General features: G+C 28.6%; 5 protein-coding genes and 1 pseudogene across 7 annotated transcripts; 2 read left to right on the forward strand and 4 right to left on the reverse strand.

The window, feature by feature from the left end:
• The first annotated feature begins 1,227 nt into the window (after positions 1–1,227).
• Positions 1,228–4,173, forward strand: LOC145180226 (protein kinase C and casein kinase substrate in neurons protein 1-like). Its single transcript, XM_090083286.1, has 6 exons — positions 1,228–1,300; positions 1,483–1,979; positions 2,114–2,380; positions 3,296–3,623; positions 3,759–3,870; positions 3,946–4,173. Exons 2-6 carry the CDS (start codon positions 1,502–1,504, stop codon positions 4,027–4,029), a joined length of 1,269 nt encoding a protein of 422 aa, XP_089939412.1. The 5' UTR covers positions 1,228–1,300; positions 1,483–1,501; the 3' UTR covers positions 4,030–4,173.
• A 294-nt stretch (positions 4,174–4,467) lies between these two features.
• Positions 4,468–11,708, reverse strand: LOC145180227 (uncharacterized). Its single transcript, XM_080055084.2, has 3 exons — positions 11,396–11,708; positions 6,395–6,553; positions 4,468–4,836 (listed from the first exon to the last, which is right to left on the reverse strand). The coding sequence occupies exons 1-3, from the start codon at positions 11,645–11,647 to the stop codon at positions 4,501–4,503; spliced, it is 747 nt and encodes a 248-aa protein (XP_079911210.2). The 5' UTR covers positions 11,648–11,708; the 3' UTR covers positions 4,468–4,500.
• A 6,787-nt stretch (positions 11,709–18,495) lies between these two features.
• Positions 18,496–24,144, reverse strand: LOC145200200 (DNA polymerase lambda-like). Of its 2 annotated transcripts, none has more exons than XM_090081627.1 (10): positions 23,713–24,144; positions 22,973–23,092; positions 22,515–22,589; positions 22,232–22,339; positions 21,958–22,131; positions 20,095–20,223; positions 19,714–19,968; positions 19,202–19,315; positions 18,987–19,043; positions 18,496–18,885 (listed from the first exon to the last, which is right to left on the reverse strand). In XM_090081627.1, the coding sequence occupies exons 1-10, from the start codon at positions 24,142–24,144 to the stop codon at positions 18,778–18,780; spliced, it is 1,572 nt and encodes a 523-aa protein (XP_089937753.1). In that variant the 3' UTR covers positions 18,496–18,777. The 2 variants fall into 2 exon arrangements, with proteins under 2 accessions (XP_089937753.1, XP_089937754.1); XM_090081628.1 differs by having other exon boundaries at positions 22,515–22,592.
• A 73-nt stretch (positions 24,145–24,217) lies between these two features.
• Positions 24,218–26,129, reverse strand: LOC145200223 (exosome complex component RRP40-like). Its single transcript, XM_080074452.2, has one exon. It carries the CDS (start codon positions 25,002–25,004, stop codon positions 24,270–24,272), a length of 735 nt encoding a protein of 244 aa, XP_079930578.2. The 5' UTR covers positions 25,005–26,129; the 3' UTR covers positions 24,218–24,269.
• Positions 26,130–26,472: 343 nt separating this feature from the next.
• Positions 26,473–43,431, reverse strand: LOC145202390 (phosphatidylinositol-binding clathrin assembly protein-like). Its single transcript, XM_090081626.1, has 14 exons — positions 43,150–43,431; positions 42,325–42,467; positions 38,897–38,969; positions 35,276–35,378; positions 34,389–34,428; positions 33,950–34,006; positions 33,433–33,492; positions 33,104–33,155; positions 32,748–32,973; positions 32,306–32,658; positions 31,781–32,005; positions 28,326–28,564; positions 27,351–27,483; positions 26,473–26,614 (listed from the first exon to the last, which is right to left on the reverse strand). Exons 1-13 carry the CDS (start codon positions 43,268–43,270, stop codon positions 27,358–27,360), a joined length of 1,818 nt encoding a protein of 605 aa, XP_089937752.1. The 5' UTR covers positions 43,271–43,431; the 3' UTR covers positions 26,473–26,614; positions 27,351–27,357.
• Positions 43,432–48,156: 4,725 nt separating this feature from the next.
• LOC145192518 (zinc finger MYM-type protein 1-like) lies at positions 48,157–50,416 on the forward strand (annotated as a pseudogene). Its single transcript, XR_016451009.1, has 3 exons — positions 48,157–48,570; positions 48,666–49,593; positions 49,684–50,416. The product of XR_016451009.1 is annotated as a zinc finger MYM-type protein 1-like (transcript).
• The last annotated feature ends 6,592 nt before the right edge of the window (positions 50,417–57,008 follow it).

Consider the following 57,008-nt stretch of genomic DNA (forward strand, 5'->3'; position numbering starts at 1 on the left):
CATGTTCGGATAATTATTTTTCATTGAAGTTTTAACACTCCTTCGGGAATCGTTAAACTTTAGCAACGCAAGTTAATTACCTTTGATTAATTTTTTGCAACATAAAATCGTAATTAAATTTGCTTTCAGAATAATTATAAAAGTATTTATCAAAAACATATGTTTTTCGAAAAAAACCTGACAAAGTTTATTTTCCATAAAAAAATCTTTTGTTCGGATACTTATTTCTCTCACTGTATCTTTGTGCAGATATCGCAAAACTCCTATGTATTTACAGATATGAACACGCATGTATCTATGCAAACACTTATATGTTATATGTTCTTGCATGTATAGATATGTACAAATACATACTTATGTTCTTCATAGAATCAGTTAAATTGTTAGGCGCACGTGCAAACAAGCTTTAAATGTTAATGGTAACGCTCTTTAAAAATTAAGCTTTTTAATTACAATCAAAAATTTAGATTTAGGCTAAGAAAAGCTCAAAAACTCTTTGCTTATGTTTCTTAAATCACACTTCGAAACTAGGTGAGGTATATAGATAGAGACACCAAGTACCTAGAGGAAATACATTAAATTCCTTTTTTTTATAATGAAAGATTATTGATAATGAAAACCTGTTCGGCGAAGCAAGAAGCAAAGACAGCTGTAAAAATGAATGCAGAGTTTTAACTTTCTTAAGATGTTAAACCACGATACTTATACAAACTGAACGTGTCCAAATCAGAATGCAAAATCGTGAATGAATTTCGAGAATGCTTCCCTGAATTTGATAACTTTTCAAAATTCTTCTTGCAATAAAAGAGAAGTTTCAGTCAGAAAATTACTTGAAGAAGGATTTTTCTTTGAAGGTGCTGTTTTCTTCAAATGCACCTCTGAATAAAGCGCAAGGTTTTTTTTACAACAATCATTAAAAGGTTACTGTCAATTAATTTTAATAGCAGTAAATCTAAGAGTATCACAAAACAAAGCCCTTGCAATTAGTGATTTACTAAAAGAATGAGTTAAATAAATAGCGTACAAAAATTACATAAAAAATAAATTAATCATATGTTAAGCATACATAAAACTGTTAATAATAATAAGATTAATAATACCTAAGATTTATAAAATTAAATATACAACATTTATTACATATAAATAAATTTATCTGAAACTCATATCGACAAAATAAAACTAATATTATTGTAAAACACCAAAAAAAATTTTTTTTTTTTTTCGTTCTAATAGCAGGTTTAGTCATGGCGAAGCCACGCTACAGTAAGGAAAATGTTTGCAGTGTCTTGACATCTTCAGGGTAAGACGTTTATTTATTTTTACGCTACATTTTTGTTTCTTTTAAATAATATTCCTAAAATTTTAAAACCCATTTCTTGAGAATATTTACATTAGCATTATGGAGTATTAGTTAATTGAGATGGAATTCAACTGCAAATAAATAAGCATCTGTAATAGTTGTAGAAAATATATATTTTGCAGAGCGTAAACTAAGACAAAGATGTCCGATATTGAGGATTCAGCTTCAGTAAATCTGGTGCCAGAAGAAGTTAATACTGCTGCTACTGAGCATGCCAACACTGAGCATGAAATAAATGTAGGTGACAAAAAATGTTCTGGCGAAGAAATTTTAATTACCGAGTTAAATAACGTCATTGACAAACATGCAGAATCTCTTCAAAGCTTAGAAACAAATAAAACTCATGGTGACAGCACTAAAGATACACTCATCGTTAAAAATGCTGACCAAGATAAACAAGTACAGCTGCTGGACAGTAACGAAACTGCAAAAAATTCAACTCAATCCTCGAATTTGAACGAGCGGAAAAGCAACGATAATTTAGAAAACTTTTGGCTAGAAAACAATTACAAAAAAGTTGTAAAAAGAATTGAGGATGGTATGCGAACGATAGACGATCTCTCAAGAATGGTGCAAGAAAGGAGCGAGATTGAAAGTTTCTATGGCAACAAGTTAAAAGGTTTCTTTTTTAAGTTTAGCTTACCTCTGTTAATGTTCTGTTTACAGCTATAAACAAAAAGTTGTATATTTTAAAAAAAAATTCTTAAGAGTTGATAGTCTTTTTTTCTTAATTTGATTTTAAACCTTCTTTAGGATGGTCTACGAAATGGTCTGAAATTTTCCAGCGATCCTATGAGTACAATTTAACTTACAAAGCCTTACTGAGAGGTCTCGACGAAGGCCACTCGCTGGCTGGTTTGCAACTATCTGTTTCATCAAAACTAGATGGTTTGTCTAAGCAATTGATTCAATGGAAAAATGATACTTACATCAAGCAGTTCACAAAGCTAAAAGAAGTTAAAAGAAGTGAAGACGCTTTTGCTAAGGCTCAAAAACCCTGGATTCAAAAGTGTAATGAAGGTATCGTTTTAACGTTTAAATAATGTAGTTTGTTTTTAAAGCATTCACAATATTTTTCTGTCAGTAAGACTTTCTAAAACAACATTATTTTAATATTATTATTATTATTTAAACAATATTATTATTATTATTTAAACAATATTATTATTATTATTAAAACAATATTATTATTATTATTAAAACAATATTATCTTAGATTTTTTGCTGAAGTGCAACAATTTTATTTTTTATTACCTTTTTGATTTTATGGAGTGGTTAACCAGATCTTCATTAATGAATAAATAACAAAGATCTGGGTCATGCCTTTGACTACTTTCTTCATTACAACTCATAGAAGTGACAGGGAGGAAAATGTTAACGATGTCATTGTTTATAATTTTTATAATTGGTGAAAAAAAAACGTAAAAACGTTTTGATATATTTATTCTTACCCAATTAGTACAGAAGAACCCTCCAAGAAGTTGATACAACTAATGTTCTCACCGTCAAATATATTTCGACTAAATTTTTAGAAAATTTTTAAATATGATCTTAAAAATAATTACGGAGAAGAATTTTGCTTTTTGACTAAATTTCCAGTGACTTGATATAACTCATACTTTAGTGGCAAATAAAAGACCATTATTAGCGAAGATACGGCCACCTTTTGTAAGAGGGTTAAGCCCTTTTATGATATCACTCTTGCCAACTCCGTTGAAAAATATTCATGATTTTCTTGGTTCGTATGTAATAATGAAAAAGGTTTACAACGAAAACGCTCCTTTTTTATTTTATTATCTTTTTAATTATTTTTGGTATGAAAAAAACTATTCAAACACTTGGTTTCATCCACTGAAATCACACTGAAATCATAATCATCAACATCATTATCATTGTCATCATCATCGAAAGTAAAAAATGAATTTTTATTAATAGTATTAAAGTGCATGAACATTTATCACAATGCCAGCGGATTATATGACGCAGCTATGAGAGCAACCTTTCAAGATGCTTCATCCGACGTCACTCAAGATCAAAAAAGACTAAAAGATAAATTGCGAAAACTCGAAGAAGAAGTTTCATTAACACGAAGCAGGTACGAAGAGGCCATAAGGGATATTAGCAACTACAATCCAAAGTATCAAGACGACATGAAATACGAGTTTAATAACTGTCAACTATTTGAAGAAAGTCGCAAAAACTTTATCAAAGAAAGTCTACTGAGGTATCATGCATGCGTGAATATAGTGAGTAATTTAGAAAGGTGAGTTTAAACTTTATATCATGATCGTTTTAACTGCTATTGATCAAAGGTTTTAACGAGCTAGTTAACCCTAGAAACGAAACTACAAACTACGTGAGCAACAACAATTTATTAAAGTACCATTTATATTTTTAGTGTCTACACTCAATTAAAGCAAGATTACGAAGCAATTGATGTTGAAAAAGACAATAGATGGTTTCAAGAATTCTATGGAGACGCACATCCTTTTGAAAGCATTAAGTTCATAGTAAGCTTTTACCGATTTTATAAAGCATATTCAATATTCTTCCTTGAAGTTTTTGCGTTTCTCGTTTTTTTGTAGGACTATTTTCATGCCACACCTCATGATCAGATCAAACAAGACATTTATCACGCTAAAAAAAGCGGCGTTTGCACGACATTGTGAAAAACGAACAAATATAAAACCAAATAAGTATATTGCGAAACGGCATTTTTGTGTAAAATTAATTTTGTTCATTTTATTGTAATTATAATCGAGAAACTTTAAAAGAAGTTGAGTTTACTAGAGAATAACGTGTTAACTTTTGTACTTTCGTTTTAAATATTCTTTTTCTGTATTTTAAAATTATTTTACAAGGTTAAATTACAACCGTAGTAACTGAGTCAAATAACTGCAAATAGAAGAAGAGTTCGAGTTTTAATTCTGAGATCGTTCTTCTGTTGCCAGCCATTAAAACAGAAAAATAAAATTTAAAGATGAGAGAAATAAATATAAGAATTTAAAAACGTATATATATATATATATATATATATATATATATATATATATATATATATATATATATATATATATATATATATATATATATATATATATATATATATCACAACAAATAAGATAAGAAAATAAATAATCTCAGTCTGCATCATGATTTCGGTTTGCGGTCGACAAATTTTCGCCTCGATTAGACGTGGGCTGGATTACCGCTGACATTACTGGCATGTTATTTTGTATTTGGATTAAGGTGTGTTGTAAAGGCATTGACTTTGACTGATTAGCGTTTAGCGATTGAAAACTCGAGGTCTGATAACCGTTAGTAGAGTGGAAACTATTTCCATTATCTATTGTTCGGGGGGAAACCATTTCATTTTCTAAATCTTTGTCGTCTGATTTTCCTTTTCCGACAAACCTGCCACCCATGCTTCTGTTTCTTCTTACAGCGTGCAGATGTCGTGATTCGTGCAGATATTTCTGTTAAGGCGAAAAGATATTATAATGCAAATTTTTTATCAAAAGAAATTAATAAAGTAACTTTATCAAGTTGAAAAATGAAAAAAAAGTTTTTGAATTGCTTTTTAATTGGGTCAATTTTTAAAAGAACGAATTACTTTGTAATATTTAAGATTGTAAGAAACTTTATGATTGTAATTTAATTTAAGAACTATAAATATACGGTTATAAATAGAGATGAATTAAAAACTAATTCTCCAAATATGTTTCTGCTAAGGAACTTTAAAGAATCAAAGAATGTGACCGACTGGGAAAAGAGGTACCATAAGTGCAGTCACTAAGTAATGCGAAAACCAGCAGAGTACAATTTGAGGTCAAATTTCAGTTATTTTCATTCTTGATCTTTTAGTTTTGTAAGAATTCTGAAGTATGCTTTGCACAATTTTTTATATTTTTTATCACTAATTATTATCTATTAACAAAAAATCGTATGGGAAGGGGACCAAAAATTGCTGGAATATTATTGTGAATTTTTTTACATTAATTCCAATGATTACAGTGAACATATTGACACTTTTAACTCCATCCGGCACCTTTGGTACCTTTTCTCCGAGCCGGTCACATAAGATGTTGATATCTCAGTCAATAAAAAACGCTGAATCTTTAACTTCTTCCTCTTAGTCTATCTTTGTCTTTTAATTCTGACTCGTTTGTCACTTGACAGAAAACTTGGATTTAAAAATAACAATATCTGAACTATATATATATATATATATATATATATATATATATATATATATATATATATATATATATATATATATATATATATATATATATATATATTGTCTATAGGAAGTGCTAAATGTAATTTTCAAATATAGTGTTGGCAGATTTTATGTTACTATGTTAAATCATATTCACAAATATTGTTTTATCCTTAAAAAAAAACAAAGAATAGTTTTCAGTAAACAAAAATCTTAGATGTATTTTTCAATACTTAGATTCAGGTTTCTCAGTTCAGTTTTCAGTAAACAAAAATCTTAGATGTATTTTTCAATACTTAGATTCAGGTTTCTCAGTTCAGATGACCTATCTATTCCTGAGCACTCAGGAATAGATAGATCATCTGAACTGAGAAACCTGAATCTAAGGATCTGACATTTATTTTTGAAACCTGAATCTAAGGATCTTACATTTACTTTGGTAACTCCCTATGTTTGGTAGAAGCTGAAGTGTACTACACTCTTTTTTGTTGGTAATTGTGTCATGCTATTGACTAAAAATTTTCCAACTACCTCTTTACTTTTTGGCAATAGTTTTATATAGATTACTGGCAGATACTTGTGTATCTATATACATATATGTATGTATGTATGTATGTATGTATGTATGTATGTATGTATGTATGTATGTATGTATGTATGTATGTATGTATGTATGTATGTATGTATGTATGTATGTATGTATGTATGTATGTATGTATGTATGTATGTATGTATGTATGTATGTATGTATGTATGTATGTATGTATGTATGTATGTATGTATGTATGTATGTATCTATAGTTTTTGCATACCCTCCTTGCTTTGGGGATTTTACCCTCAGCTTCAAGTTTTGCTCTAGCTTGTCTTCGCTTAATTATTCTATGATACTGCTTTGCATTGACATATAAAGGTTCATCAAGTGCCTCTACTGCAACAGGTACGCGTTGAGCAATAACTTGCTGTCCATTCATCTAAAAAGGAAGTTTTTTGTTATTAAGCAATCATTACTTCAAAGACTGAACTTTTATTAACTGATCACATACAACACTCTATATATTTGACTTTCTACAGTGTGTCCAGAGAACAAATTTTTATACCGGTCTAGGTTTTGGATAATAAAATTGAAAACTTTTGTGTATGTGCAACACCTCCCTCTCTTCTATTAATAATTAGCCAATTAACAATTTTTTACTTGTGAATAAAAAGCCATTAAGTTTATTTTAATTATAGAATCTATCAAACTTCCATTTTCTTTGAAAATCATAATATTTGCTTTTTATTAGCCCTTTGCACTCTGAATGTTTATTTGTTTGATTTACATGTAGCTCCGGCATATTGCAATATCAAGTAAAAATGGTAGATTTTGAATTAAATCTATTTAAAAATAATATATATCATGCAAATGGATATTCAAATAATTAGATGTATGCATGGCAACCTATAGTCACCAACGAAGTTACAAAGGAATTTGTCATGTTTACATATAGTAGCTAATTATACACTACCTTAAAATTTTCATGAAATATTAAGTAATTTTTAAAATAATGCCAAATCTGATCTGGTAAAATTTTGACCAAATAAACAAGAAAAGTATCTCTGAGAGTATTAAATGGTAAATTTTTAGTCTAAATAAACAAGAAACCAATCTAATGTTGTTATTGCAAAGTTAGTCATGTTTAAGAGGGCTACATTCAAAATGTATTTAAAAATGTTTCTGCCAAAAAGACTGTCAAAGCTTCTCCAAGGTCTGGTAGGCTAACTGAAAGAGACAAAATATCAATTTTCACATGGCCAGATTAAATCCTAGGATAAGCATTTGGAATTTAACCAGACAATTTAATAAATCCATAAAAGGTGTTACAATTGGTAAAGAAACAGTAAGAAAGGTTTTACTCAACAAAGACATAGAATCATATCACCATTTAAAAGCCAATATTAACCATAAAAGAATGCCTAAAACAATTGAAATGGTGCCAAGGAAGAATTGACTGGTCTGTCGAAGAATGGTCTTATGTAGTAGTGATGAGGCTAATTTTGAGATAAATCATAGAGAAAAGGTGTATGTTAAAAAATAAAAACAAGAAAAGTATTCACTTTTCTACGTTTACAAGATTACAAGGAGGCGGAGGATATATATATATATATATATATATATATATATATATATATATATATATATACAGTGTTGAGTATTTTAAAAAGTATTTTAAATGAAAGTATTTTAAATGAAATTTAAAATACTATTTAAAATACTTTTGTATTATTTTTATTTTTATTTGAAATGGTTTTATTCATTAGTATTTTCAATTTTATTTCAAATACTTTTCAAGGCTATTTTTTATTTTGTTTAAAACACAAAATACAAAATACTTTTCCACCAACAGCAAATTAATTAAAACTTGGTTTCCAAAAGTTCTTTGGCTGGATTGAGCTGCCTTGGACCACCCTTGGTAATGGTAATTTGTTATTTAATTACTATATTAGAGGGAACCAATCTACCAAAAATTCAAAATGGACTGAAATTGTAGAAAACGACTGAAATTGTAGAAAATGAAAATGCTGAGAGTGAACAAGCCGTCCCTGCCATACTTTGATGGAAAATTTTTCAAAATTATATCTAAAAGTAAAACTACAGGGGGTGTTAAAATTATTGCACAGTGTATGTTATGTGTTGGCAAAAAAACCTACAGTGGTTCACTGAAAGCAACTTCTAATTTTACTCAACATCTTCAGGTATGTATATAACTACAAAAACACTATATTATATTGCGCACTAAACAGTAAAAACGATAAACACATAAAGCAATGCTACAACATAACACAAATAAATGCAATAATCTCGGTTGATTGACTGTTGTTGTTGTTGTTGCAGAATGCTCATGGCAAAAAGCGAATCGAGGAATACAAGCAGCACAAGGTTTAAGTTGCAAAACAGCGTAAGCGCTCGGTAGCTGAGATGGAATCTGGAGTTGGAGGTGGACCTTCTGTCGAATCTGGTCCTGCTTCTAAGAAGTTGAAACAAATACATATTATGCCTCGAAATCAAACATCCATTTCACAGGATGAAGTTGACAAGCTTATTGCTGACTACGTTGTGAAGGAAATGCGCCCCTTGATCACAGTGGAAAAGCCGGCGTTTAAAAATTTGATCCACGGACTCAATCGCAATGTCAGTATACCTTGTCGCAAAACATTAGGCAAGCAATTAAACGACATGACTGCAGTCCTAAATTTACCAGTTAGCGAAGACACGGATGATGATACTGAAGTTGTTCTGCCTCACCATGAAGCTTGCAATAGTCACTCTCTCAGCCTCACATCAACTACTGATGCAGATAAAGCATGTGATTCTGATGCTAATTTCAAACGTCTTTATCGAGCTGCATTGGCCAAGTGTACCAGCATTTGGAATTTGCTTCATAGAAGTTCCAAGGCATTGGATGCTGTGAAAAAAATTATCGCAAGGGCAATACTGATACCAGTCCTTACACGATGGAACTCCCGGCATGATGCATTGAAATGCATTCTCCAGTTGCAAGATAAGCTTGGAGAAATATGCGACATTTTGAAGTTGCCAAAGTTCAAAAAGAAGGAGTTAGAATGTCTAGAAGAGTATGTAATGATAATGGCTCCTATTGCTGTTGCCATTGACAGGTTACAAGGTGACAATGTGTACTTTGGCGATGTATTTCCGACGCTGCACACTGTACAGCAGAAGTTGCAGGACCTGCAGCAGAAATCACTGAAGCATGCTAAGAAATTTGCAGAATCTATGCTTACAAGCTTGAAAACAAGACTTGAGGTTCATCTATCATTTTCTGAACATAATGCCAGCAGGATAGTTGCAGCAGTATCGCATCCCTACTTCAAAATGAGATGGGTTCCGGGTGATAAAAAAGATTTCTGTCGTGATCTCTTCGTTCGTGCAGCTAAGTCTCAGCAACAACAGTTGTTGGACAGAGCTAATACTATTTCTGACCCTGACCCACTTCCAGGTACTCAATCAGCTAGTGGCATTGGTATGAGTGATGATTTTTTCTCGTTTAGCGAAATTAACATTGCAGAACAAACAACAGTCAACAACAAATGTTTATCGTACTTAAGCGACTCTGGTACGGATTTTAAAATCTTGGCAAAATATGAAGTTATAAAACACGTATTTGTGAGGTACAATACGACCTTACCTTCATCCGCACCTGTTGAGCGGTTATTTAGCACCGCTGGACAAATTCAGACGCCACGAAGGAACTGTCTTAGTGATGCAACACTCGAAAAACTGTTACTTTTAAAGGCCAATAAATATTGATTTAAAGGTTAAATTATGTCAATAAAGTTGTGATGTACGATTCGAGTCGCTACAATTCCAGTATTTTGTATTTTGTATTTAAAATAGTTTTATAATGTATTTTTATTTGAAATACTTTCCTTGTATTTTATTTTTATTTTCATTTCAAATACTTTTTAGGTAGACTATTTTATTTTTATTTCAAATACTTTTAAAAAGTATTTTGCCCAGCACTGTATATATATATATGTATATATATATATATATATATATATATATATATATATATATATATATATATATATATATATATATATATATATATGTATATATATATATGTATATATATATATATATATATATATATATATATATATATATATATATATATATATATATATATATATATATATATGAATTAATATAGCTACAAAGATATTCTAGAAAAGTAAAAAACAGTCAGCTATATTCTTTAATGAAAGAAGAAAAAATTAGATATTTCAGCAGATGAGGCCACAGCTTATACTGCACATTTAATTCAAGACTGGTTCAATGAGTTAAATGAAGTTTAAAGTTATTCCTTGGCGCAATTGGTTGCCTGATTTAAACCCTATTGAGCATGTATGGAGTTGAATTGATGGAAAACTTATCAAATACAAAATAACTTCAGTTTAAAATCTTAAACAACAGTCATCAGAGATTTGAGCAGAATTGCCAAAAGATTATTGCATGAGATTGATTGAATATATGCCTTATTGCATTCAAATATGCATTAAAGCAAAAAGAGGCTTTTTAAAATATTAATTAATTTTTTTTTGTGTAAAATTTTTTTGAGTTAATTTAAGTTGTTTTTATTACCAGTTTTTTAAAAACCAAGGTTATTTAAAATTTTTACAAAATTTTTTTTGTTTTGATAACTTCATCATAAAAAAACTAGACCAATATCATAATAAAATTTAGTCTTCTATAAACTTTAATATCATAAAAAAATTTAGTCTCATATAACCATATCTTTATTATCTAAAATATTCAAATATTTTTTTATTCAAATATATTTTCTAACCACCATTTTTCAAGAATTGTTTTAATAAAAAGACATTTTACCACTAATTTTATCTACCACTACAATAACTTAATTCTAAGACATCAACAATAAACTAAATTTAATAATAAATAAAGCTAATAATAAACTAAGTATTAGAAAATCAGCAATGATTTTAGGAGTTACAATCAACTTTTACTCATTGAGGTACTATTTCTATTCTGCAATAAGGAAATCTAATAAGTCATTCTTTGTCCTTTTTTTTTTGTTGTTGTTGTTGTTAAAAAAGTATAATCAGAGCCTTACTTAAAATTTAGGAAACTTTTTGAAAAATTTAAAGCTAAACACAATTTTTTAAAACCTCACACCAAAAATAGTATATGTTAGTTGCCCAAATATTTATTTGTTCAGAAATTTACTAAGTACTGAAAAAAAGTGAAATTCAAGGCATGGTAACACAAAAAGTAACAAATAATCTATATGTACCATTACAGCTGTTGCAGCAGAAAGAGTTGCAGCAGGCACAGCTGATGATGGATATTCTACAAATCGTTGATCAGCATTTGATATCATTTGTAGACCACCACCAGCTTGATTTGGATCAATAATGTAAATAGCTTTTCCATGATTGCTAGGATCTTGGGCAAAGATCTGAATTTGAGCTGCATTTACAGCAGCACTTTGAATTGCAAACTGCTGAGGTTGAGTAACTTGAATAGCAGAGACAGCTGTTTCCATACTCTAATATAATTTATCACTATAACTTTAATATTCTATCCCTATAATTTAATAATATGTACATACATATATGCATCTATACATCCATCCATCCATCCATCCATCCATACATACATACATACATACATACATACATACATACATACATACATACATACATACATACATACATACATACATACATACATACATACATACATACATACATACATACATACATACATACATACATACATACATACATACATACATACATACATACATACATACATACATACATACATACATATATACATTAGTATTTATTATATAACAAAAAATTACAGCGTTACAAGGTACAGCATAATAATTTATTTAGTAAATACAAAAATAAATCGGAGCCGTTATCCGATTTGATTAAAAGAATTCCTTAAGGTTCGTATAACGCATAAATGGCATTCTTACAAACCCTATCATCAGTAAAGTAATAACCTCGTAAGGGAGAGGGGGGGGGGGATTTGTACACAGGCAAATATTTAGCCGTTTTAAATAAATTTCAACTTTTGGATGTAAATAATAAATGTTGTTTATAATCACTTCTTCGAAAGAAAATATTTTTAGTTTTTAAATATTTGTTACCTTTAAATTTACCTTTTGTTTATTTTGCTGCTAGGTTGATTTTTTTTCACGTTTAACTGTGTATGGTGAATACTTTTGAGTGTTTTATTGTTTTAATTTGTTCGAACTAAAGTTTAAACCTAAAACTCAAAAAGAAAAAAAAAAGAAAATTAAAAATATTTTAGTGCATAAAAATATTTCACTTTGAAGCACACGCTCGTACATTGAAATCGGGAAGCATTAGCACAGAATTTTCACCAAATGTTCTGTAGATTACATATATATATTCTCAAATGTTTTGCTAATGCCTCCATTCATTATGCATTATTCACCTATGCAATTTAAATGTAATTGTTTAAATAATAGTTATTTAAATAAATTATCAAATAGTTCTTGATATGTTACAAAATATTTTGTTGGTTTTAAAATCTGTTTTATTTTTCCTTCAAATTTAACTATTTTTTGATGAAATTTCTTCTGTAATAATGTAAACACGTTGTGTACCAAAAAACTATGTTTAGAAAATTCAAATTGTACTTAACCAATAATATTTCAGAACATAAGTTATATTAAAATGCTGCTAATACTTTTAAAAAATAGCGAAAGTTATTTACTTCCAATTTTTTCTGAAATTGTTTTTGTTTTTTAATTCCTTGTCGAAACGTACCAATGCTCCCCCATCTCCCCTTCGTCCACTAATTTTATAAAAATACGCTTATGGGAACATTTGAAAGAGAAACCTTATATGCACGTTTGATTTGACAGTACTATTTTATTTTGACTCAATAAAAACACTTAAGTCCATAGCAGTTCATAAGTTAAGTAAATTTCCGCCGAAATACTTGTAACTCCGGTAGAAACAGCAATGTATTTAAAAGTTTGTGAAGTGTAGTGTGCTTATGTGAACCTTTTTTTTGTTATTGTTCATTTATTTTTATTTAAACATATTTATATTGGTAAAACTTAGGTAAGTATATTTGTTAATTTTAAATGATCATTCAATTGATGCAATTATAATTTCTTCCTTGTTTTTTTTTTATTTGTCTTTTTTTTTTGTTTGTTTGTTGTTTTTTTTACTATTGACATACTTAAAGACTATTAATGATATTATTAAAAAAAAGTGTTTAGATATGTCAAGATAACCTCAAAATTATTATTGTAGTTTTTCTTACTCTTAGAAGTCGCGCTGTGAAGATTTTGAATACAAGAATTCGAGTGTATTCCTGCCAAGTACTGAACACAAAGATATGGATTTTTAAAGGTACCCACCATTACGTATTATTACTCACTGAACATTTTATTTAATTCTGTTATAAATATTATGATATAGTAGTCATTTGAGCTTGCTGGGATTGAAATACAATCAGAAAAAAAGTGAGGAAAGCATGGAACCTGGACAATGTGCTAATACTAACGTATGACGGTAATACTTTGAAAGTTTTTGAAGGAGTTAACTATTTCAGCTTAGTTAATACAAGTTTAGCACCATGCCAGTTGTTTTGAATTGGATTCCAATTTTTCTATAAAAGTCAAATCGAGAAAAAGGCATCCTCTGGTTGATAAAAATAATTAGATTGTGCCTCAAAACTAAAGACAGAAAAATGTAGACAAGGACATGTAACTGTGTAAAGAGAGGAGTTTTATTGAAGTGTTCAGATGAAAACCAGAAATAGAGAGAAAAAAAGTTTTTGAAATTTTTGGACAAAACATTTTTTGGGGAAAAAAAGATATATGTGAATGATACTATTACAACGCTACAAACAAAAAGGCTACGAAATAGCTAAGAAATTGTTTATTAAAAAAGGTTGCACTTTTTTTACTTATCATTTAAAAATAAATGACACAAATGTTAGAGTATGAAAAATATAGTATTTATATACTATTGACCTACAGCAGCGTGCAAAATTTTTATAAACTGCTAAATTTTTCAAGTTTTTTTGTTATAACTTTTTGACTTTTTACTGAAAATAAATGAAATTTTCAACAGTTGTTCCTATAATGTGATTACGTGGTATAATTTACTCAAAAAAAGATGATGACTTGTAATGGGAGGAAGAAGTTCAAATTTTATTGAAAATATAATCGTGCAAAAGTTTATGAACAAATGAAAAAATTCAAAAAAGAGATACTATTTCTAACTCAACAAATTTTCATCAAAGCACATTAGTACTTTTTTGGATAGCCTTCAGATTTTAACATTTTTTTAACAACAACAAGATATAGAGTCAACTAAGTTGATCAAAATATCTATGGGGGTATTTGCCCAACAATTCGAAAGCACCTGGAACAAATCATTTTTATTAGTCGGTTTCTTGCCTTTCAATCGACGATCGAAAATCTTCCCAAAGATGTTCTGTTGGATTTAAATCTGGGTTTTTGAGAAGGCCAATCCGAAGTAGGAATTTTTTTTAAATTTGAAAATTTTTTGATAAAATTTGGACGATGCTTCAGATTGTTGTCTTGCTGGAAAATCCAACCATAAGACATTTTTCAACTCCATGTGGCAGCATAAGATTCTTGAATATATCTAAATATACATTCTGATCCATTATGCCTTCAATGCAATGAAGTTGACCAATAGAATCATGACTGGAATATTCTCAAACTATTTTATTGTCACAACTATGTTTAACTGTTAGCATTTGATACTTACGAGCAAGTCTTTCATCTTTCGAACGTCTCATATACTATATACAAAACTTTGATTCGTCACTGAATAAGACATTTACTCATTCTTTTGAAGTCCAATGCAAATGATCTTTTGTAAATTTCATTTGGGCCGAGCTATTATCTAGTAATATTACTGATTTCTCGGCAGGACAATGACCCAATAAGTTATGCTAACGCAGGAGACGATTTGTAGCATCTACGCAACACTTAACGACGTAATTGTTGCTCAAAATGCTATTTAATTTGACAATACTTCTGCAGGGATCTTGTTTAGATTTTATTACCAAAGTTCTGTTTTAATGTTCTGTAGTTATCTTTGGCCTGCCTGAACGATGCTTGTTTTTAAGTGTCTTTTGGTCTCTGTATCTCTTAACTAGTACGCTAATTGTTGGTTTAGACACATTATAAAGCTTAGAAGTTTGCTAATAAGGAATCTTCTTCTCTACAGCACGTATTATTAAATTTTTTTTTTTCGTGACGATTACTTTGATTTTCCCATTATTTTTTAAATTCAATTTAAGTTAATTATTATATCCAGTAAATTAATTTTAATATAAATACATTTTTCTTAATGGGGCATGGAGTTGTTTATAAACTTTTGCACGGTTATGTTTTCATTAAAATTTAAATTTCTTCCTTACATTACAAGTTATCATTTTTTGAATAGATAATACTATATAATCACATTATAGAAACAATTGTTAGAAATTTCATTCATTTTCAGTCAAAAGCCAAAAAGTTATGACAAAAAAACTTGAAAATTTTAGCCGTTTATAAACTTTTGCACGCAACTGGATGTGAATTGACTGTACGCAATTGGAAAAACTCTCCACAACAAGGGAAAGTACCTAGCAACCAGAGCCAAACAAAGACAATAGTTCTTCTAAATGTTTCTGTAGTGAATAATGAAACTATAAAACAAAAATGTTTAGAAGTGGGAAGCAAATGAAAGTTGATAGCATTCATTCTACCATTGAACGTTGCATGCAGTACATTTCAATATGTAAATCTGCAACAAAAACACCAAAACAATACTACATAAGTTATTTGGGGCACACTTTTTCAAAAAATCTGTTGACATCATGACATACAAAAATATCCGCTTAGGGTATAACCAGGGAGACAGTAAAGTAATCAACATAGGGGCTCTACGGTTTGTTTGGTTAAAACTTTTTACTTACAACTACGTTTTTATTGCAATTATTATACAAATCTGTAAAAATTTATTTCCTTACTTTTTTTTGCTTTTTTTTTTTTTTTTTTTATTAAATATCAAAGTAAAAGGTGTTATAGTTTTCTTTTTCTTTTTAATCACTGACATAGTAACCTCTTAACTCCTTGGATTCAGTCAACTTCTTTGAGAAAAAAAAAGTCGTAACTCCGTAGATTCAGTCAATTTCATTTTAAAGATCATCTCGTAGCTCCATGAATTCAGTTTCTTTGTGAAGAAACACCTTGTAACTCTTTGCTTTAACTCGTAACTCGTAACTCGTAACTCTTTGGATTATGCCAATTTCTTTGTGAAGAATAACTCAACTTCAATCTTTTGACAAAAAGGTAAATTTGTATTGTAAAAAATGATAAATTGAATGCAACTTTTATATTTTATTACCAAACCAACCGTATTTCAAATATCGATCAGTTAGAAACAAAATAAATATGGAATTTCAAAACTTCATTTTTTACTTTCAAAACATGTCATATAATGTTGTAACCATTTTGATCATGGAAATCTTGATCAAGAAGAAAATTAAAAAAAAAAAAAAAAATTGAAAAATATCGTATGAGGAAAAAATAGATATCGTAGGAATCATAACATTTTGGTCATATTTGCAAATTTTATAATATAATTTCAGAATTTATTTACTTTCTAATAATACAAAATAGAATATTTGTTGAGTCAACAAATATTCTATTATTCAAATTAAAAATGGTTAAGCAATCTGATACTATAGAAAATTAGTTTGCAGAGGATCTTAAAAAATCCTCTGATTAAAGAATTGCTTGTCGACGGAAAAAATGTTTTTATTGGTTTATTAAGATATTTTTAGATAATCCAAGTTCCTTCTAAAACGTGTTGGATGATGATTTATTTCCCATGTCATCTAAGGCAGCAATAATAAATTTAGCAAAAAAAACATCTAACATGCTTTTTTGAGAGATTGATGAGAAAGTAGGTGCAGAAGTTGATAATGTTGATAATAACAAAAGAAATACTGCTACAGACATTCGAATCTATGGCTGAGAGATTAGAAAAGTATGTCAAAAATAAATTAACAATTAATTTAAGTTGATTGCGATAACTCAATCCATGCTTTATGATGCTCTTTTCATTATTTGTCCAACTAATGTTGAGACTAAGCATTTAGTTCAACTGGACTTTTTTTTTATAAAATTTAGAATTAGTTTGACAGAATATTTTTAAATGCAATAGTTTTCTTAAGAAGCTACTTTATGTCACAAAAATAACTTTAAAAGTGCAATTAAGATACGTAGAAGTGTTTTAACAAGTAAAGTATTACAAAAAATACAGAGAATACATTGAAAAATTTAAAAATCAGTTGTATTCTTTTTATAATTAATTTTCAAGAACAGTTTTTTTTCATTTTTAAGAGTCATTTTATCATTTATATGTATTTGCTTAGACATAGTGTATTTCGAATCTTTTTTAAATTAGTGAACCACCCTAAATCCTGAGTAGCACCCGGTCTTCAATCTGAGCTTGTAGCAATCAGTCTGATTGAAGAAAATGGAGAGCACATTGCTTTGATCAAGGAAGATGAATTATACTTGTCTTATGTTTAATTCATTCCCAGAGGTGTTGAAGAAAAAAAACTTACGTTAACTAATACACTGTATGAACACTCCAGCTCACGATGAACAAATGCCGAATTAAACTCAAAACCAAACATTGTCTAATAAACATGACATAAGTAAAACAAATATATTAAATTCAGCTAATAGAGTGCAACTTAAATGTCAGTTATGTTATCTTAAACGGAAGTTTTATCTGGGGAAAAAGGGAGTTAAAAACTTGTGACGTAACTTTAGGAGAGATGGCTCAGCAAAAAAATTATACCTGCTGTAAGGGGAAAAAGGAATAAAGGGCTCAAAAATTGTCAAAATTTGCGTGAAGTAATTTATGGACAACCCGCTTTCACCGAAGATAACGCGAGCTAAGAGAAATTGTCATTATTCAGGCTATACGCTAGGTGCCTATACATTTTTTTTTTATTGTAAAACTACTTTGTTTAAAGATAACTTGCAGCACTTCTTAAGTAAGTTTAAAGACAGACATACAGTTCTTAAAATGTAAACTAAAAATTCGGTTTACTATAAAATAAAAAAATTTATTTTAAATAGAAATATTTGCTGAGATTTAACTATTTGATGCGTTGGAATTATTCAGATTGCATACGTCTTTTTAAGCTATTGTCATTCAAAATTGAGTTGTTAAAATATTTGACGCTTTTATAGCTGTTTTGTTCAACGAACATAATTATGTTAGACGTTCTATATTTCAAACAGCAAAAATTCTTTAAGACACGCTTTCTAGTTAAAAAAACAAACAAAAACAAATATTTAATAAATATTTAATAAATATTTGATAGTTATTACAGATTGTATATCTACTTCGCACCTCATCGTATTCTACCGCATATATGCGACAAATAAACATCTTTTTTTTGTACTCACTGAGTTTCAATAAAGATACTTCTTTGGATGTGTGAACACAGTCAAGCTATTTTTTTTTTTTGCAAAATAGATTTCTTCGTTTACGTTTCATGAGAAACAACGGAATAAATCTACAATATAAATAGGACGGAAACCACCATTAAAGAAACAGAAACATGCTCCAGGGTTTAAATCCAGTCACGCTCAAAAGGTTCAAGGTAATCAAGATCTAGATGCTGGAAAATTTCTCGCTCACTAAATATTGGCACAGCTATTCCTTCTGAAATCTTTGGCTCCTAACGAGAAAAAAAAAAATTATTTCATGAAATGCACGCATAATGAAAAAATCAACGAATTTCTCTATCTAAAAGTAAAACTGTTTAATAAAAACACTCACTCCAGTTTTACCACGTATAACGTCTTTCCTTAGTGCATGCTGCGACAAAGACATATTCTATAATATATTTGCAATTAATAACATCTGCAAAAAGAAATAAACCCACAATAAAAATAACTCCAAGTTTGCATAAATACAGTATAAGTATAAAAAAAACGTAAAGTGATAGAAATATATTTCAATTTTAATAATCATGCTTATCGAACAAATCCTACTTTTTTCTTTGCTACTTGGCGCAAATTTCTGTTGAAAAGTGCAGATCCAGTGAAATGCAACAGAGAACAAAACCACTCATTATAAGGAGCAAGGAGGAAATCTATACGACGATACTTAAAAAACAAAAAGTATGATTTGAATGTCTTTAAAACATCCACCACTCACCAGTTTACTAACATTCGTTTTTTGTATCAATTCCGTTATCTTATACGTTATCTTTTGTAACATTCCGTTATCATAATTCTGAATATATTTATCACAATATTTTAAATTTATATTGGCTTCGATACAAAAATTGACTTCAATAAGACAAAAAATTTGCAGGGTATAATTTTAAAAACAAAAAATGAATAAGTAAGTAGGCAGAAAATGATTACTGCAAGATGTATTTTTGAGTATCCGTATTTTAAATATATGATTTAACTAGAGTAAATGTAGTATACATAAAACAATTAAACAAAAAATACTTGAATAAAAAATATCTAACGAATTATTGTAATAGATATTTTACTTTAGAGCCGATGTGGGGGAGTTTACACAGTCCCATGTATTTTGTCTGATTTCTACTCTCCAATTTGATAAGGTCTTCAGTAACCAAACCTGTTTCTTTTAACTTTTGCAGCAAAGCAGACAATAAACCCTGTAAATGTTCACCAACATGCGTCAACAATATGTCGATATCACCGCACATTGCGTGGCCGCGACGGTGTGATCCGCATATCATCATTTGAGCATTAGGATCCAGCTTTAAAAGAGCCTCATAAATCTTGATAAAGGACAAATTTAGAACTAGATTCATCATATAAACTTTATATACTTATGTAATGTATAACGTTAGCCTTTGATGAATCTAAACTTGATAAAAAGGTTTTAAACTCAAAATGTAACTAACCATGGCTCCTATGTCATCAACTTCACTTCGAGGTATTTTAACATTGATATCATCGTAATGCTGAACACCAATTTTCTGCTGGAAAGTCAATTCTGCTTTTTCACGTAAATCATCCAGGCTCCGAAAACCCTGTACAAAATTATTTTCATTTCAGAAAGAATTTAGCTGAAAATATAACTTTATGTTAATTTGGAAAAAAATAATTAAACATTATATTAGAAATTATGTGTAACATTTTATTAGAAATTTCTCTCCTAATTCTCTCAATTCATAACCATTAAAAAAAAAAAAAAAAAAACTTCTTAAAAATATGAAATTTCATGCTGTTATGGAAACCAGAGTTTTAGCAGAATATAAGGTTGCCTCTCGATGGCAATCTTTTATTCTGCCAAAAGACCAACTTTATAGGGCGGCGAACGCTATTGAGGGTGACCTTCTAAAAATTTTTTGGCAGCAGTACGTTTTGAATTTCGCTAATTACCGACCGTTCTTAGAGTTTTTTTTTGGGCCGTCGTCAATTGGCGACGAAAATTTTTCTGCTAGAAGAAATTAAGATTAAAAAAAAGTATTCAACATAGAATTTGGTGCAAACATTGCAAACATGACATCCAAGTTGCGTTTTATATGATTAATTACAGAATTTCTACTACCTAAAAAAGTGAGAAGAGACACTAACATATATAGATTATGTCCACATTGCAGATATGTATAAGACAGTAACTGCTGATGGCTAATCAGCTCTTTCATTTTATACCTTTTCAAGAATAAATTCTTAGAATGTTTTTTTAAAAAATGGATCCCTATTTTGTTTGGTGTGGATAACTGAAGAAACATTTAAGAAACGGTTCAACGACTTTTTAATATTCTCCTATCTTTGATAAAATAATTCTATTCTTCTCATTTTAGATAATGAATCTCTCTTAATAAGTAGATTTGCTTACCCGAGTGTGACATAAGGACTGTAACTGTATAATACCACAATGGGGACTTTTAAATTTCAAATTATTTTTCAAATTACTGTGGTAAACCACAATTACCATCTGTGTGTCACTAATCACTCACAAACTTCAACTTGTAGACATTAGTGTCTACATGCCATTTAAGCGTCAATATAGATAAATAGATAAATAAAATAGATAACATATATAAATAGATAAAAAATATAGATAACAAACTACAGCTGTGAAGTCAACTCTTGGTAAACAATCCTGGCATCTAATGCTATATTTGAAATTGCAGAGCTCTGCTATATTTGAAATTGCAGAACTTTCTGGTTAAATTTAGGTTAGAGCATCTATACCTTCTAAATAAATGGATTTTTATATGCAGGTATATATTTAATACCAATAAGTGGTAGGGTGAAGATCACTTTAATCAGGTTGGCTGATTATTAACATTAACATGTTTACCTACAAATTTTATGTGACAAAAGTTTATTCCTAATGGGTGACTGATAAACAGCTCATTTTTTTATTAAGAATAAACTTATCCTAAATCATGTGCTCATAATTTGAGATAAATTTTGAAAAGTCTGAACTGTGAGTACATAACTGATCAGTTAGAATATAACACAAAAATCTGGTTAATTCTGTTAGGATCTTTCCTAACATTTTTTTAAAAGAAAAAATTGATGGATCTTTTTTGCTTTGAATTATTCAGAAATTGTGTCTGAACTATGCCATGACGGAAAGATGCTGGATTCAGAGAGAAAAACACATCAGCATGAAGAGAATAACTTTCAGTATTCGATAAAGATCTCAAATAAATAATTAAAAAAACTAAGAAATGTTTTAAAACTAATCTAAAAACAACCATATTTATGAATAAATTTTCCATCAAAACTTCAAATAAACTGAAACTTACCTGTGAATACCAAAACTCTGCTGTCTTTGGTCCTGCACCCCAGACTTTCATAAACATATTAATAACTTCATTTTTAGGGTTAATGTAATCAAGCTGACGTAAATTTCCAGTTTCTATTATTTCAAAGATTTTCAAAGCAAGTTTTTTGCCAACATATGGTAGTGAGCTTACCTCCTAAAAGACAAATATGAAAAATACCCTAAAATACAAACTCTGTAACCTTGACACAGATTTGGCATGAAATTAATAATTATGATTTAGTATTATAAGCTACCTCAAATGTTTCTAATGGTTTATGAAAGCTTTGAATAGATGCTATTGCTTTTTTGTACCCCAGACTTCTCCATCGATCTTGGGTATTTTCATAAACATTTTGAAGAACCTTAATCAAATTAAAAATTTCTTGTAAATAACAATTTAAAATGATTACAATATTTATACATGTAAATTTAATAAGAAGTATGAGAAAAAATATATATATAAATAAAAATTAACAAACATCTAAAATTGATAACATTACTATTATAACAAAGTGAAGGCAAAAGAAGATGTAAAACCTTTAACTTATCTGTAAGATGTTTGTTATGATTAGTTTGCTCTGAGATTAATCTTTGAGTATCAAGTATTGAAGTCTGCTAAAAGAAAATCCAAAGTTTATATTAACTTAAAGTAAATTTTTAGTGCATTTATAATACAAGTGTTTAAAGGAAAACAAATATTATCTCTTTACTTGGTCCTGTTACTTAATTGTCGGCATTATTCATTTTAATACATGGAAATGCTCCTTGTGACACCAAGTACAAAAAAAATCAAACATCAAACTGACATTTTTACTGTCTACCTTTTATTGATAGATGGTGTATTAACTGATTAAGAAAATAACCTTTTGTAAAATTGAAAATGCTCAACAAATTTAGTGAATGAAAATTTATAAAACATGTGCAAACTATTTTCATCTCATAAAAATATTCTCAGGTATCGGAGAAATAAATATTGATAAAAAAAACTTGAAAACCTGATATTTGGATGATGATGGGGAAACTTTTTCTTTAAAACTTTCCTTGGAACAACATTCATTTGTTGATGAAGCTTTAAAACCTTCAAATGTTTTATCGTCAGCAAGTAAATCAAGACTCTTCAGCAATACACAGAATATTTTAACAAACTCAATAACAGTATTTTAACAAATTCAATAACAGCATTGACATCAAAATTGAAGTTATATAATAACTAACTGAAAAAAAATCAAAAAATTTAGTTTCTTTTAAAACTATTTCCAAAATATCAGGGATGTGGTTAAAATGAACAAAGAAGTAGTTTTTTGGTTTATGAAGTAATGAATAGTTTAACTATATATAATCATATTATATCACATATGCATACCACATATTCAGTTAATTTTAAACTTCAAAACACAATACATTAATTTTCAATTTTTTTATAAAATATTTAAATTACAGCAATTTAATATCTATTGCAATAAAACTATTTACTGTTAATCATTAGAAAAGACATTTAAAACTTTAATAAACAACTAAACAATATTTACAAAGAAGTTAAATACACTGGCATAATACTTAGACAAATTTAATTAAGTAGGTCAAAATATATATTATAAATAAACTTTGTTGACTCAAATCTTTAAAGGTGGGAACCAATGAATTAAGTGGTTTCAAAATGATTTAAAAAGAGTGTAACCAAAGCACACACACCAAAAAAAAAAAGGAAAGGAATAAAAAAATTAAAAAAACATACTTTTTTTGCAGGATTCTTTTTTTCATCATTAAAAACAAGATACATATCTTGATTAACAAGTTTTCCTTGCACTAAGCAAGCGCTCAACCAACCAACATCCAGAATAATAAGATCCTTAGGAAATGAACTTAAGTTAAGAAACTTTAATACTTTTTCTTTGCTAGGCCCTTGCTTCAAAAATAAATGTGTAGTAAAAGGGAAAATTTCTTCATGTATAACCCCACCATATTTTTGCATGTGTTCTCGAAGGATACTGTATCTACGCTTACCAACACCATGCTCAAGAAAAATTGCATTTATACCACAAAATAATGAGGCTAAATTTGAATCAGGTGTTTTTGCAGATTGTATTACCTTCGGTTTCTTAGGAGGTGATAAAGTTTCCATTCGCATATATTTTATTACATCTATTAAAAGCAAGATAAGACGCATTGAAGAAATGAATTTCGCTTTAAATCTAACTTTAAGTTTTGAGATCCTGGATACATGTAAAAAGAAGTGGAAATAAATTTTAAAAATCTTTTATGCTATAAAGATAAAGATACAAAAAAAAAAACTCAATCATCTTCATCAAAACCAGCTATACTTTCTATTAACTGTTTAACCATTATTGTAACTTCATTATCATCCATAAAGTCAGAACTAACAATTGCATTAGCAATTGCTATAGTATCAATAATGCCTTTAGAATGAATCCAGATTCTTCCATTTAATCCAACTACAATTTCAAATGGAAAATGTTTTCCTAGCATACTCAGAACTTTACACATTGGCAACTGTAGCAGCTTTCTGCACAGGCCTAATGAAGCTGTAAACATATATCCATCATTAAGTGGTCCCAGATTATTACTTTTATTGTTTTCATCTATACACGATATTTCTGGTTCCATATCTTTATTTGCCACAATCAGTTTAGCAAAAACAAGATCATTGATTTTTAAATTTGGTTTGTTGCGCTTAGTGGCACCTTCAAAAAATAAATTATTTAAATATGCAGGTTGGCTTGAGCCTATATCAACTTTGTAACTGTCAGCTCCTCGACTTGTTATTATTCCAATAACAGCATCACCTTTCACTGCAACATAACGCTTTTGATTAGTGTCAATCCATATGTATAGTGGTTTTTCTTTCATACGCAGAATGCCTGCTTTAAATGCTACAACCTGTTCTCCATCTTGTCGAATACCAGGGCCAAATTTCAAGGTGCTATCAGTTGAGGATAAGCTAGAAAGTGGCAAAATAGTATCTCCTGGTAAAAAGATTGTACCTACTATGTTATGAAGCATATCCATTTTTGCTATCAAACAACAACAAAAGAACAAAGATATTTAAATAAATCAGGGGAAAAAAAAACAACAACAACATAAAAGAATAAACCTCATAATCTAAAAAATGTTCTTAAATATTTTTTGTAATGATAGTAGATGGTTACTTCTTGTGAATACAATTGTAATAGAATTGATATGATTTCTAACTCACTTTATGGATTTTTAGTGATTTTGTATAAAAGAAAATATAAATAATAAATAAACTGTTAATGGGTGGGAACTTTTTTTAGCATCCTTCTTATTTTTACATTTTTTGCATCTTAAATAGAAACTTTCCTTTGGCTGAGCATTAAAATACATATAATATAAAAACATAAACTGCATCAACTTTAATGAAAGAAATTTAAACAAGAGAAAATCAAGAAAAAATTTTTCATGAATTTTAACAAAACTTTTGTTTCAAAAAAAAAAAAACATATACACAATAACTTTATAAAAAATTTATTTCATCATACAATGCTGAGTAATACACAACAATTATCACTAATTATATAAACACAAAACATTTTGCAAACAAGAGAGGGAAAAATAAATAATAAAAAGTGGAAAAATCTAAACATAAAAAAAGTTTGTTATAAAATTAATTTGAAGATTTTATTGAACATAGTCATAATAATCTTTTTTTTTTTAATCCAAGAAGAGCAAATTCTTAAAAAGTAAAATCAAACAGTTGACTTGATTATAGTGAAACAAAAAAAAAAAAAACAGTAAAATCTAAAACTATGAAAACAAATGACTTAAACTGAATTTCTTGTTGAAATTTTGATTTTCAATCATAGAAAAGTTACAAAAATTACCCTTTTTGTAAGTGCCAGAGAAAAAGTTATAGAAGATTTGTATGACATTTATTTCTAAAACAATTGCAAAATGACCTAAAAAAATTCCAGCATTGAAAATTTCAATTAGCTATTAACTATATTTTACATAGTCTGAACAATCATAAACTTTTGAGCAAAAATTTCTTGCCCAATTGTTTTTACATCTCAGGTTTATATAAGTATAATTATATATTCTATAGAGGTTTAATGTGAATAAATCAAAAATAAAGCCCCAAAGGTAAAGATGTGCTGTTAGAGGATATTTACACCCATTTATATACACATAAAACTCAGGCTTGAAATCAAAAACCAAAAATGTTAAGCAAAAAATATTAAAATTCATTTTATCATTAATACTATGATCAAATTAACAACGCTGTATACCTAAGTGTGTGTATATATACACATATATACAAACACAACTCAAAAAATCAATACAAAGAAATGTTTGAAATATACATTTCTTTGTTATACAATCTTTAAGTTTTTTAGAGAAATTGAGAATGAACTATATCAAAATAGTTTCTTTACTTTCAAATTACTTAAAGCAATATATTAATGAGCTTTAAGAATAAATTTAAAAAATTAAGACCTGAGTATTCAAAAAAAAAAAATTTTTCCCTATAGAAAATTTACAAATTTTCAAAAAGCGTTTATGAACTCTTTCAAATTCACAACTAAATAAAACTCTGTAACATGATGCTTCGAGATTTACTCAATACTTGATACTCATCGTTTTTTTTTTGTAACGACCATCTAAAAGAAATACAAAATATTTTTATTTGGGTTATTCAAAAAGAATCATGGAAAATAAAAGAGAACCCTTTCACATATACCGTGAAAAACCCATTTTAAAGTTTTCCACAGAGGATAAATATGAATTATTTTGGATAATATGCTGCCAAAAGAAAATATATGGAGCAAAAGAAAAACTGATGTTTTTAATTTGTAAATTATGGTCAAGACTTCCACAAGTTATATTTAGTACTACTCAGGAGATACTTAACTATCCTGTTTTCTGGGAAAAGTAAAACCTGAAATTCAACTTAAGTTTAAAATTAGATGCTTAATTAAAGATGGTTCCATTTATACCTAGATTTTCTAAGCTTAATACCCATTGGATACTTTGTAAATTTAGTTACCTATCAACTACAAAAAATAAGGTTCTTTGGGAGAAAAGAAAAATGAAAAAGAATAGAAAATGTAACAAATCATGACTGCACAGAAATGGCAGTCAAGTTAGCTCATCAACAAAGTATACTCAGAAGAGAAAATAAAATTTTCTCTTCAAGAGTTGTTCAAAAAAACTTCCACAAATAGTAAATAGAAACAACTCTGCATATAAAATATCACACCATATGAGACAAGGTTCTATTTTTTTATTTTTCCATGACTCTTTTTTGAATAAACCTAATAAATATTTCTATAAATATGATAAAAGCTATAACAAATACATAAGGTAAATATTACAAAGAGATCATTAAAGACATACCATCTTTTTACATAAATGGTGAGTTATTTGTGAAGTTGTTTGATGACAGAGATGGCTGCTGGTTTAGAGACATGCTACCTTGCATAAGTACTTGTGACTGAGGATACTGGACAACTGGATAACCATACATCATCTAAAGTAAAAGTAGTTTTACGAAACGGACACAGTTAAATATGTTTAATAATAAAAATGTCGGAATTTCAGTAATAAAGGAATAAGGGATATTCTAATTTTTTTTTTCTCACAAAAAACAAGTTTTCATAAAAACAATTGTATAATTATATAGAAAATAAGACAGCCTTAGTTACCATAAATACTAAAAGGTAATTTTAGTATAAATTTAACCAGAAACTTCTTAACACTGATATTTAAGTGTGATGTGATAGATACATTATTTAATAGCAAGAGAAATTTTTGCACAAATGTATTCTAAGGTAATAACAACTTTTAAAAAATCTTTTGTGAGCCTCAATAAACTACGTATCAATCTCCCTTACTTTTTTTTTTGATAAGCATGCACTATTTGGTCTTAATAAAATTAAAATTTAATATTTAGAGTGAAAAAAATTGACATTTCTGATTACTACTAAACCAACTGGAGTTCTTCATTAGAGCAAAAATAAACAAACAAGCTCTCTTTGAACTTGTTAATCCTTTCTTAGTTAGCTGATGAGGACCTGGATACTTGATTTAGCAGCAAAACCAAAATGCAAGGTTTATCTGCTGAGAAAATTTTTAGGATCCTTCAAAACTTATCAACTGCAACACTGATTTGGATTTGCTGAGTTCACTTGGATTGATAATACTTTGCAAAAGTTTCTAGGACAAACTTGTAAAAAAAAAATGGCATCTTAATTTTAACATTTTAGTGATTAATTTCAATTTTTGTAAGTTCAGAGAAAAAAGTCTCTAAAAGAATTACAGTGATTTGTTAGACAAAAGGTAAGTAATTTAAAACAAATAATTAATATACACCTGTTGCTGTGGCATTCCAAAATTTTGCTGCATGGGTGACCTGTACTGCATCATATAATTAGGGGTTCCCATCAATGTTGGAGGTACTCCATAAATAGGTGCAGGTGGCAATGTGGAACGTGCAACTGTATTCATTTGAAAGTTGGAACCTCCTGTCTTTGTTGTATTTTGTTGAGCTTTCCACTGGTGCCCTTTACTTGTGTTTGCTTTCATTGTGTTGGGATTGACATTCAGACCATCTGACCAAGAAAAAGTTTGACAAACTTGAATTGCAGCTTATAATTGCACACAATAATTTTAAAATAATATCTATCAATAGATCCTGCTATGCCAAATTTATAACAGGAAATCAGCAATGGGAAACTGGGACTAGTTGATACAAGGGAAAGTTAGAACAAATGCATTTTGGAAATATTTAACTTACTACTTAAAAAATTTATTTTGGATCAAAATCTTCTTCCTCACAGCATATTTTAAAATCAAATCATTTTAAAAAAATTACCATAGCAACCTGTATAACATGATGTTGTTTGTTAACAAAATCTTAATTTTAAAAGTTGCACATTGGCTTTGCTAAGGGTAAAATATTCTCTCAAATACTTTCTAATTCAATGTAAAAATAGTTGTTAATGTCAAATTGTAAAGTACATTTAGTTGCTTTTACTATTAGCATCAAGTCAAATACTGATTGGTAGCCCAGTTTTACTAAATTTAAGTTAAATACATTTTAAAATAAATGTTAAAAAAAAAAAACATTTTTAAGAGTGTTGTAAATGTTAAAAAAATAATAGTATTCTATTGCAAATGATATCACTTCATACTTATGGGAGAAAACAGTTCCATTCACATTAAGCATACTGAAAGCTGATTGTCACAAATATTTCTCTTGTTTCTTGATGGTGTTTACTACTAGACAGGACACAAAACTTAAATTTTATAAACATTCTGGTATGATTGGCTTTTATCCTACTTTTAAACATAAGAAAATAGTTGCCAATCACTTAGTTAAATGCATGTCTCAATAAATGCTGTGATCAGATGATAATTGTTAACAAATGTTAAATATTGGATGGGAGGGGAGTTACTATAAGTTTTACAACCAAAACTTAATAAAAAGTTTGACTGGGTCATTTTTCCCCTTAACACAAATGAACTTACTCTCAGGCACCTTGTCTGGAAATATAAAGACTGTAAACGAAATAAATGAGAAAGTAGAAAAATTACTAAAAAAAAGTACATATCAATTTTTATTTTAGACTGAATAATAATCCTAATGCATTAACATATAAAGATAAAATATTTTAAAGGAATTAATTTATTCCTGCAGACATCTAATAAAATTTCAAAGTCTGCTTTGGTGGTGTGCACAGCATTAAAATCATTTTTAAAAATTTTTGTTGTCTCTGCAAAGTTTTTTTTTTTCATTTTAATTTAATTAAAGCATAGTACATTTTCAATAAAACTCAATTCTGGACAGTTAATTTTTTTTTTTTTTTTTTCATTTTTCATCTAGTGATAGGCCAGTACTTTTTCAATAAAACTCTCAATTCTGGATAGTTAGGAGGATTAGCTGTTTTAGGCATAACATATACATCATTTTGCATTATTTTGAGATCACAACATGTTGTAAATAAAATACAAACATAATTAAAACTTCTTTTACACAACCACTGAAGAACTCTTTTTTTTCATTTTTAAATCACAACATATTGTAGACAAAATACAAACATAATTAAAAATTTGTTTATACAACTACTGAAGAAAAAGACATAAATGTTAATTTATATTCATTTCATTTACACGCTTTAGGTAAACTCTTGGATAAAGTTACAGACTTGGAATTAAACAATTGTTTTGAGAAAGTAACTGTAGAAGAACACTGCAATTTCCCTATTGGGACATGTGCAGAAAGAGCTTTCTGCTTTTCAGCTTTCAGGTCTATGGTTACAATTTTATGATCTGAGTCTAAGAAACTAATAAATCTTGATGTAGGTCCTATTTTACATTCTAGATGATTAATTGAAGATAACTGAATTTGAAAAATATTTTTCTTTCATGGTAAAACCGAAAGCAACTTTTAAAAGCTACAATTGATACAATTGATGTTTTTAGATGGGTTTTCCTTTGTAATTTACCATAGTGATTTATTTTATACATAATTTTGGCAAATCCTGCATAATCAAACTTTATTTGTAGGTAGCTGAAAATCTCAACTTTTTTTAAATTCAAAATTATCTAAATTGTACTTTTTAACTTCTAACACAATCTTGAGTTTTAACTTCTCATTTCCAAGCAGTTATTGTTCAATTATTTCATCTAGACCTCATTAATAATCTTGTTTAAGTTTTTTTTTCTAACAGACTTTGAATTATCTTGTTTTTTGCTCTACAATTTTTTTTTAGTGTTTTGTATGAATGCCATGATTTTTTTTGTAAATATAGTTTAGAAACACTCAGAATGTGATTCCATGCACTCCCAAGTAAAACAAATCAACAACTTTTATCAATTGTAAATAAGCAGCTCTATGAACCACTATGAATTTTTTATACTGTTTTTAAAAGCAAGAATGTCAGCTAAAACTACATAAATATGTTGTCAAGGTCTAATAATTATATGCCATCTTGAGTTTCAACCAATAAAAAATGACAAGACCTCTAATTTGAACAGAAATCAGACTCACTCCTTGAATGTGATGTTTTATTGTAGTTCAGATATGGTCTCTAACTATGCATCTAAAGGGGCTGATTGTTAGCCTGGTTTTATCAAATTCTAAACTGATAACTAAATTAGAATGAAATGTTCCTCTGCAATTATTTATGCTCATAAAATAATTTATCTTACTAAACAATAATATGTTTGATTTGGTTTAAGATTTTTTAAAGAGGCTAAGGATCAGAAAAAGCTGCCAGATTTTGACACTCAAAATTGAAACGAATTGAATTTTAAAAAATATTTAAAAAGGTTTTTATGTAAAAAGCTTAAAAAATCATAACTTATTTTGCTAGTTAATTGTAATTTACTTTGATCAGACTTCTAACTTATCATGATTTAGTTATAATGATTGTCACAGTTTTGAGCAATCAAAGCTATGGCAATTAAATTTATACATCAAGTTTTATTTTTACTTAAATGAATTTAAAGTAATGAACTTTTGACTAGATGATTTTAAATAGCTTTGAACTGCATCATTACTCCAAATTGCCCCATGTTGTAGCATGTTAATATTTTGTGACTCTGCATGACAGCTGTAACTGTCTTATATATACCTCTGTGATCCATCATTTGTTATTAAAACATGGAGGACACTCTTATGCACAAGTAGAGTTATTTTTAGAGTTATTTAAGTAAAATACTTGAGCACAGTATTAAAAAAAATGCAGAATTTGTACTAACTAGCCCTAGTATTCTCAGAATTTTCTTAGAAAATATTTTTCATTAAATATTACTAAACATACCTAAAGAAAGTGCAATACGCTCTAAACCTTTATTTAAGTCTCCACTTAATCCGCTAGTATTGTTTGTTGTATTTGATGTTGAGGCATTTTGAGATCCAAACATTGATTCTGGAGTCAAAATATCATCATCAAGAAGATTAGGCTGACTTGAAGATTGTTGAGTTTTGAATGCATTATTTAAATCAAATGTGTTCATAGAACTGAATCCAGCATTAAAATTAGAATCTAAATAAAAGAGCAAATTGAGCATTTTTTAAAATTAATTTTAACAAAATATAAAATTTAAATTTTGTTAAAAGGTTAATTATATTAAATAATTTTCAGTAAAAATTTTAATAACTTTGTAAATTAACCAAATATATATATATATTTTTTTGTAATATATAAAGATCTTCCATTTACATCTATTTCATATCTCCATGTAAATTTTGTGATTTATAAAAACAAATATCTTTATCAATATATTAAAACCCTAGTTATAGAATGAGAACATGTTGCTGAAATAATATTTAAAAATTTTGTTACTTGATGTGTATGAGCTTGTGAATCGTGGTTGTTGGAAAACTGATGGGTTCATAGAAAGTAACATTAAGTCATCAGAAGGTCTTGTATTGCTATTTGCTGTCTGCAGCGGTTGATTAAAAGGATTATTCAATTGGGCTTGTGATGAACCAACAGTTGTTGGTTTGCTGATGGATGTTTGTTGTTGTGCAAGTTTTTTTGCATCTTCTTCTTTTTTTCGTTTTTCAAACATTTCAAGCATTTTTCTTTCTTGCTCCAAATAACTATCATTAGAGTCCTGATCATTCAAAGATTTACTTGCATTATTGGCAACAAACTCAGATGGTTCTACATTTAAAGATGCCAATGTAATTGTTCTAAAATTAATAATTTTTCTTAGATACAAGACTTAGCTTTTTATCACTGAACAAAAAATAAAATTTTACTTACATAAAAAACTACTTACTTTCCAGACATAACTGATTTTCCTTTCTCTAATGATTGGTAATGGGAACTCATTGCTTCTAACAAGCTCTGTGGTGCTTTTGCCAGATCAGGAATTTCCCCTTTATCTATACCTGCTTCTTCTGCTACTTTTAAGAATGATGACACATCATCCATTTTAGCCAGAAAACGTTTGTAAATATCTAGTGCTACTTTACAATCAGCTTTCTTCATATCAAAATATTTCTCTTTAAAATAGCAGAGCACATAATTACAAAGACAATATTTTAATACAAAAAAAAATTTTTGAAGTAAAAATGATTGATTTTAATTATTCACAAAAAATATCAGTGTTATTTAAAAAAATATATGGTTTACCTAACAAATTAATGATTCCATCATTATAACATGCAAATGATCTAATCATATCCTAAATAGTTTAAAAGAACCATTTTGCTCCATCTTAGGTCCAGATTTGAAGATAAAACAAATTTTCAAATTTAATTTGAGAACAATTCTTTACAATAAAAAAAAAACGGCATTCAAAAATTATTTCTAATAAAAAGTAGAAAGAAAAGACACAAAAAAAAAAATAAAAGGCAAAAATAAAGTAAAAAAGTTTTAACTAGGTTTCATTTTTTTGAAAATAATTTTAGAAGATCTGTTAATTCAAATCTGTAAAGAATTCTTCAGACAAGTTTAATCACCTTAAAAAGCAACATGAATGCAGCTGTCACAACACCATTTGTTAAATCATTTGCTGTTAACTATGTAGACAAAAGATTTAAACATTAAAAACAACTTGCTAAATATTTCTACAAATTAACTTTAAAAAAAAATTTAACAGCCTTGGCAATAAATGCGTAAAATACTTGAGGTTTAAAAACTCTAGCCGATGATTGTTTCCATGGTCCTGAATAAGCATCTTGCAGTAGTAATGATATTTTACCTTATTCTAATTAACATTCTTGTTCAATAAACATTACACTCTTTAGTTAGTTTTATCAAGATTGTTTATGTTATAGTTGCCTGAGTTAGAATTCATTTTCAGATGAAGCAACTGCTAAGATAAAATACTTAAACACATTGAATTGTAACAAAACACAAATCCCTTAAAAAACACACTGAAACTAAATATATCAGGTTGATAGTTGCAATGATTGCAATTGCATTAAAACCACAAAGAGAGGTCTTGAAGCTTTTAAAAAGCTTCTATAAACTTACAGATGTTTCTAAAAGGGCATCCAACTGGCTGCGAATAATTGGCAAAGTTTTTAACAACTAAAAAAAAAAGAAAGAAAAAATATATAAAAAAACAATTTTCATTAATTTAATGGTTTGTAGCCTTAAGAACAACTAATTCAGATAAATATTGAGCTATATTAATTGTTAACATTTAAAACAGAAACATAATTATTTCAAAATAATTAAGTTAACTTTTTTTCCCAAATAAATAGCCTTTTTTTTTAAAATCAAGAAATCCCTAAGTTCAAAACCAGCCACTTGCTTGACATTTTTTTTTTTTTTTTTTGTCATAGTTCAGCCCAAATACTTCAACATCACCTTGAAATTTCTAAGCATACTGCATCAATAACAATTTCAAAAATTTAATATGCTCACAAGTGAACTAGTGTAAACACTTATGACAAAAGTCATGGCTTACCTTTACTGTATCCATATTTCTAAGCAAACCATCTTTTTTACTGAAATGATCAAAAATTCAATAAATAGAACTTTTATAATATTCCTGCTTTTAAGCTCTTTAGTAAGGAACATTTTGATAGGCATTTTAAGAGGAAAATTTCAGATTTTTACACTTTCAATAGTTGACTTCTACATTTCAATTTTTTCAGCTTACTGCAAGAACTTATATCATCATAATTATGAGAATGTGAACTAGTTCTTCACCACTTAATGAGTTTGACAAATCTTTAAGTGTTTAGAAAGATCTTTGTAAAAAAATGATTTCAATTTTTCATCTTTAAACTTAATTGGTGGACCAGCACATTCTTTGTCTTTGACATCAAAGTTAGTTTTACTGAACTGTTTGAACTATTCTCTAAAACCTCTTCCTGATGGATCATTGTTACAATAAACATTCATAATAGGTTTCAGCAGCACTTTTATGCAACAAAAGTTCTCCCACAGATTGTATTGCTGACACAGGTTGACATAATTAATGTAATAAAACAAACACTTGTTGAGTGATTATTTAAAAGTCACGTACTAACTATGAAAGTTTATTTCTAGTACTATCAACTAAAGTGGTAGCAATTTAATTGACAACTGGTTATTATTAATTACAACCTTGATTAGAAAATGGCAGAAACATATTCAAGTACCCAATAAATGTTTTTCTAAAGTTTTATGAGTTCTTTTTTCAATTAATGAGTTCTTGAAGTAAGCCGGCAATACTGTCTTTCTCATGAATACAAATTTAAAAAAAGATCAAGCAATAAATCAAATTTTAGAACTTTATACAGCTAAAGCATATATATTTCATTCTCTTTTTTTTTTTTTATTAACTTAAAATTTGGATGAAAAAAGTACCCTCTTGCAGCCCTACAGAAGTCAAAACCAGCCAGTCGGTATGAACAAGCTTTTTCAGAGAGATATGCTGAATATCGTCTGATAATATGTGACATATCATAACCTAAATGACAGGTCTATCAATAATTCATAAAAATATAAACTTAAAATGTTAAATAAATAGACAAAAAAACAAGGGGTAATTCTATAGAAATATTCATTGAAAAAAAAATCTTTCATAAAAACAAAATTTTAAAGCTAACTTTTTATTTTGCTCAATTTCTGAATATATTTTTTTTAGCAACTGCTAAAAATCATGAGGGAAAAAAAAGAATTATGTGAAAGTACTTTTACAATTCCTCTAAGCAATGTAACTCATTATGTTTTACAACTAATATCCCTATGGAATAATTAAAACCCTTATATATATATACACACACACACACATATATATACACACACACACACACACACACACACACACACACACACACACACACACACACACACACACACACACACACACACACACACACACACACACACACACACACACACACACACACACACACACACACACACACACACACACACACACACACACACACACATATATATATATATATATATATATACAGTATGTGCCAAAATTGTCACCATGTTTGAACAAAGAAATATTTTATGTTTTTTTTAATAGATTGGCTGTGAAGAAAAATGAAATTTTAGTTTTATTAACTAAATTTAAGACTTAGCTAACTGAAAATATTTTTTGAAATTAAATTTAGAGGATATTGAATTTTTTTAAAAATGTTTATGTGAAGAGCTAATGGTAACAATTTTGTCGCAAATGAAAGCAATTAACATATTTGCCCACAGTTAATTAGGCATACGACATATATTAATAGCCTCATGACTAAAATGATTGAGTTATCAACTTTTCAGATTTTTAATGATTAAATATCATTTAAAGTTTGATTTTGTTTACAAAAAATAAAAAAAGTATTGCTATTATCATCATGAGAAAAATAAATCTTGAACTAGAAAAAAATATTGTGGAAGGGCTTAAATCCAGACAATCTTATCATGAAATCGCTGCTGAGTTCAGAAAGCCTCATACTCTCATATGTAAAATCAAATTGTGCAATAATTTAGAAGTAAATAAGCCTAAAAGTGGTTGAAAGAAAATTTTTACACCAAGAGACCAAAGAACAATCACTCGTTTAATTGCTTCTGGAGAGTCTAAAACTGCAAAGGATAGTACTAATTTAATGAATAACAGCTATGGGACTCATGCTTCAGTGCGGACAGTCAGTAGAGAGCTCAAAAGAATTGGTTTTTGATCCAGAAGAAAGATCAAGAAGCCATTGTTAGTTTCTCGTCACTGCCAAGCTCGTTTAAATTATGCTAAACTTCATGCACACATGACTTTTGAAGGCATTTATGACTGGATTTGGACAGATGAAAGTAAAACTAATATGTTTAGATCAGATGGTATAAGATATACTTGGAGAAAGCCTAATTCACCATTAAGTGCTCAAGATTTTACACCAACCGTTAAATATGGCGGAGGAAAACTCTTGTTTTGGGGATGTTTCTGTGCTCATGGAGTCAATGAATTAGTGAAAATTAACGGAACAATGAACACTCATGACTATATCAACATCCTTAAGGTCAGATATTTCAAGTCCCTTCGAAAATGGGGCAGAACTGTACATAACACGATGTTCATGCAAGACAATGACCCCAAGCATAAGGCTGATAAGACCATTAAATTCCTTCACAAGAAGAAATTGAAAGTTGTTGACTGGCCAGCACAAAGCCCTGATCTTAACCCACTCGAAAATTTATGGGCAATAGTTAAACAACAGGTCTACAAATTTCCTACTCCACCTAAGAATGAGGATGAACTTTGGGCTCGTGCACATCAGGTTTGGTACTCAATTACACCCGAGGAATGCTGCAAATTGGTTGCTAGTGTTCCTGAAAGAATTCAGCCTGATTCAGGCTGTAACTAAATCTAAGGGAGGATACACTCGATATTAATTTACTACAATATGCTATTTGCTTTCATTTGCAACAAAATTGTCACCATTAGCTCTTCACATAAACATTTTTAAAAAAATTCAATATCCTCTAAATTTAATAAAAAGCAATATTTTCAGTTAGCTAAGTCTTAAATTTAGTTAATAAAACTAAAACTTTATTTTTCTTCACAGCTTTTCTATTAAAAAAAAATATAAAATATTTCTTTGTTCAAACATGGTGACAATTTTGGTACATACTGTGTGTGTGTATATATGCATATATATATATATATATATATATATATATATATATATATATATATATATATATGCATATATATATATGTATATATATATACACACACACACATACACACACATATTTATATATCAAAAGTAGTACATTCTTTTCTGGAATAGTCTTAACTTTCATGCAATGCTTTTTCATATAACATCATATTACTCAAAACATAGGTTGAATAATGTAATACAAAATCTGCATTGAAAAATGTAAAAATTAAAGAGTGTAAAAATTAAAGAGTGTAAAAAAAAAAGTATGTCAAAGAGTAAGATTAGAGAGTACAAAAAAAAATTGTCTAAATTAATAGATACAAATCATAAATTAATAGATACAAATTTAAAATTAATAGATGCAAATCTAAATTTAATAGATACATATTGTAAATTAATAGATACAATTCATAAATAAATTGATAAAAATTGTATATTAATAGATAAAAATCATAAATTATTAGATGTAATTTGTAAATTTTATGGAAAGCCTTTTTTTTTAGCACTAATACCATTGACCCCTGATTTAAGTAGATAACACAATGCTTTAGGTAATTAAAAGTGTATAGATTTTAATTTTCTTTGATTTTAATTCGTTTTTTTTAGTACATCTTCACAGAATTGTATTGAAGCAGACAATAAATTTAACTTTAGACAGTGGTAATCTAAGTCTGAAATTCACCATTATAAAAACCATACATTCGTCTGAAAAAGTGATTTAAAAAAGAAAATCTCAAAATTGTATTTAGTTGATGCTGAAGTTGAAAAAAAAAACCTATTTTAGAAAGATTGAAATTAAGAGTTATGGTGATTGTGCACGAATGTAGACAAAATAGGGTGAAGTACTTTTTTTTTAAAGGTTTTTTTTTTTTTTTCTTTTCAGACTAATTTTGTACAGCTTGTTGCTTTAATCTTTCTTAATTTTATTTTAACAATGTTTTTTTTTAGTTTAATCCAGTTTTTTAGTTTAAGTCAGTTAGGACAAAACTTTACTTTGGTAGATGCTTCTTTACAAAAAGTTATGTGTAATCAAAGTAAGATTTCTGTTTTTTAATTTTTATTGCAAAATTTGACAATTTTTAATATTATTTATTGATGAAAGTAATGAAATAGAGAAGACTTGATTTTAAAATTAGCTGCCTAAAAAATACAGAGATATAGCACTGTAAAGACATGGAGGTTTGTGTCTCAAATACAACATGAAAAAATGAAATTTAACTGCCTAAAACATTTTACTACATACAAAATAGTTTTTTTTATTTACTTATTAGTTATTACTAAAAACTTAAATACTTAAAATAAACAAAAAGTAAATCACAAAATATACCTTGAACTCCTTTATCAAAAAAGCTTTGCAGCATCCAAGTGGTTGAGCGAGAAGCAATATATTGAATAAATTTCTGAAAGAAAGAAATTGATAACATCAAAAATCAAAATTTTCTAACAACATTGATGTAGTATATATAAAAAAAATATATTTCGCATTTCTTATCTTCACAGTTTAATATTTATTATTGAATTTTATTTCTAAGCAAATTAGATCATTTTATTTGTATTTTATTGAGCACACACTGTAGAGCATAAGCTATTTCACTTGAATACTTAACTTTGTGACAAGAAACTTTAAAACCCAACTAACGCTTTGTTTATTCTTAAGTAAAGTATTAGGATAGTTTTTGCCAACTAAATTCACCAAATAAATATTTCATTTAAACTTGTAGTTTGAGATCACATTTTACACCTTTAAAAAAGGTTCATGGAACTATGTAAGCATATTTTGTAGACTTAGAAGACTTCAATTTGCATAAATGTTCAAGAAATCTGCCTCTTACACAAGTAGATTTTTTCTTTTACATTACATTTTTGAATGTTTGCATATATAATACAAACTTATGAACTGTGAAGCAGAACTGTGTTAGCTACAGTAAAAAAAATAACTGTTTAAATATAAATGTAACTTTCAATTTGCAAAGGAAAAAAAGGGACTACACAAATGAAAAACATTTCAGCTCACAGAACTTTGTTAATACAAGAAAGAGTTCAAGTCTGAAATTTTCAAAATCAAATCTTTAAGTTAAAAAAAGAGTTTTAAGAAAACTAAAAAAAGTTTTACTAAGATTACAAAAAAATTATAACTGATTTCAATAAAATGATTTACAAGTAAATTTAGTTAACCAGAACAATTTAAATTAAATTTTAAAATTTAAAAAAAAAAAAAAAAATGGAATTACAAATAGTATTTTAAATTTTTAAAATAAATTTATATATTTATCTTGTAATAGACTTCAAAATTAACTTGCTTACACTTGTGACAGAATACAAAGGTAAAAAGGCATTGAATTTTACATGCAAGACATTTAACAGCAACCTTAAGGGTAAGGATTTAGCATTTAACACCAGGGCAATACCACAAGGACAAAATGAGCACCTTTGAGGTTATATTCAAGGCCAAAGCCTGCAAGAATTTTAACTAAGGATATCTCTGATCAAGGGCGGAGAAAAATTAATTGGGCAAACAATTAATTGCAATTAGTTAATTGCAATTAATTGATTGCAATTAATTGATTACAATTAATTGATTGCAATTAATTGATTGAAAAATTTTTTATACCAATTAATTGATTGAAAATATTTTTTAACCCAATTAATTGATTGGGTCAGAATTGCAATTAATTGATAATTGATAAATTTTGCCATTAACATTAATTACCGAGATTATATTATACTTTTATGTAATTTTTAGTTTAGCACTGTTTTTAACCATAAAAAGTTAAAGATAGAATGACACATAAGCAATAATACACATGTATAAATATTTCGAGCTGTATACGCATATAAGGTTAAGGATAGATTGACGCATAACCAATAATACGGATGTATACGTATGTTCATTTCAATTGTGCTAATAATTATGTTCATATGTGCACATAAAGTAAAAAAATTCCTTTTTAGGATTTTTATAAATCTCGCTAACAATGAATACAAAAGAAATAGTCAACATTTACTTCAAGAAAGATGAAGCTAATGACAGTAATTGGACCTGTAAGTGGGGAAAAAAACTACACCAGAAAACTGGGACAGGATAGACCAACTTATTTAATCATGTTAAAAGTATGCATCCAGAATATATAGAATATAATACTTCTTAAATTTCAACACAACAGCCGATTACACAGTTTAGTGGTTTTACTCATATTCCAGGACCAATAATAGCAAAGAGTGCCAACAATATGTATTCATGGATAGAATGGGTGACTTGTGGCTTTAAACCATTTTCGTTTGTAGAAAACTCTCTCATGCAGAAATACTCTAAATTAGAAAATATTTCCATAAAAACCATTAAAAAGTACATGAATTTGCTGACTAAAAAGGTTGAAGTGGAAATTGCTAACATAGTTCCAGAAAATTTTGCAATGTGGCATTGTTTGGATCATATCCTAATAATGCCAGTGAAAATGAGTACAATACTGCATTAATTGCCTTTTCACCTATAGGAAATGAAACAGAATTTACAGCAAGAGCCCACTTTGAATATTTATCATGGGTTCTTCAAAATATTCTTCGCAAAATGACTAATGTAACATCTTTAACAGGTGACAACTGTGAAACAAATAAGGCCCTTGCAAATCTGTGAAATGTTCCATTAACAGGATGTGCCTCTCACAGGTTCAACTTGGCTATGGAAATGTTTTTACTCAAATATAAACATATCATTGATAAGACAATTACGCTTATGGGTAAATTAAAAAATTTAAAGGTAGCCGGAAAACTCTGTTTGTTGCTATTCAAAGAAACACAACACGATGGTCAAGTAATTCAGAAATGATAAAACAATATTTTCGCCAATGTCAAATATTGCGGAAAGATTTTTCAGTGCGGCAGGTTATGCAATTGGCCCTTTGAGACATTATATACTTCCATCCAATCTTAAAATGCAAATGTTTTTGTGTGTTAACAATTGATTTCAGAACAGAAAAATGCTCTCAGATATTATGATGAATAATGAAAATAACTGATTGTTTTAGTGACTCTTCAAATAAATTTTGGTTTTCAATTTATTTTTTATGAGTTCTTATTAAAGACGTACTTTAAACTGGAATAATACCTTACAATGTAATGTATAATTCCAGTTTAAAGTACGTTATTACGTTAAATATATATGTAATGATTACATATATATATATATATATATATATATATATATATATATATATATATATATATATATATATATATATATATATATATATATATATATATATATATATATATATATATATATATATATCTAAAGTAATAACCCAACAATATTAATCTTTTAAGTATGATATTTAATAAAAAATGAAATAAAATTTTTAGACATTTTTAAAAACCATTAACTAATTGCAATTAATTGGAAAAATTGATTGAATTGTTCAAAAATTGCAATTAACTGATTGCACTGAATAATAATTGCAATTAATTAATTGGTAGCATATTTTTAAACAATTAAATTGCAAATAAATTTTCCCTGCCCTTGTCTCTGATGTGAGGACAAGTTAAAGAAGAGAAGGATGAAATACAAAATATAAACTTTTCTATTTCTTAAAATATTCCCATGTGAGATATTTCTGTTTTCCAGTATTAATAAATATGATGGCTAACTAAACTGCTCTTGGCAATAGTTTTGACTAAATTATTACTATTTAAAACATAACTTTATAGATCTATAGAAAGTAGATATTAAAATCTTAAAACATAACAAAATTTGTTTACTTCATTAGCATTTGCCATTAAGTTGTGAAAAACAACTAATGATTTAAACACAACCACCCAACTTGAGTTGGTGCAACGCTCAAACAGCATGTCAGCAACATTTGGGATACTAACATTGTCAAATTCCAGTGCATGATGAATATCTAAATAAGAGAGACAAAAAGTCAATTTTCAATAAAAAATTTTTTTTTAAATATACTTTGATTTAAATGAGGCAATAGTAATGAAAACTTTAAGACTTATCTTTTAAACTTTTTGTATAGGTTTAAACTCCAAAAAAAAGTCATTTATTATTAGAAAAAAAAAATCAAATAGAAACTACATTTAGGAAATAGAAAATACATTTAGAAAATAGAAAATAAAAGTCTAAGAAGACAAGGCCGGCTTAAATACTGTTAGTCAGGATAATCAGTTTTAACATGGTATTTTGAGCTCTACAATAATTTGGAGTATGGCTAACATAATTTTTAAAGCTAAGTTAAAAAGTAATACTTCTCAATTTATTTTATAGTTTTTAGGATAAACTTTAACTACTTTAAAATTATTAAAAATCAAAATATACATATAAGTTATGCTACTTTTTTTGGAGATGATTTTTGAGAAGTATAAAAATGAGCAGAATACTGAGTTACCCATCTTCAAAAAAAAATTTATTTGTTAAAATTAAACTATTAAAATGAGGGAATAATTATAAAACATCATTTTCAAACGCAACATAACAAATTCTTCTTAGTGATAACTCACGTAAATATACTGTTAATATGCTAGGTAAATGCTTTTCTAAATGATCATATTTTTAACAAATCAATTAAAAACAAGACTTACAGTCAACGTGCTTCTTTTTAGGGCCTATTACTTCATGACTGGTTGCTTTAGCTACAGCTTTAGAAATTCCTGAGCCAGTTAAAGTGTGCTTTGCAGATTCTACTCTATCAATCACATTCATATTTAAGTAGACCTAAAAAATTCGGATCCTTTTTTTTAATAATGCTAAAATGCCTTAAATGTATAGCTATAGCTTTATCTACAATATAATTGTAAATTTTGTTTTATATAAGTAATGCGTATTTATGAGCCCTACAAAGTCTTCTTTAACCTCTGGAATTTAAACGTTCTTCTTCACGGAGATAGATTACACTTTATTTTTCCGGTCAGCGGCAAGAGAGATATTTTTAAATGACACTACTAGAAGTGGGTCAGGAAGTGTACGTTAATTAAGTTAGTAAATGACACGAATAAAATAAACTGTATATCTCATTTTTACCTTTTTAAATCTTTTTACTTGAGTATGGTTTTTATCAGAGCTTATATTTTACTAGAGAATAAAGTTACTGCAAGAAAAACTTGTCAATCTTGTTATGGTAAAGGGTTGTTGTAATCAACAAATTTATTACCAAACTGTTAGAAAAAAATGGCTTTCAAAGTTAAATCAAATAATTATTTTTTTAAACAATATCATACATATATTCGAAAATGTATTCCAAATTTGATCTAAATTAAGTCTGAGGTGCACCTTCAGGAAAAGTGGAAAAGGTTCCTCTAAAAAAAAAGCACAATTATTTGATCTACAAAAAAAACGATATACTACACGTAAATATTTCTCCCCAAAGAATATTTTAAAATTTTTCTAGAACGTTCTGGAATATTCTACAAAGTTTTGCACAGTTTTTAATACCATTTTTGTTCCCTAAATGTAAGCTGCACAATGTTTGGTGAAGAGGTTTTCACATTGAACTCGTCATAATTACTTTTGAAATCATTTTAAGTATACGGTGGTCGCAACGGACGCACTAAACCTTTCTCGAGGAATTTTTTTAAAACAATCAACTACATCAGAGCTTTCACATTCACAATTGTTATATCTGTAGCAATAATAATGATACCCTTCCAACACTCCAACTTATTTATTTATTTACAACACTCCAATATATTTATGAATTCTTAAAAGAACTGGCCTTTCCATTTAGCGATCGGAGCGCTCCTAATTTGATTTCGAGCATTTAAACCTGCTACCTGATTCTCTGGCTTGGTTTTTCTTTAACTTGTTTTGGACCACTTTTAACCATTTTCTTCGTTTTTCAGTCTCTTATAATCTGGTCTTTAATCAGATGATAGATAGGAATCTAAATACTAGGGTAAGGTTGCCAATATTGTACCCCCCTAAGACAAAATTAAAAAATGTAGGCAATCTACTGAGTAGAAACCTGGATTTTCAATTGGATTTCATAATTTAGGGACTGTTTGTTGTAAACATGTTTAAAAAGCTCAAAATTTAAAAAGCGTTAAGTCTCGAAGAATCAAACTAAAAAAATAGCGCTAAGAGTACAATTAAGGAAACTAGATCCTTAATTGTACCATTGTAATCCGATATTGTACCACTTTCTTGATTTCAATTACTTTACAGCTTTGAAAATATTTTATGATTTTAGATTTAAGGGATTTAAAGAACTGATTAAAAGGAATGGTTTTTATAAAATCAGCAATTGGAAATATTTTACCAATGGGTAAGCTAAGATTAAAATAGTGAAGGAAGGTAGATATTAAAGATAGTTATACTAAATAATGTAAAACAATATATACTATATCTGTTTTAAAAATAACCACACTAAATATTGTAAAATAAAATACATAAAAACATTATTTTTGGCAAAAGTTTCAGATATATTGTGTCTGTTTTTGATTAACACCTGCACAGTCAACATGACACCAGCCTTGACATATTGGTAAAACTGAACTAGAGAGTGCATCTTTTTAAGGACTGCTTGTCAATACAAGAGTAATACTGAAATTTTTCTTTTTTTGTTTAAGTAGTGAAGTTCGTTTTGTAAGTATGGATATTTCTCTAATTGGAATCTCAAAAGGAATTTGTTAAACTTTACACGCATTTTTAGCGGTCAGAATGGTTGCGTCGGTACAATTAAGGATATGCCTTGAGGTACAATTTACGCAACTAATCTGACATTCAGTTAGTTAAAAATTTTGACAACTAAAAATAAGATATTTTAAATTCTAGGTATTTATTTTGAATTTAGATAAATTATGCTTTAACATAAATACACTGAACAAATCATATCTTCTACTTTCTTTAGTGAAATACGCTTAGCCATAAAAACCTAAAATATGAAATCTCCAATAACAAACCAACAAGAGCTTACTCTGGCCTTAATACAGTTGGATGACAAAAAAAAAACAGTTGACTACTTAATTTCATTCAGCAAAGATAAAAAATAAATTAAAAAATTTCTTGTGGGTTGTAAAAATAACGAGTTATGTTAAAAGTACAATATAGGCATCGGTACAATATTAGCAACCTTACCCTATTATCTGTTCATGTGTGTTACAAAGACAAGTATTTGCTTAATCGTATTTATATCAAGACAAGTATTTGCTTAATCGTATTTATATCAAGAACATAACGAAAATAGTTTGTTAAAATTACAAAAAAAAAAAAAAAAAATTCGTAAAAATTAAAGGATTTTACCTGGATCTTTTTTGCTTCGCCATTTTTTCTTTTTTTTTTTTCTTTTTTTTTTTTTTTTTTTATCGCTCAAAAGTTTTTTTTCTTTTCTTATTATTAAACATTCTCTTTTTTGTAAAATTAAAAATCTCTTTTAAAATACAAACATGAGCGCACTCTCATGTACGCATTAACTTATTTACACATCTATTTTTTACTTAATCACAAGAAGAAGAAGAAGAAAGTTTATCTTATGTCACTCTATCGAAACTAAAAATAAAATTTTGTAAAATGTGGTTTTCTAACCCGAAAAATAAAAAAAGAAATTCTTAATATTACAGCTTCTACGGTGTGAGTTGTTAACTTTACTTTGATTATTACTTTTTTCAGTTGATAATGGTTTTGCTGTCTTAAATACTTTTTTAAACTTTTGTAAATAATTAAGACAAATTTCTTTTTTTTCTTTTTTTGATTTTAATTCAAATGGTTTTATCCCAAAAATACACAAAAAATCATTTAATTATTTAAGGGAGAAACATCAGTCATTATTTTTAGGGAGAAAATCAGCCATTATTTTTAGGGAGAAACATCAGTCATTATTTTTAGGGAGAAAATCAGCCATTATTTTTAGGGAGAAACATCAGCCATTATTTTTGATGCCATTTTACATGAGTCATTGCAATTATAATCTTGGCGTTAGAGGGAATCCGTTAGTTATTCTTTTATAAATGCATAAACTGCACTGAATCATCAAATACTGCAAAAGCTCCACTCAGTTTATCTTTAAACTCTGTTTATTATTTTATTAAAACTTGTTCTTCAGCTGCTATGGTGAAAAACATGTTACACCTAATAAAACAAAAATGAAAAAAGTAAAAAGGGTGCAAAATAAATAGGTACGCAAGAAAATTAAAAAAATCAACAGAGACGTCGGTCCCATTTTGGCCACATGTGTTGAAGCATAGATTTGATCATTTTCAAAATAGAAAAAAAATGCTTACCTCTGCAGTTTGAAATCATGATACGGAAATAGTTACGTATCTCTATGTAGACATTTAAGAATGTAATTATAAAACCATTTTCGATGTTGAAAAGAATCTATTCATCAGAAACACAGCTTCCAAATGACCAGGTTAGATTTCAACCAGTTTTTCTGCAGCTCCCCGAAAATCTTGATCTCTTATACCATCCTGGTTTGATAGGAATCCAAATTGTCTACACGTGATACGCGTGATAATAGTGGTTTTAAAGTTTGATCGATAACACATATTTTTCAAACTTTTCTGAAGGTTAAAACACAGAAGCAATAGTAGCAGCAGCAGCAGTATCGTCAGTAGAAGACACAGCAAAAGAAACAGCAGTTGATGGGTTAGCATCAACTGAAACAAGAACTGAAGCAATTGAACTAGACCTTGGAACTTAGTTTGAAAAAAATTTTTGATGAAAAATCGATGATTTTTATGTTTCTTTTTCTCCGAACAACTTCATTTACTTCACAAATTTTAAGTTGTTTTCTAATTACGAAAGAAAACAAAAGAAAAATAAAAGTAATTATTTCAATAAAAAAAAGGAAATAACTTCAATTAAAAATGGCTGATAGAAAGTTTTAAGTTTTAAATAAGATAAAAAGCGTCATGTGATGAAGACAAAACGAAGAAATTAAAAAAAAAACAACGTTGAATTTTATGAACCGATGCACCGTATATTATTCAAAAAATAAACCCTTTTTTCCATGACTGACTGGTAGGACTGTTGTAAACTTATAATTTTTGTTAAAAAAATCATCTTAATCTGTATGGGGCTCATCCACGTGAGGAGCAACTTGATCAACATTCAGACTTCTTAAGAACGTTTTAAGAACCTGAAGTAGTTCTCATAGACGTAGAACGCGCTGGGGCTCGGGGGCTCGAGCACCATCCGGAAATTTGTCGCTGGGGCTTTGCCCCAACCGGCGAAATTCACCAAGCTTTCAAAAATATTTAAAAAATAGAAACCATAATATACTTAAACATTAACAAATGTAACAATTTAAAAACCATTGTAATATTTCCGCAAATACCTATGGTGATTTTCAAAAGTTTATATTATTTTTCGAATTTCAGAAACTTCACGCTTCTGATGAGTTTGAGACTCATTTGAGATCGGTAAAAACGTAATGTAAAGCAAATTAACGGAACTACATAAACTAAAGAGTTGTGTAAGTTAAACGTTCATTTAGTATTTTTTTTCTTTGATAAATTTGGCAGTATTATTTGTATTAATTATTTAAAAGTTTTCAATTAAAAATCATTTGAATTAAAAAAACGTAAGTTTTTGAAGAGATTTTTTAATTGTTCAATGGTACATTGACTTTTAAGTAATAAGTTGTAGAATGAAGAAGATTAGTGAATACTTTTCAAAAACAGAAAATCAAATTGAAGCAGTTGCATTATTTTCTGAATCTCAAAATGCTAATAACTTCCAAGATAATACTCATGAAAGTTTATCATTTGTTTAGTCAGATGATGCAACTGATTCAATCGCTGTTGTTGAAAATGCCTTTACCTCGTAGTTCAAGAGAAAAAGATTTGTACGAAGCTTTTATTTTAAACGGATTTTCTAATTGGAAGAAAGTGTCACAAATTTTTGGTTCTCACGAGCGATCTGAACTCCATAGAGCGTCTGTTAGTATGATCGCCTCAGCAACACTGGAATCGACATTTATCCAACAGCTTAATCGTCACAAAAATAAAGAAATGATGGATAATCATACGGCTTTATCAAAAATATTTACAACACTTCTTTATTTGGTAAATCCTCAATTTCGTTTAAGAAAAATTTAGATAAACTATCAATCATTAAATTTATTTACTAGATAAATAAATGTTTCTTCTAAATGTATTAGGGAACGCAAGGCCTTTTCATTCGTGGAAAATTTGAAAATAATTCAAACATTCGCATGCTACTCAAAAAATCAAATTGAAATCAAAGTACGAGCAGACGATTCTCTGGAACTGAAGAAATGGTTGAATCGTCTCGAAAAGCAAAAGTGGCCCTCCGCTGATATTGAAAACGAAATCCTTCAAAACTTTGCTCATGCAACGCTTCGTAAGCTATGCGAAAGTATAAAGGAATCACAATTCTATAGTTTGATGGCCGATGAAACAACGGATATGTCCACGAAAGAACAAGTTTCGATCTGCATTCGGCGTGTTAATGAAAAATTTAAAATTGAGGAGCTTTTAATGGGATTTTAGCAAACTGAGAACATCAAGAACTGTTTTGTGTCGATTTAGCCTGTTGATTCAAAATTGTCGGGGCCAATGTTTTGACAGATCGTCTAACATGTCTGGAAGTATCTATGGATTGCAGACTTTAATGAGTAGGAAAGAAGAGCGGGATTTTAACGTGCACTGCCGCGCTCATAATCTCAACTTGGTAGCACAAGATTCTGTTGAAAATCAAACAGAGAGCAGGAATATTATGAATTTAGTGCAATCATTCATCGTATTTACCCGTGGATCTCCAAAGTGATTGGCATGTTCCAAAAAATTTCGAAATGTAGAGGATGTAGAAAGCGGAACAACGCTTCGGCCATTTTGCCACACTCGATGGATCCTTATAAAACCGTCCATTATATCTATTACGAGTAAATATTCCGCCATTATAATATGGTTAGAGGATTTTGAAAATCATTCTGATAATTCAGCCAAAAAATAAGTCAGAAGCAGCGGATTATCTGGAATCTTTTTGTAAGTTTAACACATTTTTCAAATTGGAAATTTTGCGCATGATCTTCACGTTAATCGAGGATGCTAAGACAGCACTCCAAGGTAAATATTGTTTTATTTCATAGTGTCTTTTTTTAAATTTATTATTTTAAGCAAACTATAATGTTACACGTTTATTGAAAATTATTTTAGACATGCAGCTTAATTTTTGCAAAGCAAGAAATACCAACAACACGTTTAAGGAGGTGTTAAAAGAAGCCCGGTGTGATACTCGCTTCAAAGTCTTATGGGATGCAGCCGTTGTAGCAGCAGAATGTAGTTTACTTGACAAACCAGAGATGCCACAGAAACGTAAAATTACATCAAAATTTACTGGAAGTGGAGTTCCATACTTTGCTACGACTCCAGAGGACCACTACCTCCAGCTTTTCTATGCGACCCGTTTCAAACCGACTGAGACCACTGAGCATTTGGCAAATGTAGAAAAATTTCTTATTAATCAGTGCTTGGAAGTTGGATTTGTCGAGGCTTTTTACAAAGATGACTTTGAAGATTATAGAAGGCTACAACTCCATCGCGACATATCTATTTATGCAAAATACAAGAATATTCAAATAATTAATTTTGAATCAGTTTTGAAAGAGCTTGTAGACCATGATGGTGTCCTTTTTCAATTAACTTCACTGATTCCCGAGTGTATGAAACTGGTAAAAATTTTAATATGTATGCCTGTCAGCGCTCTTTTTCTTGTCTTCGTAGACTAAAGACTTATTTGCGTTCTACAATGTCTCAGGAGCGATTGAATCATCTCGCTATTTTAAATTGCCATCGCGATATTGCCTACACTCTTGATCTTGATCATTTGATCAATGAGTTTATAATGCGTGCCTCCATACGCATGAACACATTTTACTTGAGAAAATAAATTACATTTTTATGCCTATTGAAAAAACTTTTTACTTCTTATTATAGATTTTTACTCCTACAAAATAGTTTATGCCCCATCCGGTAAAACTAAAACCCTACGCCTATGGTAGTTCTTGTGGATGAACAAAATAGGTTTTAAGCAGTGGGAGTTGTTGGAAAAAAAAAGCATTGAAATATTTTTTAAAGATTATTTCCAAATGTGGAAGTGAGTTTGTGTTCGAATTTCAGATTTAAAATACATTTTTTCTTTTTTTTAAGCTTTAGTATAGCTTTGATAAATGTGTTTTGTTTGGCGCGAAATGGATACAATTACGGTTTCTGAATGTGGCGGTAAATAATAGGAAAGAATCATTTCTTATACTTTTGGTTGTAGAACATTTAGAATGATAATTAAGATAAAAATCAAAGTAAATAAAAGTTGATGGAATGAAAACAAATGTGTTGTTGTGTCACAAACTGTGATAAAACAATTGGATACGAGTTTGTTCTGAATTAATATTATTTTAGTCTCATATCAGATCGAAGCAGTGTCGTATTTAAAGCCCTCATCCCCCCCTATCCTCCTGCGCTACAACACACGATTGTGTGTTGTGTGCGTGGGGGGGGGGGGGGCGGGGGCGAGAAGGGTTAACAAGAAAGGAGCCCATTTGAAATATATTTTATGTTTAATGAATTATTAAATATATGAAACTTTCAAATAAACTTATGATCTTTACACCATGATAAAATAATTTTAATCTGATTTTAATAGAGATGTAAAATTCATTTTTGTAAAATGCGATTTTTTCTTTTCTGATAATAATCGCTGTGATAACACTGCACAAAAAAAATTCAAAAAAGAAATTATTTCAGCGCGAAAACAATTTAGGTGATTTTACGTAATTTTGTAGAACTGATTTTAAATTTGGAGTTCATTCTTCTTTATCATGCTTAGATTTTAAGATTTTATGGTACACTTTAAGTGCTTTTCTGTGAAAAAATTTGAGTTTGGTTTGCAGATATAAATTTACTTTATTAAATTATATCTTCTTTAAACCATTTGATGTCGTTCTTTTCCTTTTTTTAGCATTCAGTCATAATTATACTAATATTTTGTTTATTTTTATAAATTTCCGTATTTAAATGATCGATTGCTTTTTAAATGATCATATTGTTGCTTGTGCAACATCAAAATACATCGCTATATTTTCTTTATTGTTTATTCCTTTTTAGATTTTAACTTACATTTCAAGATTTGTATGTCTTAATAATTATAACACATTTTTTACATTTGTGGGAACTCCACGTTTAAACGCTACCGGAGAAATTTTACGCCTTTCTCATACAAACAAGTTACAAGGATTGCTCGTAAATAACAGCGTTTAAATGTATAATCCCACACTCGGGGAGACTAAGACAAACAGTTTGCTTCGCATATTTTCAGTAAAGATTACAGTAACCGGTTATCAATGTGGCTAAGTGGCAATCTAAAGTAAGTGCCATTTTCCATTCTAATAGAATGAAGCGAGTAAAGTAATTACTCAACTAACAGGTATTTTTATTGTATAGTGTTTGTGGTTTCGATAAGAAAAATGCAAGATATATCAATTATCCCAATTCGCTATCTGCTATAAGGTTACAGCAATTTTATGCAGATGATATTCTATCTGTACCAAACAATCCGCCATTATTTAGCGAATCAGATAATTAATCAGTTGATATATCTGAATGTGAGATGACAAGCTTCGTGAAAATTTTGGAGTTCAGATTCTTTATTCAATATAAATCAAGAACAGGATGGTTATTTTGCTCAAAATTTTTTATCATTTCCTAAGAACGAACTGCTCTGATATCCTATAAATGAAGTTGTCACTTTCTAAGATGAGCTGCTCTAATATTCTTTAAATGAAGTTGTCACCTTCTTAGACCGTAAAAATGTATTTAAGATTCATTTTTTGATGAGTCACCAGGATTTTTTTCCAGTGGATTTAAGATGAACATGGTGAAAGGTATCACCATGTCAGGAGTATTGAAACCAGGTATCAAAGACCGATTAAGCTTATGATGGCAGATTTTTGCTGACTTCACCTCTTGTGAGTTGAAGTGAGTGTGCGAAAAAATTTGCGTCATTCAGTTTAATTGACAATATCTTTCAATTTTTGTCTTTAGCTTCTATGTGTGATATTTCAAGTGTTTAAAAACCATGAAAAAAAAACAGCATTATTCATGAATAAATTTTGGCTTTGTGAACAAAGCCTACAGACGTTTTTCATTTATAAAATCAGATTTAGAAGAATACCGGTATGACAGTTATACAAAAACAGTCAAAATTTCAGAAAGATTTAGAAATAAAAGGATTTTTTAGATTTTTGGCCAATCTTGTATACCACTTTCAAGAATAAGCCACAAAAGACAGTTTTCGAATATATTTTTATTATACTGTCCTTTAAATCATCGTTCATAGCCAAGTACACCCTGGTAAAATTGCTCATCTTTCCCCTCTAACTAAGTCCACATGCTCTCTTTGACTTTGTCAAGGTAACCGTCTAGAATATAGATTTGAAGAGATATTCTGCACCCCATTTAAGCATAATTTTTTGTGAGAATATGAACCAGGTACTCGGAGTTTTCAGATTGTGATTGCACAGAAAGCCATGAAGCACTGTAGCGAAACTATTCCAAACTTCTTTTTCTATTCTCATCAGCTTCTTGGCAAATTCCTCACACGCTTTGATCTTCCGCATCCTAAAGATGGTTGATTGCAATTTAGAAGGATTAAAATGAGAAACTCAGCCCACTTTCGTACCGAGACAATTGATGAAGGAATGTCTATATAGGAGGAGCTCTTACCTCTTTGATTTCGGAAAGCCCTACCATGCAGGAGTCGCAATTGCTTGTGTGGTCAGTGTCCTGTTCTTGACTTGCGCCAAACTCTTGAGATTGAAATTTTTTGTGGTCCTTTTTTTTGTGGTCTTATTTTCACCTCTGTACCAGCCTGTAAACATTTCAAATTCGCATGTTAGTTTTATCGTGAAATATTTAAGTTGAGCTTAAGTATTATTTCCTTGAACATTGAAATTTGCTTTTATTTTGTCAAGTCGTTGAAGTTCTACAAAAAACACGCTGCCATCTAAAAAAATGTAAGAAAGTAAGAAACTTTTGAAGTTAAGTTGATCAATGCAAACTTTTGAAGTTTGCATTGATCAACTTAACTTTAAAAGTTCTGGTAAAAACCTTACACGTGAAATGAGCTCGAAATATGCTTCAAAAGCCTCGCACATCTAAACAAATGCTTTCACAGAATACTTTTTCACTCGTCCTTTTTTAAATTTTCTCAGATATAGATATGCAAAATCCAACTACTGAGAACAAGTAACCTTTCAAGGCTTGAAAGGATGCTTGTTCTAATTCAATAGTCGAATGTTATCACTACTTACTATATCCCTACTCAGCAATAAAAAATATGAAATGATGGTTTGAGAAATTAGTACTAGTCAGACAAACAATTTGGAAAGAGAAACGGCCCTCAGATTTAATTTGTAATATTTGCAATAATTGTAATGTTTAGTGTTTATTTACTGTCTACTCTCCGTCTGCTTAGAGAAAAAAAGTTCGTGACATTAAAACACATTTTTAGATGGTTGGTGAGATTTTGAAAAAAACTGCACGTAGGATAAAAATATATGTTTGTAAATATTTACTTAATCATTTTAATAAAAAGGTGGTATTCCACAATTTAAAACAAGCCTGAGTTATATTTGAATTTTAGACTCTATCAAGAATATGTCAAGGTATATGAAAGTTCTTCTTAATGTAATTTTTTCTTCTATTTTTTAACATTATAAGTTTCTATGGCTTTTTGTTAACATATTGATAGTTGTCTCAAGGTCCAACAGACCTCCATCCAACAATTTTATCTTAATAGTTCCAAAACTTTTTAAATGTTTTAAGACAATGAAACAATCCACACTATAAGATTTATTTGGCCATAATACTACGGGTTTATAAAATACGTTTCAAATGGGACTCTTATAAGTTGGTGAAAATGAATTTATTTAAAAAAAAAGTAACTTTTTGAAACCTAGAATCAAAAAATCTTTATTTTAGTTTTTTTTTACTCACAAATGAAAAAAAAACTGCTCCGACTTTTTTTTTTTTTCTTTTCTCCAACCTTGTCTCCAACTTTCTCTCAACCTTCTCCCAAACCTCCAACCTTCTTTCCTACTTTCTCTCTAACTTTCTCTCCATCTTTCTCTCTAACTTTCTCTCTAATCTTTGTTCCAAAAAAAATTAAATCAATAAAAGATTAGGTCCTCATCTCTGATTTAACTTTCATTAAACTGACTTTATTTTAGAGTTGAGTCTTTTATGTCTCTATGCCCTGTACTTTAAAGCAATAGAAAATCACCTAAAGCTGAGCTTACCTGTCAAGCCGATCTTACCAATCTGTCTAAAAAATTATTTTAGATAATTTAAACTCCTGTGGCAAGCTGTTTTTTTATCCATTTAGTTATTATACAGGATGCAGGTAAGGAATCTTTTTAATGCCAATTTCAGTCTGTAATCTCGGTAAGAAAATAAGAGTAATTTCAAATTTACAGACGCATAAACGGCTCTTTAATTGCTCTTTAAAAATGCTACAAATGTCATTATGCATTATAAATCTTACGTTCAGATTACACATGCCCTTGATCCTTAAAGATCACACTCAAAGCAAATTTTTTTTTATTTATCATTGGAATTCGCCCCTCTTGACTGCATTGAGGTGGAAACAACTTATTAAGGAATTGTTAAGTGACTGTAATTTTTGTATGCATTGTGCCATATGCGGTTTCAACCTCAACAACTCTCGAACGTTCGATATTTTTATATTGAATTGTCATATTTTAAGTAAGTGAGTGCAATATATCATTTTAAAGTCTTCTTTGCTAAATTTTCAAAACTCTCTCGGATTTTTTTGCAATAAAATAGTTTTGGAATGCAAATCCTCATCAAGAAGTACTCAATAAATACTCATTAAATAATCGATTGACAAGAAATTTTCAGTTTTATTTTTAAATTATTGATTAATACACATGAAGTAAAACTGTTAAATATTCTGTTAAAGATTCTGTACAAACCAATGAGTAAATAATAAATAAATATAAAGCGCACGCTCCATGAATAATCGATAGATAAAAATAAATGAAGAATGTTGTTAAATAGTTAATAAAGATATGAATTCTCAAATTCTTTTCATGTATAATGACATTTCGGTAAAAAAAAACAAAAAAAAACACTCCAATAATTAAATGCTTAATGAAATAATTTTAATGCTTTTAGCAAAGGTTGGTGTTTACATTGGGACCTTTCAATCATCTCTCAAATCTTTGAAATCGTAAACATGACGTAACGAAACTTGAAGATTATGATTTAAAAAACAAAGGCTTTGCTTTAAATATTCTGTGACGTACAGAAGGCAATCTATAAAACACGAAATAGAAAAAACTTTCTAAAAAGCTGTACATTGTAGGATGCCCCCAAGTTGTATTTATTGTATGTACACAGTTATACTTAATAAACAAATCTTTTGAGTTTCATTTTGTTTACAGACAAAAATCTATTCTCATTAAGATGTAAAAGTTCTCTTTGAAAAAAATAAATAAGAAAAATATATAAAAATAAGAAAAATATATAAAAATAAGAAAAATATACAAAAATAAGAAAAGTATGTAAACATAAGAAAAATATATAAAAATAAGAAAAATATATAAAAATAAGAAAAATATATAAAAATAAGAAAAATATATAAAAATAAGAAAAATATATAAAAGTAAGAAAAATATATAAAAATAAGAAAAATATATAAAAATAAGAAAAATATATAAAAATAAGAAAAATATATAAAAATAAGAAAAATAAGAAAAATATATAAAAAAGTAAAAAGTTAAAAGGTGAAAAGCTTTCATTAAACATTAATAACTAAAATAAACCTTGTTTCTTAAACTATACCTTGATCATTCAATCTAATTAAAAAATAGATCAAAGTTAAAAGTAATTGAGGCGAAGTGGTTTAAAATCTGTCATTAAAAACCGCGAGATAATTTAATGTCAAAAACAGCGACTTTTTTTTTTTTTAAATCAAATATAAATATTTTAATCAACAAATTCATTAGAAAATCTTGAAAGTGAATCAATTCCACTTTCGACAACAAATATGTAGATGGGGACGCATAGTCGTCATTGAGCATGAAAATCCACTTATTTTACCGGGTTAGTGTTACATTCTTTCTTTTGATTTGCGCTGTTTTTCTGTCACAATCGTCCAGCCAATTTTGCACCATTTTAAATCGAAAATAAACAAACGTTTAACGTGTAAATAAAGCTAGATAAAAACATTTTTTTAGCGGAGCCAATTAAAGGCAATTTAAAGTCCAGATAGTCACAATCTGAAAAGATTTAAGTTCTGAGAAATCATTAGCAATTTTGTTTTTCCATAAATAACGAATAGTAACGAAATAATCTCAAACTTCTCTATCAGCCATAGATAATTTAAATTTTCTGACAATTAAGATAGAAGGTTTCATGCGTTTAAAGCAGCAAAGTTTTTAGTGCGACAAGTTGTATTTCCA

The sequence above is a fragment of the Hydra viridissima genome, unplaced genomic scaffold (assembly GCF_058129835.1).
Source record: "Hydra viridissima isolate aposymbiotic clone 2 unplaced genomic scaffold, HvirCarnegie_v1 scaffold_3, whole genome shotgun sequence".
In the NCBI taxonomy this organism is placed as follows: domain Eukaryota; kingdom Metazoa; phylum Cnidaria; class Hydrozoa; order Anthoathecata; family Hydridae; genus Hydra; species Hydra viridissima.

Excerpts from the sequence above, each read along its gene's own strand:
- LOC145200223 (XM_080074452.2), bottom strand. The coding sequence starts at position 25,004 with ATGGATATGCTTCATAACATAGTAGGTACAATCTTTTTACCAGGAGAT.
- LOC145202390 (XM_090081626.1), bottom strand. The coding sequence starts at position 43,270 with ATGAATGTGATTGATAGAGTAGAATCTGCAAAGCACACTTTAACTGGC. Across the intron at positions 38,970-42,324 it reads TAATGGCAAATGCTAATGAA|AAATTTATTCAATATATTGC; the intron begins GTAAACAAATTT and ends TCTTTCTTTCAG. Across the intron at positions 27,484-28,325 it reads TTGGAATGCCACAGCAACAG|ATGATGTATGGTTATCCAGT; the intron begins GTGTATATTAAT and ends CTTTTACTTTAG.
- LOC145180227 (XM_080055084.2), bottom strand. The coding sequence starts at position 11,647 with ATGGAAACAGCTGTCTCTGCTATTCAAGTTACTCAACCTCAGCAGTTT. Across the intron at positions 6,554-11,395 it reads CTGCTGCAACAGCTGTAATG|ATGAATGGACAGCAAGTTAT; the intron begins GTACATATAGAT and ends CTTCCTTTTTAG. Across the intron at positions 4,837-6,394 it reads AAATCCCCAAAGCAAGGAGG|AAATATCTGCACGAATCACG; the intron begins GTATGCAAAAAC and ends TCGCCTTAACAG.
- LOC145180226 (XM_090083286.1), top strand. The coding sequence starts at position 1,502 with ATGTCCGATATTGAGGATTCAGCTTCAGTAAATCTGGTGCCAGAAGAA. Across the intron at positions 2,381-3,295 it reads GATTCAAAAGTGTAATGAAG|TATTAAAGTGCATGAACATT; the intron begins GTATCGTTTTAA and ends TTTTATTAATAG. Across the intron at positions 3,871-3,945 it reads TTGAAAGCATTAAGTTCATA|GACTATTTTCATGCCACACC; the intron begins GTAAGCTTTTAC and ends GTTTTTTTGTAG.
- LOC145200200 (XM_090081628.1), bottom strand. The coding sequence starts at position 24,144 with ATGCGTCTTATCTTGCTTTTAATAGATGTAATAAAATATATGCGAATG. Across the intron at positions 22,340-22,514 it reads ATCTTACAGATAAGTTAAAG|GTTCTTCAAAATGTTTATGA; the intron begins GTTTTACATCTT and ends AATTTGATTAAG. Across the intron at positions 20,224-21,957 it reads CAGAGTTTTGGTATTCACAG|GGTTTTCGGAGCCTGGATGA; the intron begins GTAAGTTTCAGT and ends AATTTTGTACAG.